The following is a 72,089-nucleotide window of genomic DNA, read 5'->3' as shown; positions in this document are numbered from 1 at the left end:
TTATATGCAACTAACGAATCATTGAACTTTACATCAAAAACCAGGGATGTACTGTATGCTGACTAACATAATATAATAAAAAAACATTAAAAAAAAAAGAATAGCAGAATTTAGCTCCATCATACATGCAGTCTGGTCTGCAGGCTGCTGCTCATTCACTGTGGGTTTTGTTTTGTTTTGTTTTGTTTTGATTATATTTTATTTTATTTTATTTGTAACCACTCCTCACAAAGGTGGGGCTCAGTGGTAAAAGACACTGTTATTACATTGCTCAATCTGGTCTTCATTTTCAAATTATGACATAATATTTATACAAATTAACACATACCAAGTTTTTAATGGTCACAGACAAACCTCAAAGGCACCAAGACTTGGATAGGCTTTCAGAAGTCCAGCTCCTTGGTGAATGAATCATAATCCCTTTGATCTAACATCTGGATGGCATCTTCTTGAAGGATCTAATTCCCTACACATTCACTTATCTTCCTCATATCACAAGATCCAGCCTTAGGCATGCAGGCTAAAAGCAGGGAAATGTTTCAGAGTCTAAGCTAAAACAACAATTTGTATTTCTTCCAGCATCATGGTTCAGTCTTTTTTTTTTTTTTTACTTAAAAAAATTTTAAACAAATTAGGTATCTTTTATCCTTGTGGTCTCAATATATCGCCCAGTGCTTAGCACAGTGTTGACAACAAATAGCTAAGGAATAAGAATAAAAAGGAGGAGGTGTTTATTTGAGAGAACTGGGACATAATTATCCAGTTATATCTTCAGTTTCCAGATTTCCTGTAGCATGAGTCAACTACTGGACCAGCTAACACTAGGCAACTTCACAGTATTTAAAGAAAGGAGGTGGGCCAGCACTATTTCTATGGCCAGCAAAACCCAGGGATGGCAAAAGCAGAGAAAGGAATAAAAGTTCCAAGGCTAAGAGTAACCAGTGAAATAAGCTAGAACCCCTAGCTTCAGGGTTGGGAAAGTAGCTCCACAAAGTTTGGCACCAGGTCTGAAATTCCACAGTGCATGGATCTACAGAGGGAGAAATTTTACATTGAAAGGACATTTTATACATATTTTCCTAGGGTACACGTATGACCCTAACCAAAGCAATCTGAACATAAAAATATAACTTGAACAGTTGTATGCCCATATTGCTGGGTCTCCATCCCTGCATTCTTGTTGGAATTCTGGCCACCCTAGGACTCTTCATGAAGAGTCACTGATTAATTCAACAAATATCTATTGAGACTCAAATATGTACCAGTCATGATATGAAGATACAACTGCAAGCAGGATAATCCTGAACCTCACCCTAAGCAGCTGATGACCTTGTGAAAGGTTCTGGGGTCTCCTAGGATGTGTCTAACTTGTTTTCTGAGTGTCAGTTATGTTGAATCCCACAACGCCCACTGTCCTCCTTTCCCCATCTCATTTGCCTTGGAGATGACTGCTACCACTAGCAGGCTGCCATGGGCTGAAGAGGCTGAAGCCACTGGTGCCATTTCCCACCATGTTAGAAATTGCTTGCATCCATGTTTCTGACATCATAAATCCATCAGGTGATGGTGACCATTGCAAAAAGGAAAAACAAAGTAAGGTAACCAAACAGAGAAATGATAGGGATATCCTTTTATATAGCGTGATCAGCAAGAGCCAGTCTGACAAGGTGAGCTTTGAGCTGAGACAGAATAGGTTGAAGGAGGTAATCACATGGATATCTGGAGAAAGAATATCACAGGCAGAGGGACCAGAAAGTACAAAGGCCCTGAGGAAATATTGCACCTGGTATTTTCAAGCAACCCCAAGGAAGAGTATGTGGTTGGAGCAGAGTGAATAAGGAGAAAGTGAGGTCAGGGAGTAGAGGAGTCAGATCACATAGAGTCTTGTAGGCCTTGGGAAGGACTTTGGATTTTCTTCTGAGGTACACAAGGAGCCATTGTGAGGAGTTGCCAAGACAAGTGGCATGATGTGACTTGGGTTTGAGAATCATCACACTCTGTCTGGGGTGTGGCAAATAGACCGAAAGGAGCCAAAAGGGGAAGGAGGGAGATCATTTGAGGGCTTTGAAATAATACAAGTGAAAGGTGATGGTAACTTGGATAGGGGTTGGAGAACATGGTTGGACTCTATGGATGTGAGGTGGGAGGGAAAGAGGATTAGGATGACTCCAGGTTTCTTAGCCTCAGGAACTTGAGGAACGATGTTAGTTGATTGGGATGGGAAGTCTAAGGGAGAAGCAGGCTGGTGGGGTAAGGTTCAAACATTAGTTATGGATATGTTGATTTCAAGATGCCTGTTAAATATCCAGGGGAGATTTTGATTAGGCAGCTGAATATACAAGATTAGAATACAGGAAGAGATCTGAATTTGTGATTTAAAATTGGGTGTCTTCATCATATAAATCAGTGGAACTAAGTGAGATCAAATACATACTAAGCATTAATAGATGAGAGATAAGGTCTAAGGACGTCTTCTGAAGGATTCTGGAGATCTGCAACATCCAGAAGTAAAGAAACAACAAGCAGACAGCAAAAACACTGGAGCAAGAGCTGCCGGTGGAGAGTGGTGCCCCAAAGACTCAGTCAACAAAGCCTATCGGGGGGTGATCAGTATCAAATGTTGTTAACACAAGGAGCAAAATGAGTCTAAGGACTGACGGAAAAGATTAAGGTGTCAGTATAGAGGTCATTTTTAGGGTGAATGAACATTTATATCCCAAACTGAGACACGTTTGAAAATGAAAAATGATGTGTATTACTAATCTACTACTGTATAACAAATTATCTCCAAAACTTAATGACTTCACAGCAAACATTTATTATCTTATACAGTTTATGTGGGTCTAGAATTTGAGAGTAGCTTTGCTGTACAGTTCTATCTCAGAACCTCTCAAGAGATGGCACTCACATATTGGCCAGATCTACAGTCATCTGAAGGCTTGAGTGGGGCTGTAAGATCTGCTTCCAAAATGGCTCACTCACATGGCAAGTTAGTGCTGGTTGTTGCCAGAAGCCCCAGTGTCCTAACAACATGGAATCTGATTTCCTTCAGAGCAAGTGATCTAAGAAAGCAAGGCTGGAATGATTACACAGGTCAGCCCTACTCAGTCTGGGAGGGGACCACAAAACAGTGTGAATACTTGGAGGCTAGGAAAATTGGGGGTCATCTTAGAGGATGGCTACAACAGGGTGTTACTAATATTTATGCCCAGATGGGTGCCTGGGTGGCTCAAGCAGTTAGGCATCTGAGTCTTGGTTTTCAGCTCTGGTCATGATTTCAGGGTCATAAGATCGAGCCCTTCATTGGGCTTCACACTCAGCAGGGAGTCTGCTTGAGACTCTCTCACTCTCCCTCTGCCCCTCCCCTCACTTGCATACATGCATGCTCTCTCTCGCTCTCTCTCTCTCTCAGATAAATATATAAATCTTTAAAATATATGTATTTTTTGAGTTGCCCAGACAACAGATGTGAGTAGGGACCATCTCAGGCAAACTGAGATGTGTGGTCTCCCTAGTCTGGTGACTTTGAGTAGAATGATTCCGGGAGTGGAGTGATAGAGGTGAGAACCACACCAATGAAATTCAGTCTCAAAACTTCTGCTCTATTACTGGATGAAAAATGAGTTCTTTTTCCATCTTTTTCCACTAGGCTTGAACTAGAGTTGTAAATATGACTGATAGCCAATTTGCCATTAACTTGGTGTCAAAGAATAAAGCCAACAGAAAACCTTCTGTCAAGAGATGGAAATTCTCTGGGCCTCTGGGTGGCTTAGTCAGTCAATCATCTGCCTTCAGCTCAGGTCACGATCCCAGAGTCTTGGGATTGAGCCCCAAATAGGGCTCCCTGCTCAGCGGGGAGCCTGTTTCTCCCTCTCACTCTGCTGCTTCCCTGCTTGTGCTCGCTCTCTCTCTCTCTGTCAAATAAATAAATAAATAAATAAATAAATAAATAAATAAAATCTTTAAAAAAAGAGAGATGGAAATTCTCAGCAACACTGTCTGAGGACCTGGATCAAGTCAAGCCTAAAGCCACAGCAGGAGGAACAGTCATCACACTTTCCCCCATCCACTTTAAAAAAACAGATTTCTCAAATTTATAACCAAACGAATCCAAATGAATGCCTCTCTTATTTAAGCAAATTCTTGTAGACCACAATCTACAAGTGTCCCAAACACATCCAGGCATGTCTGAGTGCAGGGTAAACATAGCTTAAACTCAGTCTGGTTTCCCTGCCACTCCAAGAAGGTTGTTGAGATCATCTCCTTTAAGGACTTTTACTCATATCAGCATCTTAATTGGTGGCTGGGATTGTATAATGGATTTTATATGTAGGAGTATACATTGACATTGATTTCATATTGGTACTTGAACAACCCATAAAAGTCCATCCTCAAAGACAGGCAATGCCACAAGTCCTTCTTTAGAAACAATGTTACTCTACGAAACACTGAGGACTCTTCCTTAAATCTATCCAATAACAAAAGTCTTGCCTAGGAAAATGCTTCCAGCAGAATGGCTGGACCGTCCATCCAAAACCAAACTGAAGTCCATCTCTATATAGGAAAAGAAAATATCTGGGTTTAGACTATACACTAGTTACTTTCTCTTCTCTTTCTTTCTAACTAACCTCCCTTCAAGGTCTTGATTCTTTCAGTCATCCAGCAACAACAAAATTGGATTTTTATATAGCCTATCAGAAATTATTTTGAATTTGAAAAAACAAAACAAACAAAAAACCTCTATAGGTAGGACATAGAAGGGAGGTTAGAGGTGAACAGAAAAAGATGGCAGTGGCTGAAATCAGCCTGCAGGCTCTCCCTTGCAGAAGGGCTATCCTGGAGCTGTGGAGTAAGGACTTGCAGCCACCTGGAGGTTTCCCTAGACCACTGCCTCTTTGGAATGCACTTTGAGAGACAAGAACAGAACAGAGCCGTGCATGCAGAAAATTGAATGTGTCCATTGATCCAGCAAGTCTGAACAAATCCTCATTCTTGTTAGCACAGCAATTAGTCCTCATGGTCACTAGAGCATTGAAACACGGCAGTTTGGGTGCCACTCGTCTCACTCCCTTGTTTTACCCAAACATGGAACACATTCAGATTGAGACAGAACAATCCTCCTTAACTTTCAATCACCATCTGCTTCAATTTAGGCCGTGGTTTGAGGAGAGGGAGTGGTATGGAGGTGACATTTAATTTCAAGATCTCCCCATTGCTGCCACTCAGCATTGACTTGCTCCTTTCAGAGCACAAACATATCCTGGACTTTACGTGAGATACTTCCTCAGACACTGTCTCGTTTAGTCTCACAAGTAGGATTTATAGCAGCCTCTCTCGGGAGGCACAGCCTACATGGAACACTGCGTGTGGTAGAAACACTGGTAATGAACAATATGTGCTAATGGGTTGAACCTGGAACCAAGAACCCACAGAGCCAATTCATGATCCCAGATCCACTATTGCCCTTGAGATATGACCTCAACGATACTATCTGTACCTCAGTTTCCCTTAAAATGTGATATACAACAGAGGAGTGTTATTGCCATATTGAATGTAGCACCTGAACTTCTTTAAAAGTGTTTCAAAATGCACGGCATGATAACTCTTGGGTAAATAGGCATTTCGCACTTAGACTTACCCAGTGGGGGTGTGGAGGATGATGTGAATTGATCCCACTGCTTTCTCCATGTAGTTCAATGTTTCCAGATGGTGCATTCAATTAGAGTTTATTTCAGCATCTTAAATGAAGTCTATTGAGAAATGATAATTCACTTTAGAAGTGTACACTGTACCAGGGGGGCAAAGTATATCAACACACTATCCCTAACGCTATGTTACTCCTCCACAGCTCATGGCATGGAACCTGCTGTAACTTTCCCCAGCCAGACTTAATAGAGAAAAAGCCAATGCTGTTTCCTTTGTTGAGTATCAGATTTTTCCTCTTGAACAAGGTTTCACAACTTTGGTACTATGGACATTTGAAGTTGGATAATTCCTTTTTTTTTTTTTTTTTTTTTTGAAGTAGGCTCCATGCCCAGCATGGAGCCCAATGCAGGGCTTGAATTCACATTCCTGAGATCAAGATCTGAGCTGAGATCAAGAGTTGGACACTCATCTGACTGAGCCACCTGGGTGCCCCTGGAGTTGGATATTTCTTTATTATGGGACTGCCCTGTGCACTGAACGCTGTTTGTTAGCATGCCTGGCCTCCACCCATAGATTCCCATAGCAACCCTCCCCACATTGTAACAACCATTTCCAGACATTGCCAGCTGTCTCCTGGGGGGTAAAATCACCCTTGTTTGAGAACCAGGTCTTCTGATTACTTCCTAGCCACCATATCTAGTCCTTGGGAATAGCAAAGGAGTTATGTTCTTATTTACCTGATCATAGTAAGAAAGAGAAAATGAATTTCCTCTGAATGAAGTCCATTAAATCTACTAGAGCGATTCTTTCCAGAACTACAGTTATACCTAAATTATTACGGGGCTAATCCAATTTCCTCTGAGGCCTACTGATTTAGGCAAAACAGCCCTTCATCGATTTCTCTCCCACACTCTCTCTTCTGTTCTCTCCTGTGCCTGGAGAGTTTGCACTATTCCCAGAACATACAGCCATAGAGTATCTTGCAAGGTTGGATACCTTTGGATCTTCTAACACACACACACACACACACACACACACACACACACACACACACACAACCCTAGACAACACAACACATGGCTATATGGTAATGAATAAAGTCAGTTTCCACCACCATGGTTTCCTTACTCAGCTCACCTGACTTTCCTTTCTCTGGCGGCAGAATGTCCCATCCCCTTCCACTCACCAAGCTCTTACCCACCTTTAGCCAAATCCCCCTAAAGTAATCTTCCTGTCGGGAGATCCATGCCCTCTAAGATTCAAAAATTACAACAACAACCCCCCCCCCACACACACACATTACACATGTACATACAACATATGTAATATGTTATAAACATATGTATGTAATGTGTACACATGTAATGTTTTACATATATGTACAATATATGTATATATTGACCATCTGAAATCTATGCAGTATTACAATAATTGTATAATTTATTGCAGTTACTTATGTAATTATTGTAATACTTATGTATTATATATCTATAATGATTATAATACTGCATAGATGTACTGCATAGATGTCAAATGGTCAGTTCTCTAAATAAAAAGAAAATGTTCTTTCCCTTCTGACTTAGCTAAATCTATGGCTGGTATCTATGTTGATGACTTCCCAGACACTATCTAGCAATGCTCACCACAGCTGGCATTGCATGCAGGTGCTCACACACAATAAAAAAAAATAGATACGCAGATTTCCCCTGCCTCCTTCCATGTCCACCCTGCTCAGGACAGAGTTCCCTGTGCCTCCCCACTGTACACCACGGCTTTCTCTACACCATGCTCTCACACTTCGACGCTGAGAGGGCTGAGCAGCTGCTGCAGGAGGGCTGAACTCTGGGGAAACTCTCAAAGAGCGTAAGGGGAGCAAGGACCAAAGGCAGGTAAGCAAGAAATAATATAGGGCAATGTGGGCAGAACTTACAGGGCAGGCTGGCAATTCCATCTTGGGGACTGGGCTCCAAGAAACCTTCCTAAACAAAATGGCATCTAATTTAATTTTGTTCATTGAAACATATATTTTTATTTGTAACAAACAATTATTAAGCTATCAAGTATTTTTGTACAAATTTAATACTTTCTTAGCATGGTATTTATCATCTATGAATTGTTTGGGGGAATTCAGAATTGTTGCAAATATTTGTATGGAAAAAACAACCTGTAACAAATAAACAGTGATTTTAAAAAGCCAAAAAATTATGACATACAGTTTTTTTGGTGCTTTGAATGTATTTCAGCGTTCTAGACTGATCCTTATACAGTGCTTATAGTTACAGAATTTTCTAAAGGGTAAAGGTTTTACTGTAAACTTGAAAAACAGCATGGAAGAATGGGAAGAACTTGGGTTTTAAAATCAGATCTGGGTCTGAATTTCAGCTCTGGCACTCACTGATAGTATAAAATTTAGTTACTGTGACTCAGTTTCCCTACTGATACTGAAAGTCTTCTCTACACTCCAGGACTGTTGTAAGGACAAAATCCTCCAGACTAATCAGACATTTATTTTAGGTGACAAAGATTTTTTTTAATTTTTTTTAAAGATTTTATTTATTTATGTGACAGAGACAGCCAGCAAGAGAGGGAACACAGCAGGGGGAGTGGGAGAGGAAGAAGCAGGCTCCCAGCCGAGGAGCCCGATGTGGGACTCTAGCCCAGAACACTGGGATCATGCCCTGAGCCAAAGGCAGATGCTTAACGACTGTGCTACACAGGCACCCTTTAGGTGACAAAGATTTTAAGTCAAGGACCACGACATCTGCCCTCAGAGAACATGGCATATTTCACTGAGTGATGCAGGCCAAGAAAGGCTTGGGAGAGTGTTCTGTGTACCAGTCTAAGTAATGAAAGATGTCAAGAAAACTCAGAGAGGGCAACTAGTCCCCCTCTGACTCAACACTTTCTATATATCAACAACAGGTTAAAATGGGTTTGCCCTTAGATCAACCTTCAGGACAACATGATTTCAGGGTGAAGAGAAAGTCCCCTGAACTCCCAAAATATCTCCCTATCTGTTGAGTAGTGCCTGAAATTAACTGGAAGGACTATTGTTTCATTCTATAATTAGAAATGAAATGCCCTAGAAGAGGCAACTTCCTAATGTTTATAAACTTTTGGCCAAAGAATACAAATAATGGTGTTAGACCTTTTACAGGCAAGGCTCTAAGGGCAATGGTTCTTACACATTAAAGGGAGTTAAGAATTACCTGGGCTGTCCATTTAAAAAGCAGGTTCGGGGGTGCACGAGTGACAAAACTGGTTGAGTGTTTGATTCTCGATTTCATCTCAGGTTGTGATCTCGGAGTCATGGGATGGAGCCCCATTTCAGATTACACGCCCAGCATGGAGTCTGCTTGAGACTGACTCTCCCTCTATCCCTCCACACCTCTGCTCTCTCGCTCTCTCTCTGTCTGAAATAAATTTTTAAAAAGAATAAATAAATAAAAAGCACGTTCAGGGATTTGTGTGCTCATTTACATGGCAGCATTCATCACCACGGCCAGAATGTAGAAACAGCCCGAGTGTCCGTTCACAGACAAACGGACGGACCAAAGGGGGCAAACACGTACACTTGAGCACTATGTGGTCTCAGAAAGGAACTTCTGACATATTCCTCAACATGAGTGAACCCTGAGGACCTGATGGTAAATACTGTACGATTCCACTTCTATGAGGTATCCAAAGTAGTCAAATTCACAGAGACAGAAAGTAGAAGGGTAGTTGCCAGGCGCTGAGGGTGGGAGAGTGGGAAGTTAGGGTGTAATGGGTGTAGGGTTTCCATCCGGGAAGATGAAAAGCTCTAGAGGTGGATGGTGGTGATGGTACAATAATGTGAATGTACTTAGGGGCTCCCGGGTGGCTCAGTCGTTAAGCGTCTGCCTTCGGCTCAGGGCGTGATCCTGGCGTTCTGGGATCGAGCCCCACATCGGGCTCTTCCTCTGGGAGCCTGCTTCTTCCTCTCCCACTCCCCCTGCTTGTGTTCCCTCTCTCGCTGGCTGTCTCTCTCTGTCAAATAAATAAATAAAATCTTTAAAAAAAAAAGAAAAAAAGAATTAAAAAAAAATAATGTGAATGTACTTAATGCCACGGACCTGTACCCTTAACAATAGTTACAGTGGTAAATGTCATGTTTTGTATATTTTATCACAATCTAAAATAATAATAACAATACAAAGGGGAAAAAAGCAGGTTCCTGGGTCCTGCTGTAAGTCTAATTCAGTAGGCATACTTGTTAGGGTCTCATCCGTAGACAAAATTCATCCCAGATGTCTCAGTTGAGGGGACTAAGATGAGGATGTGAACAGGATCAAGAAGGCCACAGGAATGTTTAGGCACCCAGAGACCAGTGACAGCAGAATGGCGTCGCTGCTCCTGGGACTGAATAAGCAATGGTGGAGAGGACAGAGATGACGTTACCCAAGCCCAGTGAGAGCTGGAGCCATGGCGTGGCCTGGCCAGGATGAGGGGCTGTCCAGCAGGAGCAACCGTGAGGAGGCGTGTGCTACAGAGATGTAAAGACGAAGTAGGACAGGGCCTGGAAGAAGTACGCTGACCCCTGCCCCTCCTCTTTTCTCATCTCCAGCTGGGGCCGTCCATTCACCAAACCCAATTCAAAGCCAGACAGCAGACTAGGAGCCAGGAACCCAGTTAGCAAGGCACAGCTCGGCAGGGTGCAGAGCAAGCAGAGAAATGTGGAGAATAAGTCTGGAGGAGGCAAACAGAATAAGCCACGTAATAGGTCTGAGTGGTGCTCTGGATTCTGTTCTTATTATTTTTTTTTAATTTAACTTCATTTTAGTTAACATATAGTGTATTATTAGCTTCAGGGGTAGAATTTAGTGATTCATCAGTTGCTTATAACACCCAGGGCTCATTTCATTAAGTGCTGTCCCTAATGCCCACCACCCAGGTACCCCTTCCTCCCACCCACCTCTCCTCCAGCAATCCTCAGTTTGTTTCCTAGAGTTCAGCATCTCTTACGGTTTGCCTCCCTCTCTGTTTTCATATGATTTTATTTTTCCTTCCTTTCCGCTATGTGGATTCTGGGTTTTTAAAAAACACCTTAGGAAATCCTTTTGTAGGGGCTCTCAACACATCCTTAGGAGAAAGGACTGGAGGGAAACAAAGCACTGAGTGGCCAAAGTGTTGATGAAGGTAGACATTGGGTAGACCAAGTCGATAGAAGGGGCGCAAGACACAATGCCATGACCGTGACCCACAGACCAGTACTATTGTTCCCCTTCAGTTCCCAAACTGGATCTGCATTGGAGGACACCATCCTTACTATGCCACCTCAGCAGGCTCTGTACCATAACGAACATAGCTATGGTTTCTGTGGACAAGCAGGCACCTGACATGGACTTGCCTGTCTGAGAGAGTGGACAAGTTCTCGGCGGACTCAAATGTGATATAGAGCCTTCTAAAACCACAAGCATCACTATTGTAAAGACGGCATCTCCTTTCAAGTAAACTTTCAGATTAAGTAATAAGTCTGCGTAGTTCTAAGAAAGTCGGATGCAGCCCAAAGAACTTTGCAACATGTGTTAATACAAATAGGTTGCTAACTATGGGCAAAGAAACAGTGGCTATTTCAAGAGATAGTAAGTTATATAAAAGTCAAGTGTAACACTTCTAATATACAACAAGCATCAGTTATACAATTGCAGGATTCATTCTTATTTTTTGAACTTTCACTGAACCCCTGGGGTGCAGGCATGAATCTGAATGCGTGGAACACAACAGATGAGACCTGGTTTCTTGAGCAACTGAAGCAGCTCCAGATGTGGCAACGACTTCTACCACGCCACAGATGGTCGGAGGTTAGCAAGCCTGGATTACTCCTCACAGGACTTCAGTGACTGGGCTGATGTTTTCCTAAGAGCAGGTGGTAGAGTAAAATTCTAGGCTGTGTCCTATACATTCTGTCCACCAAACTTGGTACTACAGTTTATTCATTCTCTCTCTCTCCCTCTCTCTTCCTTTCTCCCTTCCCTCCTTCCTTCCCTCCTCCCCTCTCTCCCTCCCCCCTCCTCCTCCCTCCCTCCCATCCTCCCTCCCTCCCTTCCTTCCTTCCTTCCTTCCTTCCTTCCTTCCTTCCATTTTCCCCAATCATACCTAAACTGTTATACTAGTTATGCTTTAAAAATTATTACTCCAATATTCAGTCCCAGCCAAATAGTTCTGGAACACAACCTTAACCTTCTTCACCACCAAATTCAAGGGGCTTTTAAACGGAAGTCAGAGAACACCCAAAATCGTTCAGTAAATATCCTATTTTGTGTTCCTACAAGCGAAACCAGAGAAAATACTCCTCCTAAGGAACTATCGCATCGCTACTCAGTTGTATTTTATCGATCGCTGATGCCCAGCTCTAGCCAGGGTGACCAACTCATTCCAATTGCAGCGATAGAGGCTCTTTGTCCCAGGAATCTGCTCAGTCCCGGGGAAGCTGAAATAGTTGGTCATCCTTCCTCGAACACAGCAATGCCTAACAGATTCTCAATACACATCTTCTGTAGGAATGAATGAAGAAGCAACCTCATTAAAAAATATGCAAAACCCACTCTCACACTCCACCAACTCAGTTCTAAGACATTTTTATGTAAAACCAGAAAAACGTGACTTTCATACAAAAGGCTATTTCCACTTATAATCCTTAAAAATCGGATGTTTTAGGTTTGAACCTTAAAATATTAAAATCCACATATAAACTCTGTCAGTATATTTATTTTAGGATTCTAGGAGAAAAATGTCATGGTGCTTATTCTAGTTATACACTCTAACTTTCATTCATTCAGATATAAGTGGGGCAAGCAAATGCATTTAGGAAAATAGATTTTGAAACTCTGATCTTTAAAAAGCAACCTGATGGCTTTGGGGCAGTCATAAACCTGAGATTATGGCTTACTTCAAGGCAGAAGCAATGAGGCATGCAGAAATGTGGTTCTCACCTCTCCTTCCCCTAAATGGCCAAAAAGAGCCACGTTACGTATGTAACATCAGCTTCGGAGGAGCTGAAGAACTCAAACAAGCTGCATTTGTGTTTCATCATTGAAGGCAACCCCTGTCTCCTAACCTCACGCTTCACGAGCCGTCATCCATACGGTGACATTTCATTGTGCACAGACACTTCCCAGGCCGGCTCATCAGGAGAGGGCTTGCTGCGGGCTCAGTCTCTCCCACTGCAAAGCTTTATTAGCCATTATCCTTTGTGACTTCAAGGTGAGATCTCAGCGTGCAGTAAGAACTGCTCATTTTCCACTGTTTCTCCCATAACAGGCAAATTTGTTTCCCTTATAAAACAGAAATCGCAGGTGTAAATGCCACCTACATAGCTATTTCACTGCAGGGGTCACCCCCCAAAAAAAGAGTATCTTATCCACGGGATGTGCTTTTCTGTAGTTTAAACCAAGTTAAATAAGAAAAAGCCACAAATTTATTTGACCCTTTCTTTATTCTTTCTTCCCTCATTTCTTTTTTTCTTTCTTCCTTTCTTTCTTTCCTTCCCTCCCTCCTTCTTCCTTCCTTTCTTCCTTTCTCCCTTCCCTTCTTTTCCTTCTTTCCTTCTTCCTTTCTTCCTTTCTTACCTTCTTTCCTTTCCTCCCTCCCTCCCACTTCCTTCCTTCCTCCATCTCTTTTTTTCTTTCTTTCTTTCTTTCTTTCTTTCTTTCTTTCTTTCTTTCTTCCCTTTCTTTCCTTCATTTTCATTTGTTGAATGGTTTTTATATTTAAGTTGTCTGTTATGGAGCACAATTTTTTTATTGAGTTATAATCAACAAATAAAATTGTAACATATTTCAAGTGTTTAATGTGATGACTTGATATATGTGTATGCAGACATTGTGCCAGGGTTCACAGCATTGAGTTGTGATTAACACATCCATCACCTCACATATTTACCTTTTTTTAGAGAACACTTATGTTTTACTATCTCAGCAAATTTCAGTTGTATCATACAGTGTTATCAACTACAGCCACCATGTTAAACACTAGATCTCCAGACCTTATTCATCTTATAACTGAAAATCTGTACCCTTTGACCAACGTCTCCCTATTTATCTCCCTCTCCCTAGTCCTTATCAACCACCATCTATTCTACTCTCTGGTTCTATGTATTTGACTTTTCTTTTTTTAGATTCTATACATAAGTGATACTATATGTACTGGTCTTTCTTTCTCTGGCTTATTTCACTTAGCATAACGCCTGTCAGGTGCATCCATGTTCCCACAAATAACAGGATTTCCTTTTTTAAAAGGCCAATATTCCATTGTATGTATATAGACCACATTTCCTTTATCCATTCACCTGTTGTCAGACTCTTAGATTGGTTCCATACCTTGGCTGCTGTGAATAATGCTGCAATGAACATGGGGGTATGAATATCTCCTGAAATAGTGATTTAATTTCCTCTGCTTATGTACCGAGAAGTGGACCTGCTGGATCATATGGTGGTTCTATTTTTAATTTCTTGAGGAAACTCCATACTCTTTGATTTTTTTTTTAAAGATTTTCTTTATTTATTTGACAGAGATAGAGACAGCCAGCGAGAGAAGGAACACAAACGGGGAGTGGGAGAGGAAGAAGCAGGCTCATAGCGGAGGAGCCTGCTGTGGGGCTCGATCCCATAACGCCGCGATCACGCCCTGAGCCGAAGGCAGACGCTTAACCGCTGTGTCACCCAGGCGCCCCGGAAACTCCATACTCTTTTTCATAGCGGCTGCACCAGTTTACAGGGATTCCCTTTTCTCCGTATCTTGACCAACACTTGTTCTCTCTTTTTGATAATAACATCCTGGCAAATGTGAAGTGGTATCTCATCGTGGTTTCAATTTGCATTTCTCTGATGACTGGTGGTGTTGAGTATCTTTTCATGTGCTCCTTGGTCATTTGTATGTCTTCTTTGGAAAAATGTTTATTCAAGTTCTTAGCCTATTTTTATTTTTTTTATTGAATTGTATGAATTATATGAATTCCTTGTGTACTTTGGATATAACCCTCATAGCGAATATGTGGTTTGCAAATATTTTCTTCCATTCCACAGGTTGCCTTTTCGTTTTGCTGATGATTTCCTTTGTTGTGAAGAAGTTTTTAGTTTGGTGTAGTCCCACCCATTTATTTTTCTTTTGTTGCCTTTGCTTTTAGTGTCAAATTCAAAACATTATTGGTAAGACCAGTGTCAAGGAGCCCATCCCTTACGTTTTCTTCTAGGAATTTTACAGTGTCAAGTCTTATGTTCAAGTACTTAATCCACTTTGAGTTACCTTTCATGTATGGTATAAGATAGGGGTCTAGTTTCATTCTTTTGCATGTTGGTATCCAATTCTCCCAACACTATTTATTAAAGAGACTGCCTTTTCCCTATTGTATATTCTTGGCTCCTTTGTTGAAAGTTAATTGACCATATATGCATGGGTTTAATTTTGGGCTCTATATTCTATTTTGATCTATCTATCTGTTTTTATGCCATCTTTCCTTCTTCTTTCCTTTCTTTTTCTTCCTTTCTTCCTTTTTTCTTCTCTATTTCTCTCTCCTCTCCCTGCAATTTCCTAAATTCATTTGACTGTTGAAACTTTATATCATAAAAAGGCAATCAATAGTGTGCAAGACTAAATGTGTTTAGGAAACACTATCTCAAACTCTGAGTGGACATTGATAATCTCCTGTGTCCTCATTTCCATGGACTATCCCAGACCTATCTTATGAACGAAAATGTTCTCACTTTTACATCTGGAGTAGAATGTTGTATGGTGGAAATGCACTGGTCCCAGGCCCAGCTTGGGCCCTAAATCGTGTCTGCAATGGGAGTTTGGAATGAGGTATTTTTTAATATCCCTTCAGTTTTAATCATTGTCCATATTAATTGGTACACACACATACACACAAAGTACCCCTCATTATGAAGGCTGTTAAGGGCTGAATTGTGTGACCCCCAAAAGTCAGTACCTCAGAAGCCCTAACCCTTAGTACCCCATAATGTAACCATATTTGGAGATAAAATCTTTAAAGTGGTGATTAAGTTCAAATGAGGCTGTTTGGTTGGGACCTGATCCAATACGTTTGGTGTCCTTATAAGAAGGGGAAGAGACATCAGCAAAGCATGTGCATAGAGACAGGACCAGGTGAGGACGCAGTGAGTCAAGGAGAGAGGCTTATCCAGGAGAAAGCAACTGTGCTGACATCTTGCCTCACATCCAGCCTCCAGAGTGGTGTGTTTCCTTTGTTTTGTGCTGGCTGCCCATTTTAGTGGTTTTCTCCTTGGATCCCACCTAACAACCTCCGCTAATACCTCAGTGGCCAGAAATGTACTATACAAGCCCCTGTTGAAAAAGAAGGTAAGAAATGATTTTTTTTTTTAAACCAGGGCACCTCTCCAACAAGCTTGAGAAGGAGAAAAGAAGGGGAGCATGGATTTGGGGTAGGCAGTACAAGTGTAAGGCAAAGAGAAATGCTTTCATCTAGAATGTTCTACTAAATTTTTTAGGGGATATGGGATGTGGGCTAGATCCAGAGGCAAACATGGGGGAAAGGGGAGTCTATGCAGAGGCATCATCACAGCAACGAAAAAGGGTCAGAGACCATAAATCAGGTAAGAGCTAGTGAAGCTAGGGCTTAGGGCAAATAAGCCGGTGAGGAAAGGTACTAGAAGATTAGTCAGAGCATGCAGGTCAGAGGCTAGCTGGGGAGTACATTGGTTTTCTAGGGCTGTCATAGCACATACCGAGTGGCTTAAACAACAGCAATATATTTCCTCACATTTCTGGATGTTGGAATTTGATGATCAAGGTGTCGGCAGGGTTGGTTTCTCCTTGGCCTCTCTCCTTGCCTGTAGATGGCTATTTTCTCCCTGTATCTTCACATGGTCTTGTCTCTGTGTGTGTCTGCATCTTAGTCTCACGTTTTTATAAGGACACCAATCCTGCTGGATTAGGCCCACCCCTAACGACCCCACCCTAATCACCTCTTTAAAGGTTCTCTCTAAAGACAGTCACAGGCTGAGGTAAGGGGGGTTAGGTCTTCAACATACAAACTTGGTGTGGGGGGGGCACAATTCAGCTCATAACCAAGAAGATCTTAAAATCTTAATTTAAGAGTTTACATTTTCTTCTGTCTGTAATAGGGAGACAGGAGAGGTTTTTTAGCAGGGAAAAATGTTATCCAACTTGTTGTTGTTCAACAAGCTAGCCTTCTTCTGGTATCGTGTAGGATGTATTGGCAGGAGGGAAACTAGAGGGTGACTATTGTTTCATTGTAGGCAAGAGGTAGTAATGATCTGATTTAAGACAATAGAAATAGAAATGCAAATAGGAGGAAATGGGGCAAGGGGTAAATTCAAGAGAATAACCAGGATCTGGTGATGAACTTAATGCAGGGGTGAGGATAAGGGAGAGGTCAAAGGCCATCTCGAGGTTTCTGAGGCCGGATGATGGAGTGGGTGGGGGCTGCGCTCACTGAGATGGGAATAGAAAAGGAGAAGTAGATGGGGCAATGAGAGGAGGGCAAGTGCAGTTTTGGGGCCTGATGGTGATTTCGAGATGCATATATGAGACCACAGTAGAGCTGTTGCAAAAGCAGCTGATGTATCAGTCCAGACCATGGGCCTCACCAAGAGTCATATTTTCAACAGCAGGCTGGCCTGAGGCAAACTTTTGAGTAGGAAAATATGTCACTGAGGTCTTTCCGCCTCCCGTCCTATCATCTCCCCTAATCCCTGGGTCCCAGGCCCACATGCTCCCAAATTGCCTTTCTTCCTCCCAAATGCAGATGCCCCTACACTCAGATTCTGTGGATTCTGAGTCATATAGAAAGAGGACAGAATCATGATGCCCCAAAGGAGCGCTCATTGGTCTTAAGAGACCCACAGCTGGTGGCATTTCAGGCAGTGTCAAGGAAAGGAGGGGGATTTTAGCCCATGCCTGGGAAGTACATTGACTAAAGACACCTTCCCAGTGCTCCTGGAAACACAGTGTTCCCTCGGCCTTCTCAAAGGACTCTGAATCTAGAAATCATACTTTGAATACCTACTGGTGGCCTCCTCTGACAAAGCACCTTCAGCTTTAAAATTTGTATTTGAAAATCAAGAGTCACACGCATGGATTTGCATGTACAATGGGTTTGTGTCATACTTGCAAACTTGATTCCTGAAGTAATAGACAGACAGATGGGCCCCTCGTTCTGGGAAAGGGTCATCGATTCCACCATTCCACTAGATTCATTTAACGGATAAATTATCTTTCTGTTTGCTGCTGAAGAGTTCTCCAGAATGCTCTTCTTAGGATTAGCTGTGGGCCCATGTCTGTCCAATTTTAGGTTCACGACACCACCCCGAGGAAATGGTTACCTGTCTATTTCAAGCTTGCCAAGCCCTGTACTTTGGTGAAGAAATGCATGCATTTTACCCAAAGATGAATTCTTTCTTTTCTCTGGGCCTCTATTCTTTTGGGTAGTGTCACGTGGATCAGCCCCTGGGCTGCCCACTCCACTCTTGGATCTGTCATTGCTGCAGTAATGCCATGCTGTCAACTAACTGAAGGTCTCTCACTGCAGCACCTTGCCCGGTGACTATGCTTGCTGACACACGGGGGACATAGTCATCTCTACTCTCCTCCGGGTACCCCCTGGGAGATGAGCTTGCTTGAGATCAGTCATCTCTGTCCAGCACATAGCTTGGATTTGGGCCAGAAACATTTTTATTGCTTCAATGGAGAAGGAAGGGAGTGAAGAAAGCAGGGAACAGAGCTAGAACCAGAGGAGCGGGTGCACGGGGCAACCCAGGTACAACAGGGAAGGGCTAGGACGCTTAGCAGGAGGAAGACCCCCTCTTTCTCTCTAGGGCCTCTTTCTTCTTCTCTCACAAACTGCATTTCTGACATTCTTCATTCACCTCAAACCCGTTGGAGAGACCACTCCTTTTATCGTTCTAAAGTCTGACCTGCTGTCTAAGATCTGAATCTTATAAGTTCATATCTTTTCAATAATGGATCATCTGCAGTGAAATGATGCCAACTGCCCAGTGATTTCCAGCTGGCGATCACTGACTGGGCCCCAGGACTCACACCCTGGCAAGCAGGTCAATGTCTTAATTCCCTTTTTCTTGTTTCAGATAACATTTGAGTAACCTGGAACTATTATTTTCCCCCTTTTCATTCAGAATTGGGCATTTTAGTGTAGACAGCTCTACTCCTTTTAGCCAGAATGAGAAAAATCCTATGGCTCTGAAGCTCAGATTTGGTGCTAAATTAATATGCCGAGGTTTTTTGTTTTGTTTTGTTTATAATGGACAACATGATTCTGGGAAAAGATCATGGTATTCTCAGTCTCTGCTCTGTCCAGTACAGTAGCAGTTAGCCTCCTGTTTAAATTTAAATTAATTAAAATTAAAAAAATTAAAATCCGTTTCCTCAGTCACTCTAGCCACATATCAAGTACTCAGTGGCCACATGTGGCTAGCAGCTACCTTGTTGAACAAGCAACATAGAGTATATCCAACTTTTCAGAAAGTTCTACTGGATTGGTTCTAAATAACCACTGTTTCAATTATTCCCTTGCTGACCTTTGGTTGTGAAATGTAACTGTTTCTTTGCCCTATGGCCCTTGCCACACACTTGGATTTGGTCTAAGAAGATCAGTGGTTATAGGATATGTTTCATTTGTATTACTGTCTTAATTGCTATTATTAGGTTGATTCACAGTAATATACCTACCAGTTTTGTGACTGATACACTTATTATTTCACAGATACAATTTGCTTGTTTGATTAATGGAATTTATTTCTAACCTGTATTCTGCTTCATCGTTCTTGATATTCATTAATTTATTCTTCATTCATTCACTGGATACTTGCAGAGGGTGTGTTCTCCGTGCTTAAAGAGTGTGGTTTATCAAGTACAGAAAATATAACATTACAATTAAGATCTGGGGCTCTGGTGTCCATCCACTGTCTAATGCCATCCCTCACTTTCCCATAAAGATAATAAACATGTGGACCTTACGGAGTTAAGAAAATGAAATAGTCAAAAACATGTACTGTTATTAACACAGAGTCTATCATATCGTAAATGGTCAAAAATGTTATTTTAATAATCGACCTATTTACTTTTTTTATGGTTATTTTCTTTTTCTTTGTCATTTCTTTTTTTTTTAATTTTTGTTATGTTATGTTATTTACTTTATTGTTATTAAGAGGTGGTGTTTAAGGTTCAAAAATATGAAAGAATCCCAGTCTGACCTTATTCTCAGTGTTGTCTTGTCTTTTCTGGACAATCATTCTGCAAAGGAAATGAAGAGGCAGGACTGGGATTGTGGTTAGTGTGAGTGTGTAGTTTCTTGCTAAAACAACCATTTTGACAGTTGCTGCAGTATGGTGAAATTTCCTGTTCTTTGTTCCACGGCTTTTCCTCCATAAATAAAATCTATGAATAAGCTGAATAGTAGCAAGCAAATAAGAAATTAGATTCTGAAAATGCTTGCTCTTCCTTTATAAAAGAAGGGAGCCCATTCTAGAACAACATCCCAAGATGAAGATAATGGAGTGTGCCTTGCTCTGTCAGTCTCATTCCTTACTTTTTAAAAAAAGAATTTATTTATTTACTTATTGAGAGAGAGAGAGAGCATGAGAGCAGAGAGAGGGGCAGAGGGAGAGGGAGAGAAAGAATCTCAAGCCGACTCCATGCTGAGCACAGAGCCCTATGTGGGTCTCGATCCCAGGACCCTGAGATCATGATCTGAGGTGAAATCAAGCACTGGAAACTTAGCTGAATGAGCCACTCAGACTCCCCTCATTCCCTACTTTTTAAAGTGATTTCATTGTAACAAGAATAAAATTTATGATGAAAAATAATACCACCTTTATTAATTGGGAGTACTTGAATTTAGTAGAAATTCTTTCAAAGAATTCAAAGCACTTAGAGAACTAGCTTCTGTCTGAAGCCTATAGATATATGTGGCAGGAAGTCAGTTAATAGGGTGGGTTCACATTTAAGGAACTCTTTGGTGCACCAAGATTACCTTCACTTCATCTCTACCTGTTCTTGCCTTTACCCCCTGCAGTGTGAGCCATCTGAGCCACCCATATTCATGCAATTACTCTTTGGACCTTCCCACACACCTCACAGGTTAACCTTCCTGCTTCCTTTGGCACTTATAACCACCTCACTCCTTAAAATGTATCCCCAGTATTCACAGCTTTGTTTCTGAGCCTGGCCCTCAGAACTCTCTAAATTGGAGTATATAGGGATGTAGTCTTTTTAAATTTAATAGTATTTCTGACAAGGACCTTGCTAATATGCTGTTCACACTTTTTGGATGTTGCGAAGTTGAGAAAGTTAGCTAAAGTGATGGATTACACAATGAGGACAACAAGAAATAAACAGATTGGAACAATGAACCAATTGCAAAATCTTCATCTTTGGTGCCTCCAAAGAAAAGTCCAGATTGAGGATGGAGAAAAAAAGAAGTGGGTTAAGAGCAATGTAAGATGGTTGTAAGTTTATTAAGGAAAATTACGTTAAGTGAAGTTGGGCACATATTAAGAGAAGTTTGAGATATCGATGGAACAAGGGAATCTAACTCTTTTCATTGATGATTGAAAAAATGATTAAATTAACAGTCATGAACCATCTAGGGGAGTGTGTGTCTGGCACACACTATGTGCTCAATGTCAGACAATTTTCTTCTTTTCCTTCTTGGTTAGACTAGAGCTAGAGCTTTGTGGACTCTTCTGGGGTGTATGTGTACTTTACAACGGGCATTGACATGAAGAGCTCTCAGAGGGAGGAGGGTGGAGTTAGAAATCCATATGATGTGATGTGTGGAGGCACCATGTCTGTCCTCAAATGCGTGAGAACTGTCAAAGGACCATCTGATTTAGTGCCTTCTCAGAATGGGAAGGACTGCTGTTCATCTTGGAAGGGTCAGCTTACAGCTGTGCTACCACTGAGCTGTAATATTAGGGTTAAAATGAGTGGCCTTGGGGCTGTCTTCCACCTCTGGCATGTCCTGATCTTTTCAGTAAGTGTAGACCTCAATTTCCATTAGAAGTGAGGTTATAACTTTCTTTTGCACCCCAAATCCCACATTTAACACAGCATTTGGCACATAGTTAACACTCAAAGAGTGGCATGTTGAGATGAAGACTATTTCTCTCCAGAAATGTGTGTGTTCCCTATGGTTAAGCCCTGGCCCGTCTCTCACTGCTCTTTCCCTCTGATATTTCTTTTTTTTCTTTTCTTTTCTTTTCTTTTCTTTTCTTTTCTTTTCTTTCTTTTCTTTTTTTTAAGGTGTATTTATTTATTTGAGAGGGAGATCTTAGAGGGAGAGAAAGCACACATGTGGGTGAGCAAGGGGAGGGGCAAAGGGAGAGGGAGAGAAAGTCTCAAGGAGACTCCCCACTGAGTACAGAGCCCAATGTGGAGCTCAGTCCCAGGACCCTGAGATCATGACCTGAGCTAAACTTAAGAGTCAGACACTTAAGCCACCCAGGTGCCCCTCCCTCTGATATTTAATTCATTCATGGTCTCAACCTTCACTTCTCTATGGGGAAAGTGCCTAAAGGTCTGATACTCCTTGCCAGACCCATAGTTGTAATTCCCTGCTGGATATTTCCAATTGGAAATCTCATTGTGTCTTCAATCACTAAATTACTGAGTTCAAGCTCCTCATCTTACCCTCCAGGCAAGCCTTCCCTCTGATTTCCCTGTTTCAGTGCTGATTCAACCATTTATTCAATCACCCAGCTTCTCGATAATGATGCATAAGCACTTGGGATTGTAAATGAGAGATATATAGTGTAGCTTGTTATCAGCCGAAATGCGGCCAGTCAAAGCTAGTCAGTGAGACTTGTGTAGACCCAAGGCATAGGCCTAGTGTATGAGCCAACTGTTGGGACAGTTGACATGACCTGACCTGACATGATATAACATGACATGACATGGAGATGACATGACATGGAGAAGACATGACCACCAGTTGACCTGTGAGTTGGATGCCAGCAATTAAGCCTCCTCACCCTCTCTCCTGTCCTTGAAATGTGCATTTTGCTTGCCTTTTCCATTCCCAGAAACTACCCCAAGGACAAAACCTTGAGATAGTGACGTAGTGTTGAGACCATCTAGATGCTATATATACATGACTGAACCCAGTTAAGGCCTCTATGCAAACTTTTCACATTTGGCGGGCTGGTGCAGAGATCTACTCATCTTGCAGCCACCCAAGACAAGCCTCATACATAAGTTCCCTTGCTTATTAAGCCTTCCATCTACCAACCTAGAATGGCCAGCCTCTTTCTTTGGTCTCCCCCCGTCCTCCCCACACTGAACATTTATTCAGATTTCACCTAGGAAGTGCCTACGGAGGTTGTGAACTAACAGCATCACAGGCAAAGGAGAAGCTAATTTTGGTCAAATATGAATTTTCTATGTCAACTTAATGAATAAATTCATGATTTTCACCTTCTCCTCATTAATAATAAAGAAATAAGATAAAGAAATATAAGCTAGTTCCATCAGTGAACTGGAGACTAAGAGAGCTAATGGTCAGCTACAGTCCGAATCCAAATGGCTGAGGACCAGGAAAGCCGATGGCGGATGTTCCAATCCTCAGGCAGAAGACAGATGTTGCAGCTTAAAGGCAGTCAGGCAGGAGGAATTCCCTCCTACTCAGGGGAGACCAGTCCTTTTGTTCTATCCAGGCCTTCAACAAGTTGGACAACGCTCACTTACACTGCAGAGGGCAATCTGTTTTACTTAGTCTCCAAATTCAAATGTTAATCTCATCCAGAAACACCCTCACTGGCATACCCAAAATAATGCTTGACCAAATACCTGGGCAACCTGTGACCCAGTCAAGCGGACACATAAAAGTAACCATCACACCTTCTCTGAGTGACATTTAACCACTGTTCATATTTCAGCAATGAAGAAGCATTCTTTGTTCCATGGGGAACCCATTCCATTGTAGGGTAGCAACCTATTTAAAAGGATATTTAGCTTTTCTATCATATCTATCCTAGGGAAATGACCTCACCTCCGTAGCTTCATTGGTCCAATGAGGCAATTGGATGATACTGAAGCTCTGTCTTTGCCTATCCAACCAGGAATCCTCTCTTTCTGCCCTGCTCCCCCTTCCACATGGCAACCCTCCAAATCCCTGCAGGCAGCACTCAGATCTCCCCTTAGTTCCTTTACCAGCTTTTCTACAGCTCCTTGGTATCTCTGAGAGTTTTGTAAAGCATTCCCCTCACAGCACCATCATAAAATATCTAGCCGGGGCTGACTCGAGGGGGAGGCAGCTCACTAGGCTCCAGGGGAGGGCAGAGGCTGCACCCTGCCTTTGGATGTCTTTGTACCACCTCTTGCCTCCCGGGAGGCAGGGCAAGGGAGTCCCCAGCAGGGCTGCTCCCACTTCACTGCAGAGAGAATCCACAGCCAGTCAAAGAAAAAAAGACGTACTGGTGGCTTCAAAGAGGAGAAAATAAGTATCTTGTTACAAAACAGAGAACCAGGTCTGGGATGTATTGCTGAGCCCAGAAGAAAGAAGCCAGAGAAGCACCAATATTTTCCTTGGAGAGGACTCTCTGTCAGCCTTACCACCCTCTCCCTATAGAGTGAGGTCCCATTAAAGCCTTCCTCTTGACTGCTTATACTCTTCTGCCTGAGTTTTCCAAATAAGGATGTGAAATAACTCTCCATCCTAGAACCATGATCTCTGAAGACTCCAGTAAGAGATTGGCTTTAATTTTGGTCATCACGAACCTCTGATTAGTAAACTGTTAGCTAGACAGCCCCTTTGGCAGAATGACTTAGAGGATATTTGACTTAGAGGACTATAGAGGATATTTCCCATCTAAAATTCTCAAATATACAGCCTATAATTACATTTCATTGTTTGGTTCTTAAAGATTTTTTTTTTCAGTTTTCTAAGGGATCTTTTGAAAGATATCCCTTAAAGGGATCAGACTGTAAGCCATTGTCAGTGAACTCCTTAATTATCAGTGTGTGTCTTTCCTAGGGGTTAGCTGGTACTCAGCTTGGTGGTATTACATTTGTGTTGGGCTGCACATACAGAAGACAATTACCTACTCTTGGTGTGTGTTGTTTCCCTGAAAGACAGCATTTCCTGATTTTCCAATCACTTAAGGACAATTGGAACTCCCAAAGGTCAGTTGTTTGCAAACCTGTTCAATTGGTATAGACAGGACCCATATGGAAGCTCTGTAGAAGTTAGGGACCATACGTCTACTCTCCTGAGTCTTCAACCCCAAGAATTTGTTGGTAAACATTTATTAAATTAAGCAGAATCAGTATATGAACCTGGATTTCTCTGTTCTTATCTTAGCCAGGGGTATGATTCAGCATGACCTATGTTCCTTTCAGTAGCTCATTTAGTATTTACTTGCCTGCAACATGCAGGTACTGGACTTGGAGAATTTAAGGAGTCAAAACAAGTAAGAGGTAATCATGACACTGAGTGAGAAGAGCTGTGTTAGGGGAGGTGTGGGCAAGGCTGACTCCTAGCACCTTGTCAAGATCAAAGCCAGTATGGTTGTTTACAGGTAAGGTTTATTCTGATTGGTCAACAGAGGAGAATGCAAACTGGCTAGTGGGGAGGGGCAGCTGATAAGATCTGGAGGAGCCATTAGCACCTGTGGGCCAAGAGGAGTAATGAACCCAAACTTTTAGCATTTGATTTAAAGCTATGCAACCCTGCCACTAACACCTTTTGGCTGACTCTCTGACATCTTACACACTGGGCCCATCCCCGCCTTCTTGTTCCTGCCACTGCTGGCCTCCTCTCCAGGGTCTCCAAGCTTGTCCTCCCCACCCCCGATCTGTCCCAGCTCTTCCTGCCCAGCAGCCATCCATAACCACTCATATCTGGTATAGCATCCTTTGTCCTCAGAGCAAATTTCAGAAGCCTGCAGCTTCTTGGCAAACTTACACTCCAGTTGGAGGGAGGTACAGAGAAAGGTCCCTGGAGTGGTGTGGGGGAGTGGGGGGGGGAGATTTTGAATTGTAACCCCATCTGTCAGAACTGTGCAAACTTGGGGAAATCATACAACATCTTTGTCTGTAAAACGAGGATAATAATGTCTGTCTTGAAAAGGGTTGAATGAGATGATGGTGTAAGTTTGCAAGTAATAAAAATCTTACTGAAATGTAAGGGTCTCACCTCAGCCCTTAGGAGGACTGTGTGGTCTGAAGCTCCATCCCTGTGCACTGGTCCTATTTCAGTTCTGTTCATCATCAAATGACTAAAAGGTTTTGAAATGGCCAAACTCTGCCTATTGGCTGTTTCCCCAGGGATGATCCCCAGCTACCCTTTGAATCATCCTGGCTTACTCCTACTTATTGCCCAAGACTTAACAGGAGCACTAACTTCTCTTGCAAGCACTTCCTGGTATTTCCCTCTCCCTTTGCCTAATTCAAGACTGAACCCCATGCTCCTCCTGGCATACTGATGGCACCCAGAGCATGCATCTATTAAAGCACATGTGTAGCACTGATTTTCTGAGCTGTTCCCCTCTATGAATCTTGTGATGGTGGAGGCCACATCTTTCACTTCTAGATCTTCAGTACACAGTAGGTCTTCAATAAATATTTCTGGAGCAAATAAATGAATGGAATTCCGGTTCATCTCTAATGTGTGCATTTCCTGCTTTCTTTGAAGAGACTGTCAACATAAAATGATCACAGGAATTCCATTCCCCAAGGTAGAACTACATGTCTTTATGGCAGATGCTGGCCTGGTGATGGCTCCTGTACAGTAAGATGCAGGGAAGGAAGCCCAGGCATGGGTGGTTTCCCTTACATACTCCTTTATTACAATATTGCTCTATTGAATGCTTGGGTTCTGTGGCAATGCAGACAAATGTTACAACCAAAACTCATAAAAAATTGGTGCTATGTTACTTTAAAGGATTCACTTTGGAATCATTGGACAGTAGAGATCTCACAGGATGTGTATATGACATAATATTTGAATGCCTTGTATTTGGAGTCCAACAGACATGAACTCAAACCTTAGCTGTTTCTCATCAACTACATGATCTTAGGCAACTTTCTTAAACTTGTTGGGCCTCATTTTCTTCATCTTTATAGGCTCTGTATGCCTCACACATTTGTGCTAAGGGTTAAAAGAGATAATGCACATCAGCAATTAGCACAGTCTCTGGCACCTAGGAAGTGCCCAGTATCTGCCACTTCTTGCTTTGGTGTCATTATTTTCAACATCAGGAAGTCACCCCTTTCATCCTTTTGTCAGCTGTCCCTGAACATCTCTCCAGTTCTATGAATGTCAAGGGCAGCATATTCCATAAGACTTTTAGTGTCTCTGATAGCGTTTGTAGATTTGTGTTTGTCCGTGGATAGAGTTATTTTAAAAAAAAAAAATTGAAATTCTTTGCCCCTCATCAAACCAACAATGTTTCTACAAGTATTCAATCACATCTCAGTGTCTCATGAACAAAACAATTTCAAACATTTATTCTTTTCCTCTCTTCAGGGTCCAGCCACCTGACTGATGCCTCTTTCCCTCCATAGCAACATGTTCTTTGCAGGAGAACCATGCTCTACCACCTAGGTAGTTGCTATGCATATCTCTTGCCTTTCTGATCAGGTCTGTTTCCATGGAAACAGAAAAATTTACTCCCTTTTCCTGATTTCCTACTATTGCAGGACATTTGGGTCAGGGGAAGGAATTCCTATTTCATTTTTTCTTGATGTGATTAGATAGCCGGGCTATGGTGCATTACCAAAGTTAAGTGGCTCTCCTGTATCTATCTCCAAAACAAACCTGTTCACAGATGTGGACCTCATCTTGCTCTCTCAACATCAGCCATAAAACCAACTATATACTCTACAGGTGCTCAGAAATGTACAGGTGAGTTAATGAATGAGTGGATGAATATACGATTAAGAAAGCCAGTTACATGAGTTGTACTAACCATGAATTGCAGTAGTGCTGGACATCAGGTGAAAACCCTTAAGCTTCTCTGGAAAAAACTCTTTTTCATTCTATGTCATACCATGGAGAAGAAGAGAAAGAGAAAGAAGGACTTAGATAATTAAACAGTTTATATAATTCCTTTTAGATGTGTGTTTTGCTTTACAGTTTTTGAGGTATCTTTACGTTCATTTAACACTCTATATTTTTATTAAACAACTACATAGAGTTTGTAGCAGTGTGGCTACAAACTGGATAGGACACAGTTCCCACCCTAGTTCACAGTAATCCTGAAAGATATAAAGGGCCTATATCCAAATATAGGATTATGCTCTGAGTAATGATGAGCAGACTGAAACCTGCTCAAAATGGAAGACTACTTGTCCAAGAGCACAGAGCTGGTCAGTATGGGGACTGGAACTGGAATCCAAGCTTGCATTCCCTACCTATACCAAGCTATCTCCTTTATGCCTCAGTTAGATCAGGCAATGTTCAAGCTACTTGTGAACTGTAATAAATGTCACAAAATATGTATATGGGGCATGAAGACTTTATGTATATTCAGTAACTCAAATACTGTGAACTTTGTTTTTCTAATATGGTTTACTGCCCAGACTCTAGAAAGGGAGCATTAGATGACATTTATAATCCATATCTACACAATCAAGAATGAACAGCATTCCTCCCAGGATGCAAATAAACATTACACCAAGCTTCTTGTACATGGTTACTAACTATTTGGCTATCACATAATTATGCAAACCAATTTCAATACTAATATTTAGACTTGAACTATGAACCCTACTCAAATTAAAAAGCAACACTTTGCTGCATCCTGAACCGATAGCAAATACTGATTACTACACCAGAATCAGAAGTTAAATTCCACCGAACCACCAGTGAGTCATTTTAAACAGGAGTTAAATTGGAAAATACTGGACTTGAAAATCAAAATAGTGTTCAGAACTAAATATCAATCAATCCAACATTATACTCAGGTACTGACCCTCTAACTGATGAAGCAGTCAACAGAAGGAGGACGGGCGCCTGCTCACGTGCCAGTAAGTTCTGGTCAACCCTGCAGCCAAGTTCACCAAAGCCAACAAACTTGATATTGTTATTTGGAAACTAATATGGGTTGAAAAATTTTTAAATAAAAAGCAAGACACTTGTTATTCAATGGGAGCCATTTTGTAAAGAACAGCTGCAAAAGCAAATTTCACGTCTCCCTCTGTTGCAATCCCAAGTAACTGAGAGTACTGCTCTGCCACTTCTATTTTTGTAATGTCACACGCCCACAGAGAGTTCACAGGCACGCTAGCTGCAGGAAAGATTGGTTCTCCCTTTTGTACCACTACCCTTGAGAGGCAGGCAGGGAATTGCTGCTAAGGAAAGCTAATAAACGTACTAACCAGAAAAAAGAACCAGAGGCAATCAATAGATCAATCAGTCAGGTTACTGAATTCATTTCACTTGTGTCAGAACTTGAACTGTTTGTTGAGGACATAGTGGGGAGAGTTAGGAATTGGAACAGGACACAAGTGGAATTTGAGATGGAGGTAGGACTGAGTGGCATTAAGGGAGTGACCTGCTGTATTAGTTGGCAAAATCCTTCTGGTTGTTTCCTTTCTTTCACTTCCAACAGGCTTGCTACCAATCCAGTGAAACTGCTTTTTCCAGGATCCCAACTTGAAAAGTGAAATTTCCCAATTAGAAGTGGTTGAGCCTACAGTGTGTGTATATATTTGATTCTTCACTCAGGCATCCAGTGTGGCCCCTCTATACTTGTGCCCAGACTAGTTCTAAGCAGTGGGAAAATGACTCAGCATGTAAATAAGATAGACACAACCCCTCCTCTTGTAGGCCTTATACCACAGAAATCCGATAGAAGCTAAAGCTTGTAACAACCATTTAGGTCTAAGCTCAGAACTGGAACGCTTCTGATGCATTCCACAGGGTAAAACGACTCACAAGATAGGCCCAGATTCAAAGAGTAGGAAAATAGTGTTTCTGTCTTGATGAGAGAAGCTGCAAAGTCATGTTGCAAAGGAGATACGGTGAAGAAAAAATTGCAGCCATTTTTGCCATGAATCTACCAGAGTCAGACCCCGCCCCCAAACAGAAGCAGATTTTGAGATAAGGAATTGACTGCAAGCAGTTGATTCAAGAGGTGATTCTAAGGAGCACCAGGAAAGGAGTAGAGAAGTAAGACAGAGTAGGGAGGAGAGTCTATGAAGGGTTTGTTCATAAGAAGTTTCTCACTGCAGAAAACTGAGCTCAAACTCACTGGAAGCCTGGGAACCCGTACAGAACCTGTGTCAGAGTCACTTCATCAGAGGGGAGGGACGATAGGGCATGTATGCACCAGCTTTCACATCATTGGCCTGAGGGCTGTTCCTGGAGATATTGACACCTTGGAACTTCTAGTCTTCCTCTAGCTAGCCAAGCTTGATTCTTTGAGAGAGAATCCTGGGTGGTTACAGTAAAGGACCTCTGTGTACAAGTGAATGGTGAGTACCAGGGGACAAAAGCCAAGCACCAATGGGGAAGTGTGAATGGAGAAATGACCACAGGATTTGGCCATCTGATGGTTGGTGGGATCTGGACAAGAGCAGTTTCATTGGAGTGGTGGAAAGAGATGCTTGTTTGAATTGGGATCAAGAGAGAAGAGGGGTAGAAAGAAAGGGTGAGAATCTATTTAGCAGACTTTCACTGACAGATAGGACAATGAATGGGGTACAAACTGCAGGGGGCAGTAAGACCAAGGGAGGGTTTATTTTTTTATTGAGGGATTTATTGTAGGCCAATTGTATGCATATGGAATGATTCAGTAGAGAAAAATAATGAGATAATACTTGACAGAGAATGGTTATCTGTGAGATTCTGCTTGCTTTCTTGGGATCCCACCTCTGCTAATGTTAAAAAGCCCAGACTAGCCTGGGAGTACATAAGGAGAAGATCAGACCAGGGCATTGATGGAAAGGAGGTCTCCTTGACGAAAGACCCTGCAACATGACAGTAAGAATCAGTGGCTGTTATTTTAATCCTTCCCTAAAGGACTGATGCTGTTTAGCAGAATAAATATAAAATGGGGAAAGGCGAAAGCCCAGATCTTCTGACAACTTCAGATTAAGATCTGAGCTGACATGGGTGCCATGAAACCACAAACACCACTCTGATACCCTGCTATAGTTGAGATTCATGGATGCCAGGAGATTAACAGAGTCCTGGTTAAAGTCCATCTCACAGTGAGTTCAGTGGGTCTATGGGCCCACCTGTGGTCATTTCTTTGGTTCCTAATTGCCTAATAGGGATGGGTATACATAGCATCTGGCAGAACCCTCATATTGGTTTCCTGACCTGTAGAGTAAGAGTCATAATAATAGCCAAGGCCAAACAGAAGACCCTTAAACTGCTTCCTCTTCCTCTACCAAGATAATAAGTCAGAAGTGATACTGCATCCCAAAGACAATGTCTGATATCAGTGCCACTCTCAAAGATTTAAAAGGATGCAGAAGTGATGGTTCTCATAATATCCCCATTTAATTCAACCATACGGCCCCTGCAAACACCAGATGGATCATGGAGCTGATGGGGTGATATCACAAACTTAACCAAGTGATAGCCCCAATTACAATTGTTCTGGATGTGATATTTCTACTAGATTTAGAACTAGATCAGCATAGCCTATTGTACTTTGTATGTGGATACTAACTTGACAAATTCATTCTTTTCTATGTCTATCAACAAAATGGATCAAAGGCCGTTCCCGATAACCCTTGTAACAGATAATTTCATGCATTTACCATCTTTATTTCTTCTGAGCTGTGTACAATATAGTCCAACTAATTTTTGATCTGGACATTTCACAGAAAATTATGTTGGTCCACTATATTGTTAGCTTCATGTTAGTCAGACCTGGGTAGCAGGAAATGGCAAGTGTTCCCTATGCTCTTGTAAGATGTGTGCACTACGGGAAGATGGGGGAAATCCCACAAAGATTTAGTAAAGTTTGTAGGAGTTTTAAGGTCTGGAGATGCCAGGACATTCCTTTAAGGTAAAGGACAAGCTATTGCACTTTGCATTTCTTACCACTAAGAAAAAGGAACAGTGTTTGGTAAGCATCTTTGAAATTTGGAGATATCATATCATATGCTTAGAAATCCTGCTCTATCTTATTTATTGGGTGACTCAGACAGCTGCAAGTTTTGGGTGGATCCAGAGCAAGAAAGAGCTCTGCAGCAGGTTTAGGCTGCAGTATGAGCATCCCTGGTACTTGGTTCATATGATCCATGGGCCTAATGGAGACAGAAATACCTATAGTAGAAGAGGACAGTGTGTGGAATCTCATGCAAACCTCAGTGGTAGAGACACAGTGCAGAACCCAAGGGTTCTAGAGCAAGGTAATGCCATCTGTATTGAAGAACAATTCTCCATCCAAAAAGCAGATCTTGGCCTACTGGTGACTCCAGATAGAGTTTGAATGCCTGACTATGGAGCAGAAAGAGATTATCACATGACTGGAGCGACCCATCATGAATAGGGATTTACCAGAGCCAAGGAATTATAGGATTGGTGAGGCTCTGCAGTAATCTATCATTCAATGAAAATTGTACATTTGGGATTGAGCCTAAACAGGTCTGAAAAGCACAGGCAAGTTACACGAACACATTTAGACACTATTGCTACATATCTCCATTGCACAAATGTCTTTCCCTCACTTCACAACTATGTGAGCTAAAACATAGATTACTTACAGACTATAGTTCTACTGAGGAGCTGCTTTGGTGTACAGTGGAGAAGAGAAATACTTTCAGTGGACAGAGCACCATAAACACACTTGGACATCACATTTGTGTAGAAAGCAGAGTAGGACTAGGTAAGGCTCCACATAGCTCCTTGGACATTGATTAATGGCCTGGCAGGGGCAGAGGTCAAGACGTACAAGTTTGAAAGGTCAGAGGCAAGGAGTTGTGGAAAAGAACATATTAGAAGGACCTATGGGAATGAACACAATGAGTCTTGGGGTCAATATCAGCAGCTCAGCCACTCCGTCACCCCCAGGTACCAAAGTAAGCATGAAAATGGACACGTGAATGTAGGATATATCATTCCTACACTATGTCACATCACCTAGAAACTGCCAGGCATGAGCCTGGCACAGCTGAGACACTTCATAGGATTGGAATGGAGCATGGTCATTTGGGATACAATATATGCTTTGAACCATTTTATGGCCATTGTAGGATACATTATCCATGATAGCTAGACTACATGAGCCTAGGAGCCAACAGTAGGAAAGAATGAGTTCTCATATAATCACTCCTGGTAGCACACTTGGGGAAATGTGTGCTTCCTAACCCTTATACTTTCAGACTCATTTTGATTAGAGGTTCTGGTTTCCATGGAAGGGAACCCAGAGTTTACAGCAAGACTTCCATTAAGCCCTTTAAATACAAAGCTATCATTTTGGGCTCCTAATGCCCATGTAAAAGCAGGAAAAGAAAGGAATTATATTGGTGGATTAACCAACATTGATTGTCATCAAGACTTCTGGTTGCTTCTAGATAAAGAGGGTGGAGAGGGGTATATCAAAAATTCAAGGATGACTTTTTTGTGCTTCTGTGCCTAGTGATAACCATAAATGGGCAGTTGTAGCAACCATGGCATGACTAAGGCACAATAATCAGTGGTTCAAACCTCTCAAGGGTAAATGTCTGGATTACCCATTGCATAAGCAAACTAAGCTAGCGGAAGTGTTGAATGAGGGTGAAGGAAATCTAAAGTGTATAGTAGAAGAGGGAAATGAATATCTATTATGTCCCTTAGGACAAGCTATAGCAGCAGAGACTTTGGCTTGTTCTACTAATCCTCCTGCTGAAATTTGTTTTGCTGTATTTTAAAGGAAATACACCTTGAAGTATTAGTTCTACCTTGAAGATTTAGTTACCAGAATAAACTTAAATGGGCCAGAAGCTGATCACAGCAGTGCAAGGGTTGATGCTTCATCCAAGTACTGCTATTGACATTCACTGTTCCCTTACACACTGGAGACTTTGTGCTGAAGCACCTGCAACCCTCTTCCTGAGCCCTCATTCTCTAGTCACAGAAGTTTGCCTGGTCTATGTTCAGGACCAGCCTGAAGTGCTAAAAAGTTAGTTTCCTTAAAAGGAGACCTCAGCTAATGTCAGTTGTGTGTTGGTTAAATAAATAACCAATTTAGCCCACCCTCAGATGGGACAAACTGAAGCAGATTATATACAATCTTCTGGAGGCCTTCACTGGAGGCAAGTCCAAGGTGCTCACAAGCAAGCCTGCTCATTAATGTCACCCATATAGGCTTTCTTCCCTTCCTCAGTCCCAGTGTTTCCTTCTATTGTTACAGAAGTCCAAACATCTAAAGAGTTGGGCGTCTTGAGCAGACTGGGACAAAGCTTGTTTCCTTGACAATGAAAAAAAAAAGCATTATTATAAATTTTAAAATATTATTCCCCCAAACAGGCTTTTAAGTAAGAAAATGATGACATGAAGGTTTATGTTTTTAAAGTAAAATAATGACTTCCCCATGGAAAATAATCAAAGGAGGATCAATTGTAAACTACTGTCGTAGCCCAGGATGGTAACCTGGTCCAGGGTTTTAACAGTAGGGATACATTTGCTTATCAGTTTCAGAAATGGGTCTGGGCTCTATTTGTCCTCTTGTAAACAGAAGCCTGAAATTTTATTCTGATAAGATTGTCTCAGTGCTACAAGCTTGTGCTAAGGGAATTGGTTAAAATCAATTTGCCCAACCAGGGATGGATTTTAGAACACTGACCTCTTTACAGCTACCTTCCAACTAGTTGGATTGACATTTTCTAGTACAGTAATAAGTAATACAAATATGAGGTTATGTAAAGCCCGTGTTATCCAAACTGTTTCTTAAGTCTTTGAAATGCCATTGCCATCATTGCTATGATGGCGAGAGTAGAACATAATGGTTCAGGGAGGTAGAGACCTCTGCAGGATCCTGAGGGCCCTGTTTCTGCACACCTCACCTGGTTCTGCCCACCTGGGCCACAGCCCCCACCCACCTGGAGTAACATGCTCTGGGGTAGCAGTTCTCAACCCTGGCTGTCCACTGAAAATCAGCCAGGGAGCTTTTACAATTATTGAGTGCCCTGAAGAGTTTTAGGTTATGTGAAATTTATCTGTCAACATATACCATACTAGAAGTTGAAACAGAGAAATGTATTAGTATGTATTTTAATTCATTTAAAAATAATAAATGCATTATGTGTTACAATAAAAAAAATGTCAAGAAAGTGGAGCCTGGCTACATGGATTCAAGTCTACAGTGCATCCGTTAAACAGACAACTTAAACCTCTGTGCCTGGATACCTGGGTGGCTCAGTCGGTTATGCATCTGTCTTTGGCTCAGGTCATGATCCCAGGGTCCTGGGATTGATTCCCACATCAGACTCCTTGCTCCACAGGGAGTCTGCTTCTCCCTCTACCTGCCACTCCCCCTGCTTGTGCATGCTCTCTCTCTCTGTCATATGAATAAATAAAATCTTCTAAAAAATAAAATAAAAAATAAACTCTGTATGCCTGAGTTCTCTCATTTATAGAGTGGAGATAATAAGATCTACCTCATGGGTTTATTGAGAAGATTGAGATTATCAATATCAACAATGAACAAATCAATATCATAAGATATCCAACAGATATTTAACAAAGGAGAATATTACCATCTTCAAGTCGATGTATTTAAAAATTTAGATGACAGGGCGCCTGGGTGGCTCAGTCCTCAAGCGTCTGCCTTCTTCTCAGGGCAGGCTCCCAGGGTCCTGGGTTCAAGCCCCACATCGGGCTTCCTGCTCCACTGGGAGCCTGCTCCTTCCTCTCCCACTTCTCCTGCTTGTGTTCCCTCTTTTGCTGGCTGTTTCTCTCTCTGTCAAATAAATAAATAAAATCTTTTAAAAAAGTAAATAAATACATAAATAATAAAAATCAAAATTTAGATGAAATAGGGAAAGTCCTCAAAAAATATCTCTCATCAAAATTGATTCAAGAAGATATAAAAGGAATAAATAGTACTATAAGCAGTAATAATCTTGAGTAAACCGAACTCTTCCCAGAAAGATAATTCAAGGCCACTTAGTTTCACCAGATGGTTCTACAAAACATTCAGGATAAAGAATTTACAATTTTCCCTACTCTCTAGATAAGAGAAAGAGCATATTCCCCAATTCATTTTATGATTTGAGCAAAACTTTGAAACCAAAACTCAATAAAGATAGTGAAATAAGAGAAAAAAAATCACACGTTGATCTATAAACTTAATGCAAAAAGTGTAAACAAAACATTAGCAAATGTAATCTAGCAATTTTTTAAAAAAGAAGGATAAATCATGGCCAAATGGGATTTACCCCAGGGATTCAAGATTGTTTCAACATAAGAAAATCTATTGTGATTAACCATATTCACAGATTAAAGGAAAATTCCATATAAATAATGTCAATAGATGCAGAAAAGTGTTTGGTTAATTTTAATATTCATTAAATATTATATTTATATAAATAAATATTATATTATAAATAAAATACTACAAATACAATAGAATTCCCTTTACTTGCTATGGGGATCTACAAAAAACCTACAACAAATATATTTTTTTTTAACTTTGTTTGGGTTTATTTTGGCATTCTTTTTCTCAATTCCTAGATTGATGCTTAAATTATTGCTTTTGTGCCTTTCTTTTTTCTTACATATTCATCTTGAGTATATAAGTTTTCCTCTAATCAAGTCTTTAACTGCATCCCATGAATGTAAGCAGTGTTTTCATTATTATTCAGTTTAAAATATTTTCAAGCCTCCATTATGATTTCTTCTTTGACTTATTAGTTATAAGGAAATATATGTCTTTACTTCAAAATATATAGAGATTTTCTAGTCTTCCTTTCTTTAAAGTTGCTTTCTACATGATTGCTACAGTATACTCCCTATGCTTGTACAGTATGTTGATATCTTGCTTTATGGCAAATACACATGAACAAATTCTGTAACTGTTCTATGTGTGCTCCAAAAAAATGTGTATTCTATTTTTTTATATTAGCTACACTACTTTTAAAATTTTCATCTGAATACTTATATATTTTAAGTTCCTCTTTTTGCTTTTTCAAACTTATTAAGCATCGTTGTTTTATGATCTGTGTCTGATAATTGTAATATCTGAAATCATTGTGGACTCTTCCTCCTTTCTGTTGTTTGTCAACAGTTGATCATGGTGTCTTATCTCCTTGTGTACCTGCCTCTCTTTGAACACAGTATTTAAAAAAAAGAAAAAGAAAAAGAAATTTGTACGTATAATTTGAGGCCTGGGTTTGTTGTGCCTTCCTTCGGACTGAAGGTTTATTCTTCTCTACAGCTGTGTGTGGGGCCCCCAGTGTTAGACCACCTGAATACAAGTTTAAGTCTTGAGGTTCCCCAGACCAGCCAGAGGAAGAGAACATGGGCTGTGAGCCAATGTGAATGCTGGCTTGTTTCTGGTCTGCTTTGACCCTACGGCTGAAGATCTCTGGTATTCTAGCTTTAAATATCAAACTTCTCTCCTTGGGTAGGCTCCAGACTTTGACTTTTGTTCCCCTTGCCCTGGAATTCTGATTTTCAGTTGTTCTCTCTGGATCAACAAATGCCCTCCCAGCAAAAGTTTTAAAGATTTTTTTTTTTTTCCTATTTGATCTGGCTTTTTCGCTTGTTCTCAGTGGGAAGGTTTGTTCAGATTGTCTTACTATTACTGGAAACAGAAGATATCAATTGGAAAAAATATTTTATGTTCCAAATTTCAGTACTTATCACATCAGTAAAAAGGCAATAATAATGATAACAACAATAATAATAATAATATGAACCCACTCTTTTCTTATAAATATTAAGCAAGATGAAGATTGTAAAAAAATATTATTGTCATTTTTTTCACTCTACTAGCATTTAAGGTCTTTCTCAGAAACAGACTCTAAATTGAAATCACTATAAATTCTCTAACAAAAACCACACATAATACGCTTAAGCTCTCCTTTTCTGTTTACTTTAAGGATTTGCTCTGTTTCAGACTTCTTGAATAGTGAGAAATGTTTTCTTAACAAAAGAACTCAATTTTACTGCCATAAATAAATGAACAGAGTAGAAAGGATTTCCAAGTGATAACTGAAATATACACTTCCCACATGAAGGGAGTAATTCTTCATTCTGTTTATGAGAGTGGCTCAAGCTACATGATTTAATTTTACCTTTCTTAAAAATAAAAACAAGCCCAGTGGAATCCCAAAGTAGCAGAAATATCCTAAGTTAAAAATTCTTAAATTACTCCAAAGCTAGTGGGTCCATGAAAATAAGCTGAACTCAAAAAACTCTGAAAATGGTTCAGTTTATTCCCAAAACCTGCCTGGGAAAGAAGTGAGAACTGGATCTGTTTAATTTCAAGTCTAAAAACATACCCCCATTTTATTGAGTTTATTATACCATTAGGTTGCAGATTAGGGAGGCAAAATAACAAAATTACAAATCATGTTCTGCACCTAAACCAAAGCAGATGAAATTTCTCCAAATTTATTAGGTATTCCATAAGGGATGTTAATCTGAGACCCACCAAGACTTTCTCCATACCAAAATATTACGGTGATTTTGTTTAGACACAAAATCACAAAACTGTGATTTCCAAGAAATAGATAACATGGTCCCAAGCCTGACAACTTTCAACTTTATCAAAGCTCTTATTTTTATATGCCTTGAATGCATTTAGGTTGCTGGCTTTGGATTCATTCTGATTGCTCATGACACTGTTTTTAGTTTTTTTGCTAAAATGTTGTGTCATCATTTCTTGTGAACAGTCAGAGACCAAGAGACATTAGGCAAAACTTTCTTTCCAAACCTAGATCGACTGCTAAGAGATCTTAATTCACCTACAATGTCAAAAACAGAACAACAAAACCAAAGTTCTCTATCACTTTAAAGTGAAGAATTATGTTAAAGAAAACTTTATTGATGGGATAAAATGTTTCATGCATATTCCCAACACTCTTTACCATCTTCCAGACCTGTATTTTCCACCTATCTCCTGCAGCAAATCCCAAACTTTTGGCAGCACTAAAGGAATGATTGTGTCTGGCAAACTTGCATTGCAATGGGAAGGTTTCACATGTAAACTGCATGTGAATATATGTGCAATAAATAACAGTTGACACTCAAGCAGGCTTGCCTAATAATACTAATCTTTTTATAATACTTTTTCTTTTGAAGAGTAAGATAAACACTCATTATGTATAGGATATAGAAAGGGAGAGGAACACAAAATCAATCAGATATACCCCCCCATGTGATCTTTGGTGGTCATTTGGCCAGTCTAGAAAATCTATAAAGCAGGAGTAGTTTTGGTCATCTTCTGATTTTCCCTTGGGAGTCTTCCCATAGTCAGTGCTGCCCCCACTTCCTACTTTCCCTAACCAGGCATCTGGTATCATTTCCAATGTTGCATTTCACTTCACAGAAAGCACTTTCTGCTTTTTCATAACTTAAAGACTCTTTCTGATTCATAATGTCAATACAAGGAGTTCTCACTTTGCACAGTTCTAATACATATGAATTTCAGTTCCTGCTGTGTTAAACGTGACTAATTGCCTCAAGTTCAGACTTTGCTATTTGCTCTTCAGTCCAAAGATCACCACATAAGCAATGTGCGTCATGATCAGTGACCAACCGTGTCACTCCCTCCAGAGGCTGCCAGTGACTGGTCACTGCATCTGTTATCAGGTCATGCACAGACAGCAAAGTGTGTGGTTGTGTGGCCTCCTTGTCTCTCTGGGATAAACCCACATGACATTTTACAGAAATGAAGAATCAAAAGAGAGAATAAGCCAACAAAGATGAAAGTATAGCTAATAATAATAAAAAAGTGGAAACGCTGGAAGTGAAATTCAAATTGTAAGTGGAGTAATAGAAGAAATAGCTGACTGTGGGAAATGTGGATGCTGCCCCTACTGGAGAGACTCTAGACATGCAGCCAGATAAGCTTCAGGAAAGTGAGACTACACACAAAAATTAGGAAAGTGGCTATGATGGAAAGGATAAAGATGTTCCAAGGAAGTGACACCACCACCACCGACAACGGAAATTTGTGTTAAAGGAACTCTCAGAGATTTTTCATGGCATTGAATGTTCAAAGGATAGACTGTTGGACGCTGATCCAAACTTAGGAAGGAATATGTCAATCAGCCAAGGCACAGCAAAGATGCTGGCTGCATGGAGCAAGCTCAATGGCCAAGGACAGACGCTGTTCAGATCCCTCATAATCAGTTTTTTATAAAAAATCAAATTCTTTAATTTCAATGTTTCTAATATTTATTTATTTATTTATTTATTTATTTATTTTATTACGTTCAGTTAGCCAACATATCATTATTAAATCATTAGTTTTTGATGTAGTGTTTAACGATTCATTTGTTGCATTGTCTATGGCCATACCACCCTGAACATGCCCTATTTTGTCTAATGTTTTGAATTACAGTGTACTAAATCGATACTAGTTTTGCTATTTTTTGTCATTTTCCTGTATATTTATAACCAATTGTAAGAGAGTTCTTAATATTTGGATAAGTTAGCATATTATCCCTTCTATGACGGAATAGTCAGTTGCATGTTAAAAGTCCATAGTTAGGCAATGCCTGAGTGGCTCAGTCACTTAAGCATCTGACTCTTGATTTCAGTTCAGGTCATGATCTCACAGTCATGGGATCGAGCCCTGAGTCAGGCTCTGTGCTCAGCAGGGAGTCTGTTTGAGGATTCTCTTGCTCCCCCCTCTCTGTCCCTCCCCCAACTCACAAACTCTCTCTCTCTCAAATAAATCAATAAAATTTTTTTTAAAAAAGGGCCATGGTTAGTACCATTACATGAGTAATAGTTTAGGTCGCCCCAAAGCAAAGACAACACAAATTACAGCTTCAGGATTGTGCAACCTGAACTAGACCACAAAAACAACCATCAAACTGTTTTAATTCAGTTAAGCTGAATGATCTCCACTCTTACTGATATCTTTTCTAACCCTCCAGCTTCATCTCTCTGCCATTATCTTTTGTTCTCTCTTTCTACTCAGGTTCACTGGTCTTTCTTTAAAGGAATTAATAGTTGGGGCACCTGGGTGGCTGTCGGTTGAGTGTCTGACAGGTGACTTTGGCTCAGGTTATGATCTCAGGGTTGTGGGATCGGGACCCACATGGGCCTCTGCATTCAGCAAGAAGTCTGCTTGAGATTCTCTTTCCCTCTCTTTCTGTCCTCTCCCCACCCATGCTCTCTCTCTTTCTCAAATAAATAAATAAATCTTTTAAAAAAAAAACTAATAGTAGATGTATAAAAGTGTAAGGAGTGTTATAATGAACTCCATGTACTCTGCCCAACTTGAAATAAAAAGCAAAATTATAACACAGCTGAAGCCCTTAGAGTTCTGCTCCTAGACTGTATCTCTCTCTATCCTTCCTGGCACACCAACCACAACCATGATCACATATTCTATGTTCATTGTTTCTATTAATTTTATTATTCTCATTCTTTAGCAGCTAGTCTTTTCTTTGATTCTTGAACATGTTCTGCTCCCTACCACTTTAACACAAATTTCTTTAACACAAATTCTCTTCTCTGCTTAGGTGCTCCCTACCCCAGTTACCATCTGCATTTTATTTAGGTTTCAACTATATCATCAATTTCTCTGGGAAGCATCCTTTGTCCTCTCACTAGGTCAGGTCTTGCATTACAAGTTCTCAGGGCACCTCACATCTCCCCTCTATGCCAGGTAACTCAAGTGTGATTTCACTTTTATTTGTGTGGTTTTCTATTAATAGATGTCTCCACCATGATCCTGATGGCAAGACTCATGCCTGTTTTCAGGCAGCACTCTCTCCCTGGCACCAAGTTCAGTGGCCAGCACGTAAAAGACACTCAGTCCTGATTGAATAAACGTGGGCAAGACTTTCCTTAATGGTAGGTACTTTAGGAATCTCTCATAAGTATTTGGAAGATCAAAACCCTCTGGTCACAAATTGCAGACCCCCTCCCCCAGCAAAAAAAGCTTTGTAAAACCACGTACCAGTAATGACCAACAAAAACCCTGCATACAGATCCCAGAGGTAATGGAATTTGTCCCACAGCACTGAAGAAAACTGGCAAAATTCAAGCAGCTTCTAAAGCTAATTTTCTTTCTTCTGAAGCCCAATTTATAGATTAGGAAGTTTGTTTCTATAAAAAGATGGCACAGGCACCCCCGCATGACCCAGGGGTGATGATGATTTCAGCAGAACTTAAAAGAAACGGAAAGGGTGCCTGGTAAAGAAAAGGAAAGTGACCTAATATACTCATCAGAGGCCTGCTGGATTAGGAAATCTTTTAGGAGATAGCAAAAATGAGGCCATGTAAAGGTTTCTTGCTCAACAGCATGCATTTTTAATGAGACTGCTTTGTACTTTCTAACCCTTCTCACCCAAGGACCTCAACTCCAGACATCTCACAACTTTCTCTCCCTGCCCCTGTCACATCTACATATGTTTGCTCATTAATCAGCACTAACCCTTGTGAAAAAAGTGGCTCCAAAATATTGTTACTCTGGTTCATGTTAATTACTGGGATAGTCCCACAGAATCCTGAGGGAAGTCAGAGTCCTCTGTGCATGAAAGTGCCTCTACAGAGACTAATATTAGGATTTTAAAATACCACTTTTTGAGATCTAACATGCTTGGTCTGAACAAATCCTATAAAAAATGTTTCCACATAGAGGGCAATGCATTTCTTATACAAAATTCTTTTGGGTTCCATTGGCTTAGATTTAGGGCCTTTTAGGTAGAGAGAAAATTTTCCATAGGGTTAAAGTAGGTGTTGTAAATTTCGGGTTTATGAATGAACTAGGATGGGGGAGTGAGGGAGGCAGACCTCCATGAAACTGTAGGTGTATTTTTAAGTATGCTGGTAGCGTGGTAGCTAGTGCCTTTTTTCTGTAGCAAGAATGACAACATTTATTAGACCCTTAAAGAAGTTCATAGCGTCAAAAAGAACCTTATTATTGGGCTGATGACTTAACTGCTAAGCTAATCCCTAAACTTGATTGGCCAAATCGCCTTAGATATCGCCACATGCTGACAGTAAAACAGCTGTCTCATGACAGAGGAGCAAGATTGGAATTTTGAGGGAGACAAGTCACATCTCTGCCTTTATATTCCTCATCATTCCTGTAACAGGTTTCCCGAGATGGCCATAGGTGTTTTACAGTAGGAAATAGAGCGTAATCTTTACAGAAATGCCAAAGAAACCTGAACCTTAGAATCAACACAGACAGTGATATTAATGGGACAAGAAGCCTCTGAGATAAATTTTGCCAAGTGGTCCCCTATCCAGGATGCCCTCTCCGTTAGAAGGCAAGGAAAACAGGGCAAATTGGAACTAGCGGGGTGTTGGACTCTGCTCCCACAAGCTCAAGGGGATCAGCCGCACACCTCTTCTCAGCAATGTGTTCCTGATGTCACCTTGGCAACCTGACACTGCCCATGGTGGGAGTATGCACACCGTGGAAAATAGCAAACACTACAAATCAGGGCCTTTGTTCTCAGAGATCTAGTCATTAAACATTTACCAACGCACCACTGATTGCACCCATTCGTGAGGGTGGACAGAGACTGTCTTGCGTACCTGTGCACTCGATGGAGGCCTTGAGAGATCCTGAGTATAGAAAAACATAAGGTTCCTTTCCATAAATAATTACAAAATAAAAGCCATACCAAATGATAAAACAAAAAAATGCACATAAACCAAATTTAGAGGCTTTTTAATTATTTTGAATGCAAAATTGTGAATATGTTTATGAAAATGGAAGTCTGCACCATTATCTGGTATCCCCATGTTGATGGTTCTCTAAGCTCATGCTTCATCTGTGTTAAGTATCCAGCACAGCTGTGAACGCTGTGGAATTTTATTTTGCTTTCTCAAACAAGAAGCATATTCTTTACTGTGCCAATGACCACAGGCCTACATTTTTCAAGGTTTCCCAAACAAGGTAGTGTTTTTTTTGTTTGTTTTTGTTTTTGGTTTGGTTTTTTGCTACTGTCAGAAGCTCCTGACTGGTTAGATTGCCAAACAGTAACAAAATGGCTTGGCTAATATAACCTGGATGGGCCTAAATGAGACACCTTGGCCGAATTCCTAGAGTCGGGCTCCCAAGTCTAGAGGCAGCTATGTGCTAATGTCTCCTCCTGTGATTACAACTGCCCTAGAAAATACAGGGAAAAACTGAGGGGGAATAAACCAGATTTCACTTTGCCCTGACTTCACCAGCTCACTCAGTGCTCTGAGCCACGAGGGCAGCCCAGAGGCTAGAAGATGTCTGGAGGACTGAAATACATGGATCTCCAAATTCACTTGGGTTACACTGGCAAACACATCTCAGATTTGTAACCAAACATCTCCTTAGTTATTTGTTATGTTAGTTTGTGTTTGCTAAGAAGCAAATGCCAGGATAGGATTAGAAGTCTAAGAGATTTATTGGGGGAGGCATCCAGGGAAGTTAGGAACCATCTTCAGCCCCCACTGCAGGTCTGGCAAATGGGGGAGAAGAGAGGAAGGGAGGAGACTTGGGCAAGGGGAGGTTTGAACTACAACACAATCCCGTGTCAGGTTCAGCCCAGTGATGGTGAGGCCTCCATCCATAGGAATCATCCACAGGAGTCCTGTGTGTCTCACCAGAATGGACCTGTCTTAGGGCCATTGTTCTGCTCAGTCCAGCTGAGAGCAGCCCACAGCGGGCATGGCCTCAAATGAGCATGACCTCAAGTGAGCATGATGGTGGACTTGGAAGTCAGTGGCTGTGCTGTTGGCCACTTACATTCCTGCAGCAGTTCTCAGTGGTGCGTTGTTATGGCCACCACTCTCGTCATTGCCATCCTTGCATGGATGGCTTGTCAATGAATCAGTTTATTTTTTTAGTAGAGGGAACTGTGATAGAGACGAGGCTCCTGTCTACAGAAGTATGAGAAGTATGAGGTCATTCATTCATCATGAATATCACCCTAGACCTGCCAATCAGCCAAGAAAAGGTCTGCACCTAAGACTAGAAATAAGAACTGGCTAGAAGTTCTTCTAAGGCTATCTCTTTGTCGATTTTGGCTTGGGTTCATAATGTACAAAGTACCTAAGATACAATCTACAGGGACAGGAAACTGAGGACATGTGAGGAGTTGGGAAGCCCAGAGCTTGGACAAAATGTGGATCCATCCTTGGGATTAAGAATGTATAACTCTCCGCTCACATTGGAGGAGAATGGGTAGGAATGATTATGGCTTTGCTCATTAGAAACCAGTGCTCTGTATTTTACATTTCCCTTATCTAACTCCCTCTTGACCCTCTATAACATTAAGAAAGTCTTCTAGAAAATTCTAGTTCTTAAAATTCAAGAATTCAGAAAAGTGATCTTCATTTACTCCTGGGACAGAGTTTTAGAAAGAGAGCCAATGGAATGGTGGCCACAGTAATTAAAGAAAGAAAGCCCATGGGATAGATGAAATTTAAGAATAGACGTAGAGGCACTTGGCCCAAACACCTTGTCTCACTTTGGCAGTCTCCTACAAAGACTAACACTTTGGAGAGTCTGCATTTTGTTTTAATAAGGGAGTTCAATTCCCTTAGACAGATTATAAAAACATACGCATATTAGTGAACCAAAGGCTCATTACACACCACTTTCTACACAGTGTTCCATAGCCACCATCATAGATTTAGGAACTTAACCAACCATTAACTCTTCCAAGCAACCTTGTGGAGGCTTTCTCTGACATTTCCAGCAGCCCAGCCCCATTGTCCCTCAAAGGCAGCAACTACAGTTTGAGATTAGAGGTCTGAGGCACTTCAGAAACTGACTGTGACCTAGTCATTTCTTAGGCACATGTGTCATCCTACCTTGCTCTGCAATAGGAATTGAAAAGGAGATTCTCTCAGTTCAATTCACAGAAGAATCAGAAGGTCAGAAAAAGCTGACTCTCTCTCTCCTCTCTCTATCTCTCATGAGTCCACTAGAAAATAAAGGTTGAATGAATGAACAAATGGATGATGCAATCAGGAGGTGAGAATTTAGACCAATTTCAATTTACCTTCTAATATCCTATATACCCAACTGAACAAAGAACGGGATTTATACCTGGGCAATGGACAGTACAGCAGAGATCTCCCCAGATCTCTTCCCAAGCCTGTTCCTGGTAGTAGGAGACATAAGGAGAGCACTTGATTTCCTCCATGCATTTGGGACTCTGATCCTTCTAATAGATGAAAGATAATTCCTTACGTTTGCTTAGTGTTTCATAGTTTTGAAAGTAACTTTATGTGTTATCTTATCTAAGATTTACAACAGACATACTTGTAAAATCGGAACTACTCAAATTTCCATTATATCCAAAGAGGAAATTGAGGCTCAGAGAAGTGAATTAACTTGTTAAGTCAAGCAGGCAGAGAGCATTTTAGCTGCAATAATGGTAAAGCAACAACAACAGCAACTACCTATTGAGTGCTTATTTTGTACTAAATCCTAAGTACTATACATAAATTACCTCTAATTATCAAAAGAATCCTGTAAGGCAGGTATTCATGTGTTCATTTTACATCCTTCAGAGGAAACAGCAAAGTGCTTTTCACATCTAGATCCTCAAGGACCATTAGCTGATTGACTTACTGAAGAGAGGTAATACATAATATGTTGGCTGAGTCCAAATCCGTTAAACTTTTAGGAAGTGATTCAGAATTTTACAGAACTGTAGTTGAGCAGCAAACAGAAAAGGGAGGGAATATTAACCTAATTCAGGAACATTAGTTTTCTAGCTGTTGGAGCTGTTGTACTCAAGTATAAATTTTTGGCCTTTATTTTTACTTTTGATTAAATCCCTCTCTGTCAAAGTTGGACTAATCTTTAGGTGGAGTCATATATGCCACAGTTTTCTGCAGGATCCCCAAAGCCTTAAAATCCTTCCCAACCGATCATCTTTAATTGATATTCCACAACTTTGCCTAGCCACCATGTTTATAGTCTGAGTGCATTCTAATTAAACTAGAAGAGAATTTACAAGTGGTTCTCTTTTGACCTGCCATGTATCATTTACATCTTAGTGTGAATAAATATTTTGAGCACAGGTTTTGATTAGAGAGGCAGGCAGGAAAATAAAGTAATATGAGACGGAATGGAAGAAAGAAGGACGTAGATGGCAAAAGAAGGTGGGGCTCATAGAAAATGTAATGCACACTTTTGACAGAGCCTGTTGTATTTACTAGGTGTAAATCAGTGCACAGTTACACACAATCATTTCACTCATTATTCCACATCTGCTTCACCGATTTCTCATTCCTCTTCCACCAACATTCCCTCACTTTGCACACTCACACTCACACAGATAAAAGAAAAGGCGTTCTCCCAACTGACCCCCAGGATGTGATTCAGACACTAGGAAGTCTGTCCCCAGCATGGGTCCTTCTACAGTTTAATAAAAGAAAAATAGCAAGCATGATAATAGCAATAAAGCAAAACCACTATCACAGGAAAAAAAATAAGAGAAAAACATACTGACTGCAAAAATGTTTTATTGCTAATATGGTTTACTAAAGTCCCTACTGTTGTTCCTTTCCTTGGAAGGCTTAATAGTGCTGTCAACTAAACATGGGAGGTCTAAAGGCAGATATAATTATTGGGAGAAGGGTCAGGGTCATAGATCACTGGAGGTGCTCTTATGTCTCCAAAACCAGAATGATTGTAAGTTGTAGAGAAAGTAAGCCAGGCATGTGAGTATATTTGTATTCATGGATTGATGGTGTGGCTCTGTGCTTTAGAACATGACCCCCAGGAGTCCTTTTCCATTCTTCCTCAAATTTCATTCTTCAAAACATAGCTCACTTTCATGCTTTCCAGATGCATTCCTGGGTCTCTGAAACCTGATATCCTTCCTTCTCAGAAATCTTAGGGCCCATTTGACTCATAGACTGTAATAGAGCAGTGGCAGTAAGACCTAGCTACAATTCAGTGAGCACTTGGTGATATGGTTTTGTTTTCCAGAGCCCAGTAAACAAGACTGGATAGGCTTAGCTACATTTTGGCAATCCCTTGGTCCTATCAGCACAGGATCTGAGCCAGGTGTTTGGAGTAGCCTCCTCTGAAGCCTTACATCTGGCAGAACTGAGTGTGACCCACTGGTTCAACACACAAAGAGACATTCAGGAAGGGCATCTAGGTGGCTCAGTTGTTTAAGTGTCTGCCTTTGACTCAGGTCATGATCCCAGGGTCCTGGGATACAGACCCATGTCTGGCTCCTGGCTCAGCAGGGAGTCTGCTTCTCCCTCTCCCTCTACCCCTCCCCCTGTTCATGCATTCCCTCTCTCTCTCAAATAAACAAACTAATTAATTAATTAATTAAATATTTAAAAAAAAAAGAAGCATTCAGGAAATGTAGCTTCATCGATAAAGAGGCAGGAGACCTGGGAGCTCTTTTAATATGATTTGGGTCCCAGTTCATTTGTCTGTCTCTTCCCCCAACCAAAAAGGATTCAGTCATCCTGAATCCTTCAAAGGATTCAGCTACCAAGGCTGGGGTGCAGATATGGGGCCCCCACATAAGTTCAGGTTCATAAGCCACAGATGAAGTGACCAGTCATCTCAGTTTGCCTAAGACCGAAGTAGTTCCTGGGATATAGGGCTTTCAGTTTGAGACAGTCTTGGTCCAACAAGGTAAGTCAGTCGCCCTAGCCATGGAAGACCAGGGCGGAGTAGGGCCCCATAGGATTTAAGACTGATTCTTGGTCAGAAGGCACACAAAAGCCCATCAACACAGTGTCAGGGTTGGGGTGAAAGGGAGGAGAGACACTTGGGTTGTAAAAGTGTCCTCCAAAAGAATGAGGTTCCTGAACAAGATATTTCCACCAGCTGGTTCAGAATGATTCTGTAGCATCAGTTCATGGAAGCATCAGTTCATCAGACCATGGAAGACTTTTGGCATACAATTCCAAAAAAGGAAAGGGATGAGAATCTAATAAGAAGAGGCTTTCAGTCCCTGAGTAAGAGAGATCTAGAAACAAGCCTTGGTGACTCAGCAAAGACCCATGCAATCCATACCCCTGGGGGCTCCCAACCAGGTAATAGTGCCTCTGCTCGAGCCCGAGAATGCCTCCAATGCAGGGCTGAAGAGTGTAAGGAAGGCCTCTGCCGTAGACTGAATGTCCATGTCTCCCACCACCAACAATTCATATACTGAAATCCTAACTCCCAGTGTAATCGTATCTGGAGGTGGAGCTTTTGGGGTGTCCTTAGTCATTAGAGTGAAGCCCAGATAATTAGGCCCCAGGGAGCTCCCTGGCCCCTTTCTTTATGTGAGGACAGAGCAAGAAGACCACATCTGTGAACCAAGAAATGGACTCCCACCAGAACCTGACCATACTGGTGCCTGATCTTGGACTTCCCAGCCTCCAGAACTGAAATAATTCTGGCATTTGTAAGCCAACCAGTCTAAAGTATTTTTGTTATAGCAGCCCAAGCTGACTAAGACAGTCCCTAAAGAGCATCCCCTATCCTGGGAAACAGGGACCTTAATGAACACACACTGGGAAACCTAATGATCACATCTGTGGCTGGGTTTTCTTCTTCTTCTCCTCCTCCTCCTTCTTAAAGATTATTTATTTATTTATTTGAGAGAGGGAGAGAGAGATTATGAGCAGGGGAGGGGATTAGAGGGAGACGAAGAAGCAGACATTCCACTGAGAGAGGATCCCCATGTGGGGGGCTCTATCCCAGGACCCTGGGATCATGACCTGAGCTGAAGGCAGACACTTAACCAACTGAGCCAGCCAGGCACCCCATGGATTTTCTTCTTAATAAGACTTCATTTTAGCATGTAGGATCATCATTTCTGTCAGTAGGGAAGTGGGATATCCTAAGAGAAGATATTCTGGGACTTTATCCCATCCAAAGTGAGACAGCTGTAAGAGGCAGCAAAAGCCCCTTGTGGCTATGAACAGCTACAACACAGGCTTTCCACTCCAAATTTGGAATTGCCAAAGCCCAACGTAACGAAGCCTCCTAGGCCTAATATTTAGCAGTTTTGTCACCTTGCTTTTCACGAAAAGAGGAAAAAAACCTGGTCACAGAATAATCATACCTGTAGATTTCCAACGTTTAGGAGACTCTCCGGGGGTGAGAGGCACAACTCTGACCCCCGCTGGCAGTACTCGCTCACCTCTGGCTCTTGCGGGCCCCAAACTGAATGTGAGTGCCACAGCTTTCAAATGTTCTTTTCCAATTTGTTCTAAATCTTCCACATGCTGGGAAATCTGACCACTTGCCAGAGACAGGGCCCGGCCACCTCTATCTTCAGTAGCCAACAGGACAAGACCAATTGCCAGAATCTCCACATTCTGGCATCCAGCTGATGCTATCCTGCAAGCAGCCTGCTTTTTAAAGATTCTGGACTTTCACGCACGCACACACACACACACACACACACACACACACACACATGCTCTGAAGAAAAGAATCCTTTTGGATTTTTGCTCCAAGCCGGTGACATCTTTGATGGTGCTGGGTAATTGGAAAAGGGATTTAAATAGGTCTGGAGGCTTTCCAGCACTGTAGAATTTGCAAACACTGTACGGAATCCATAAGCAAACAGAACTTACAAAGAAACTCTCCCCTCTGGAGTTATTCAAGGATCCAATTTGAAGAGATTTTAGTTTATTCTGAGGTAATGCCAGGAGGCCATGAAAATAAGAACAAAGCAGAACAGGGTGGGGGTGGAGAGAAAGTCACTTTCTGGTAGAGAAAAAAACAAAAAAAGACTAGTGCAGTAGCCCATGTGTGATGGTGAGCGTGCACAGGGTGAGAAAGCCCTCTGGCGAAGCAGTTTGAAGAAGAGCTCTAGGGACTCAGGGGTGTGTCTTGGCCCTTCTGGGCACCTCTTTCCAGGACTTCTGGACTCATCTGTAAAAAACTGCCTCCAGGAGAGCAGGAAGTCTCAGTGGCAGGGTTTCCCCTAAGTCATTTCTAATAGAGAGAGAGTGTGTGTGTGTGTACACACGCGTGCACACATATACATTACACAGATTCTCATTTACTTTCTTAGGCAAGGCAAATATTCTGGCTTGAATGTGACTGCTCATTTTCCTGCATTGCAGCTATCACTGGCTACACAGAGTCCAGCACACCTGAGTACACACACGTGTAGAGGCCCTTGCCTCCCACTGCAGGTGCACATTCTTAAACCCTTTCATTCACAGCCACTTAAAGTGCTTAAAAATGCCTAGAGGAGCTCCTCCCCACCACCTCTACCGGCCACAGGACACTGCAATTTACTTGGAACTTTTTTACGAAGACTCAGGGGTATTTTTTTAATAAAGTATTTTTTTTAGGATAGTGTTAGATTAACAAAACATTTGCGAAGATAGTACAAAGAGTTCCCATATCTCCTCCCACAGTTTTCCCCTATTATTAATATCTTACATTATTATGATATATTTGTCACAATTACCGAACCAATACTGACAGATGATTATTAACTAATATCCATACTAGATTCATATTTGCTCAGTTTTTACCCATTTTTTTTTTCTTTTCCCGGGGCCCATCTAGGATATCACATGACCTTCAGTCTCTTTTGACTTCTCTTGGTTGTGGCTGTTTCTCGGATTGTCCTTGCTTTTAATGACGTTGACAGTTTTGAGGAGTACTGCCCAGTTTGTTTGTTTTTATATAATGTCCCTCAACTGAGGTTCATCGGATATTTATCTCACAGTTAGACAACAGTTACAGGTTTGGGGAGGAAGATCACAGAGGCTGTTGCCTTTGTAAACACATCTTATCAAGGGCTTACTGGTGTTGATGTTGACCTTGATAACCAGGCTGAAGCAGTGTCTGTCAGGTTTCTCCTCCATAAAGCGACTCTTTCTCCTACCCATACTGGTCTCTTTGGAAGGAAGTTGCTATGCGCAGCCCACACTTAGAGAGTGGGGAGTTCTGCTCCACCTCCTTGAGACCAGAAAATCTGCTTCAGTTACCTGGAATTATTCTGCATGGGAGATATATCTATTCTCCTCCATTCATTTAGTTATTCAATCATTTATTTATACCAGTATGGACTTATGGATTTTTTTTTATACTTTTGGTTTTAATCCAATATTACTTCATTTAATTGTTCAAATGGATCGAGCTTTGGCCATTGGGAGTGCATTCGATTGGTTCTTCTGTCCCTTTGACATGCTCCCCCACCCCAATATTATGGCTTAACAAAACAAAACTTCCTTACATTATGAAATATCAAATGCCTTAAATCCATCTTCGTATTTCCTGCCCCAATCTTAGAATCAACTATTTCTCTCAGAAGCCCTCATTTCTTTTATTGGAGACTGGTGTTAGAAATCAAGATCTGGGGAGCGCCTGGTTGGCGCTAAGTGGCCAACTCTTGATTTCGGTTCAGGTCATGATAATCGGGTGTCTGTGTGAGATTCTCATCTTCCTCTGCACCTCTCCCAACTGTGCTCTCTCTCTCTCTCTCTCTGTGTGTGTCTAAAATAAATAAATAAATCTTAAAAAGGAAAAAAAAAAGAAATCAAGATCAGGGCACTGGTGTAGGCTCATTGCTGCCTGGATGTCATTGGCTCAAGTTCTCTCAGCTGATAAAGCAATAGAATATATGTGTGCATACTAATCCTTATATATACATATAGCTGTAAATATTTCTTGATGTTACAATGTGTACTATATTAAGCTCAATAGAAATGACTGATGTCCCCTCTGTAGGATTTTGAAGTATGGAACTTCATTGTTTCACCAATTTTATTTCTTAAAAACAGCATTCCAGCAGCCTATTGGATGAAGGAAGATGGATCACAGGCTTCTGCATAAAGAGGTCAAGACCTGATTAAGGTAGTGGCAGAGAGCTTCCTGAGGCCTGGAATACCCAACAAACACAGTATGAAGTGATTCAAAAACAAAAGGAGGCTCATTGTTAAGAATTTACTTCCACTAAATTTTTCCACCACTTTGGAAATTTTCTTCAAAGATTTTATTTAGCTTTTTAAAAAAAAGATAATTTTTAAAACAATTTTAGATTCATATAAAAATTGAAGAGAAAGGGATACGTGGGTGCCACAGGCAGTTAAGTGTCCAACTCTTGGTTTCGGCTCTGGTCACGATCTCATGGATTGTGATATTGAGCTGTGCATCAAGGCTCCACACTCAGGATGAAATCTGCTTGAGATTCTCTCTCTCTCCCTCTGTGCCTCCTGCTCATGCTGTCTCTCTCTCTTGCTAAAATAAATAAATCCTTCAAAAAAATTGAACAGAAAGTACAGAGATTTCCCATATGCCTCTTCTCCACCTCCAACCTGCACATACACAACCTCCCCACGGTGACCCACGGTGGTTCATTTGTTACACTGGACGAAGGTCTACGGAGATACCATTATCACCCAAAATTCATAGTTTACCTTAGGATTCACTCTTGATGTTGTATATTCTATGAGTTTCAACAAATGTATAATGTCATGTATCCACCATTGTGGTATCATATAAAATAGTTTCATTATCCCAAAAATCCTCTATCTTTGCTTATTCATCCCTCCCTCCTCCCGATGCCTGGAAATCACTGGTCTTTTTTACTGTCTCCATAGTTATGTCTTTTCCAGAATATAGTTGGAATCATACAATCCCACAATATGTATGTAGCCTTTTCAGACTGGCTTCTTTCACTTAGTAATAGTCATTTAAGTTTCCTTCACATCTTTTCATGGCTTGATGGCTCATTTCTTTGTTGCTGAATAATATTCCTTTGTCTGCCTGTGCCACAGTTTATTTATCCGATCACCTACTGAAGGACATTTTGGTTACTTCCAAGTTTTGGCAGTAATAAACTAAACTGCCATACACATCTGTAGGTTTTTGTGCAGCATAAATTTTCAATTCCTTGGGATAAAAAACCACCAAGGAGTGTGATTGTAAATTGTATGGTAAGAGTACATTTAGTTTTGTAAGAAACTTCCAGTCTTCCAAAGTGGCTGTACCGTTTTGCCTTCCCATCAGCAATGGAAGGGTTTTTCTGTTTCTCCATACCCTTGCCGGGTTCTGGAATTTGGCTGTTCCAATAAGTTTGTAGTAGTATCCCTTTGTTGTTTTAGTTTGCAATTCCCTAATAATACGATGTTGAACATCCTTTCATATGATTATTTGCCACCTGTGTATCTCTTTTGGTGAGATGCCTATTCAAGTTTTTTTTTTACCCATTTTCTAGTCAGATCGTTACTTTCTTATTGTAGAGTTTTAAGTGTACTCTGTACATTCTGGTTAACAGCCCTTTATTAGATGTGTCTTTGCAAATATTTTCTCCCAATCAGTAGCTTGTTTTGTTCACTTGACATGATCTTTTTCAGAGCAGAAGTTTTTTTAATTTTAGTGAAATCCAGTTTTTTAATTATTTCTTCCAAGAATTATACCTAAAAAGTCATTGCCATACTCAAGGTCATGAAGATTTTCTCCCATGTTATCTCCTAAGAGTTTTATACTTTTGTGTTTTACATTTAGGCCAATGATCCATTTTTATGATATTTTTTTGTCAAGGGTATAAAGTCTGTGTCTAGATTTATTTTTTGTATGTGGATGTCCAATGTTCCATCACAATTTGTTGAAAGGACTTTCAATATTGACTGGGATATTCTGGGTCTTTTGCCTCTCTGTGTAAACTTGAGAGTAAGTTTTTCAATATCCACAAATTAGCTTGTGGGACTGCTGATTGGGTTTGCAGCAAATCTATGTATCACATTAGGAAAAACTGACATCTTAACTGTATTGAGTCTTCCTATTCACGAACATAGAATATCTTTTCAATTATTTAATTCTTCGGTTTCTTTCATCAGAGTTTTACAGTTTTTCTTGTATAAATCTTGTACATAGTTTGTTAGATTTATACCTAAGCATGTCACTTTTTTGAAGCTAATATAAATAGAATTTATTTTTTAATTTCAAATTCGACTTGTTCATTGTTAGTATATAGAAAAGCAACTAATTTTCATAAATTAACTTTATATCCTGCAACCTTGTCATGATCATTTGTCAGTTCCAGGTTTCTTGTTAATTATTTCAGATTTTTTACACAGACAATATTATCATCAGTGAGCAAAGCTTTGGGTCTTTCTTCCCAATCTTAACACTTTTCATTCTCTTTTCTTATCTAGTTACTTTAGTTAGGACTTCTAGAACTATGTTGAAAGGGAGTAGAGAGAAGGGATATCCTTACCTTTTACCTGATCCTAGTGGAAAAGTTGAGTTTCTCACAATTAAGTACGATGTTAGTGGTAGGTTTCTTATAGTCATTCTTTATTGAGTTGAGGAAGTTTCCCTCTAGTCCTAGTTTGTTGACAGTTTTTATCATAAATGGGTGTTGGATTTTGACAAATGTTTTTTCTGCATCTTTGGATATAATTATGTGACTTTTCTTCTTTAGTTTGTTGATGTAATGGGATTATATTAAATGACTTTCAAAGTTGAACTGTCTCGCATACCTAGGAAAAATCCCACTTGATTGTGGTATATAGTTCTTTTTTATATATTTTTAGATTCAATTTACTAATGTTTTATAACAGATTTTTGCATCCATATTCATAAAAGACATTGGTCTTTCATTTTCATGTCTTGTAATATCTTTGTCTGGTTTTGGTATTAGGACAATGCTGCCTTCATAGAATAAGTTAGGAAGTATTTCCTCTGCTACTATCTTCTGGAACAGATTGTAGACAATTAGTATAATTTCTTCCTAGATGTTTCGTAAAATTCACTAGTGAACCCATTTGGTCCTGGTGCTTTCTATTTTGGAAGATTATTAATTATTCATTCATTTTTAAAATTAGATATGTTCCTGTTCAGATCCACCACTTTTTAAGTTGCTTTTGATTCTCATTCTACCCAGTTTTTAAGACCTCTACCTTTGTTGCTCTTGTTGTTGCTTGTTTAAACTGCAGAGCTTCTCCATATTCCACACTGGGAGTCAGTAAGCCAGGTTTCTACTTCTAGGCCCAGCTTTTGCAATCTAGTAATTAAGCAGAAATTACCTATCTGAAAGAGAGATGCTCTGCTAATTTCAGCAAAGAAATAACTGTGGGTTCTGTGCTGAACTGAAAAAAAGTAAGGAATTTGGAGTCAAATTCATTTGGGTTTAAATCTGGCTCTCCCACACAAACCCCTTGTGACCTTACTTACCCTGTGATCTTAGTAATCTACATTTTCCTCCTCTAGAAAAGGACAAATGAGATTAATCTTGTAAGATTCTCTGAGTACTAAATGGGATAATAGCAACAGGCCCCTTTTCCCCTATACATGGCTATTTCCTACTGCCTTAAAAAAATTGGAAAAATGCTCAGGCTCCATTTCATCACAAACCAGTTATTAACTTGTCTATCATTTATTGATTTGTGTCATATAACTTCTCTATTAGGGCTTGCAGTTTTATAACAACAATTTACCTCAAAATATTAGGACAATGGGATGAGGTGAGAGGTCTAGGAACAAAGTCAAATCTTGAGACTTGACTTTTAAGGACAGTATTTTAGATTACAAATATTTTGTCTTCTCAAACAACAAGGGGGAAGATCTGTATAATTGTAATGATGACTGAGTGGCATAATACTAGAAGTCAGGTTTTATTTTGTCTTTTAGATAGTGAATAGAAAGATATTTCAAGTAAAACTGCTTTTCGAATTAGCCAAACCCTTTGTCTGATAAGCATTTAAAACACATTTGTAAACAGAAGAGTAAAGTTCAGTTTTAAAACATTAAATGGAATGCCATCATTGTCAGTAATAGAATGGTTTGTGTGAAAGGTAGGTATTGAGGTTGCAATGGGAAAGAGCCAAGAAGATTACTAATTATCTCACAAACATTGTGCATATTTTAGAGGCTGGTACTGGTGCAGAAATTTGAAATATGACTCAGAAAATTAAGATGCCTCCCTTGACAGGTTATTGAGAAAAAAGGAGTTACCTCTTTTAGGAAATGAAGAGACCCTTTCACTAAGCCACATTTTTCCTTTTAGTTTTCCATGAGGTGTCAAAATTTAGAGAAAGAAGGATTTTGGTTATTTTATATAGAAATACAAAAAAGGATGCACCTTTGACCAGCACAGGGACTAAGGAGATACATAACGTAAAAACAACCAGTTACACCACACCCTACCTCTGGTTGAATTAATAATGCTTGCGACTTTTAAGCCATGAAGACAGGGGATTTGGACCAGGCAGGTGGTTGAATGTTCTGAGGTCATTTTGAGGGGTAATATGTACATGGAGAATGCCAAATGTTAAAGGTTGCAAGCATGAAGGAACTAAATTTTCCTCTTAAGACTAAGAACAAATAAGGGTTCTTTATTACCAAGTATTTCAACATAGTGGTGGCTAATGTTACAGGGAAAGAAAAGGATACAGCTTTAAAGATTGGAAAGAAAGAGATAAAGCTATCATTACTTATAGATAATATTATCATCTATCTAGAAAAACAAATAAAATCAACAAACTTCTAATAGAAAAATAAGTAGAAGTAATAAGAGAGTTCAGTAGCATATCTCTATAGAAGCTCAATCTAGAAAACTCAATATTTCTCTATTCCAGTAGAGACTGATGCAAAATAAAATGTAAAATGATATTTTTCAAAATAACAAAAGTAAAGGATCTATGAATTAAATCAGAGTATATATATTTCTATGTAGAAGAATTTAAAGCTTTAATAAAGAACATTTAAAAATATTTGAATAAATGAAGACATTCCATGTTCTTAAATGATCTGTCTTGATAGTCTGAAAATATACTTCCTTGCATTGATCCAAAATTCAATGAAACTCAATTAAAATATTAGTTGGATTTTAAAAAGAAATTCATTAAACTTAATATGGAATTTATATAGCAAAATAAATGCACATAAACAGCTCTTCTTAAAAAGCAAAGAGAAGGGACTTTTGCTCCATCAGATTTAAGATACACTGTTGAGTGGAACCACATGGAATTACCATTTTCGTAGGTTAAAAATTATTGAATATTAGCAATTCCATATAATTTAAAGTATAAGTCATTATGATTTTTAAAAACCTGTGTCATTGGTGAAACAAACAAACAGATAAATAGGGCAATGAAATAGAGCAGAGTACACGAAGAGAATCATATGTATGTGGTAACAAAATATTTGGTGAAGACAACATTACAAATTAATGGAGAAAGCACAACTTAATTAGTAGATAATGAAGAGAAAATTAAGTGGAGAAAATATATGGAAAGAATATTTCTCCCATTATATGAAGAAAAATAAAACAAACCTCTTCCTAAAAATACTACATATAAAGGTGGTACAAGGTGGATTGAAAAACAGAAAAGGTAAAATTTTTGAGTTCAAAGAGTAAAATTTAGAAGAAACATTTTTGTGAACTATGGGCAGATAAAGGGTAATTAAAATAAAATAATGTAATGCATAGATTAAAAAATTGTTTAATTTGATTATATTGAAATTAAAAACTGTTTAATGAAAAACACTTTAGATAAACTTAAGAAACACATGACAGAGTACAAGAATATGTAATGTCTAAAAAAGTGATTAATATCCAAAACATCAGAGCTTATCCTGCCAGTGCCAAAGCAAAAGAAAACAAAACAAAACCTGCAGCAACTCAAAATTAAAATGAGCTAAAGATATTAACAAGGAATTTTCAACATAAAAAAAATTCACAAATCTAATAATCATAGGAAGAAATGCTCAGCATAATTAGATATCAGAACAAAGCACAAATTAAATTCTTAGATGTAAGACTGCTTAAGATAGAGAGCTGATAATGCTAAGCTTTGGTAAAACATTGTGGAGATGGAGAATCCTCATATGTTGTTGGCAGGAGTATAAACCAGTGTAACCATTCCAGAAAACAATCTCATTTTACTTTGATGACTTAGTCAAATTAAGAGTACATATATTCTAGTACACTGAGATCTAGCGATTCCATTCCTGGGCGTATATGCCAAGACAAGTTTCGCGCAGATTCAAAAGAGGACATGAGTGAAGATGTTACCACAGCATTATGTATGGCAGTGAGGAGGTGGATGTAATGTGGGTTTCCACCTTGGGAGAAAATATGGATAAAATGATGTGCAGTCACATTCCAGGAGTATAATGTGGCAGATGGAAGAAAAATGTCTGGCTTTGAAAAAAATGATGCCACACCTGTTAGGGTGGCTACTATTAAAAAAAAGAGCAAGTGTTGGTGAGGATGTAGAGAAACTGGAATCCTTCTGCACTGTTGGTGGGGATGTAAAATTATGCAGCTGCTGTGGAAAATCATATAGTAGCTCCTCAAAAAAATTAAACATGGAATTACCAGATGATCCAGCAACTTCACTTCCAGGTATATACCCAAAAGAACTGAAAACTGGGGCTCAGATGGATATTTGTGCACCTGTGTTCACAGCAGCATTATTCACAATAGCCAAAAGGTGGAAGCAACCCAAATGTCCATCAACTGATGCATGGATAAACAAAATGTGACATATTCATATAATGGAATATTAGTCTGCTTTACAAAAGGAAATTCTGACACATGAATGAATGGGAAGGAGGTTATACTAAATGAAATAGGCCACTCACAAAAGGACAAATACTGTTATGACTCTACTTAGCTGAGGTACCTATAATAGTCAAATTTACAGAGACAGAAAGTAGAATGGTGGCTGCCAGGGGCTGTGGGGGTGGGTGGCATGGGGAGGTGGAGGTAAATGGGTACAGAGCTCCAGTTTGGGAAGGTGAAAAGAGTTCTGTGAATGGATGGTGGTGATAGTACACATGCACAGCAATATGAATATACTTAATGCCATTGGGCTGTATACTTAAACGTCGTTAAGATGGTAAATTTTGTGTTATGTATATTTTGCCACAGTTTTTAAAAATGATAGTTGGTGAAAAAGTGAGAAACGAAATTTTAGATAGATAGACATACACCATTTACACTACATTCAAAATACACTCATACAATAACTTCATGCAAAATTCTTAGGTAGGAGAGTGGGCTGCATAAACTGGCCACCCTTCCCCATTCCTCAGCCCCACCATGGCTGTGGGGATGGCTGCTCGTGTTCCTGGGGGACTGTCCTGAGGGCTCTGGCAGAGATGCTTGCCTTGGTTTCAGCCCTCTCAACTGCAGTGGCAATGCTCAGTGACCTCTGTCAGAAGATTTGAAGATCCAGTGCCCTTTCATTTTCTTTTGTCTTTTGGGAACCAAATATTTAAAGAAATTTTCACTGGGTTACTAGATGACAGCAAATGTAACATAACAGAAATATCAGGGACCAACCCACAATAAAGAATATTGCAAAAGGTGGATTAGAAAAGTCACAAACAGACTAGTTTCTCCAGCTCTCAAAAGGCAGAAATCAATATGCCTTAAGATGTCAGAGAATCAAATTTCCAGTTACCATATTATAAAACTCAGAATGTCCAGTTCTCAACAACAACAAATATTACAAGTGATACAAAGAAAAGTAAAGCTCATTCACAGTAAAAAAATGACTAAAGTCATCACTGAGAAAGCCCGGTATTAAAACTACTAATCAAAGGTGATAAGTCGACTGTATAAAATATGCTCAGGACCAAGAACTACAGGAAATTTTAAAAATTATGTATGAACAAAATGAGAATATCAGTAAAGAGATTGAAATTATAAAAGGGAACCCAACACAAACTCTGGAGTTGAAAGTTATCTGAAATGAAAAATTCGCTGGAGGAGTTCAAGAGCAGATTTGAGCAGGTAGAAGAAAACCTCAGAAAACTTGAATATAGGCAATGAAATGATGGAGAATGAGGAGCAAAAAGAAAAAGAGGGAAAAATTAACAGAACCAGAGGGACCTGTTGGACACCATCAAGCATACCAACATCTGCATTGCAGGAATGCCAAGAGGAGAACAGAGAGACGGCAGAAAAACATTTGAAGAAATAATGGCCAAAAACTTCCTTTTTTTTTTTTTTAAAAAAAGATTTTATTTATTTATTTGACAGAGAGAGACAGCCAGAGAAAGGGAACACAAGCAAGGGGAGCAGGAGAGGAAGAAGCAGGCTCCCAGCGGAGGAGCCTGATGCGGGCCTTGAACCCATGACGCCAGGATCACGCCCTGAGCCAAAGACAGACGCTCAACGACTGAGCCACCCAGGCACCCCCCAAAACTTCCTAAATATGATGAAAGTCATGAAAACATATATCTAAGAAGCTCAATGAACTACAAATAGGAAACACAAAGATCTCCACACTGAGACACATAGTCACATTGTTGAAATATAAAGACAGAGAATTTTTTAAAGTAGCAATAAGGAAGCAATTTGTCTTATATCCTCAATAAGATTAACAACTGATTTCTCATTAGAAACCATAGAGGTCAGAGGCAGTAAGATGACTGACATAGTTAAAGTCAAAAGAAAAAAATCCACTGGCAAACAGGACTGCTTTATCTGACAAAACACTCCTTCAAGAATGAAAGAAAATCTCAGACATTTCCTGAAAAATAAAAGCTGAGATAGTATATTACCAGTAATCCTCCCTACAAGAAATGCTAAAGGAGTTCTTCAGGCTGATAGGAAAGGACACTGGACAATAACTCAAAGTTATCAGAAGAAATAAAGAACACTGGCAGAGGAAACTATGTAGGTAAATAGAAATTTAGTATTATGGTACTTTTGGTTTATAACTCTTCTTTTTTTTCCCCTATATGATTTAAAATTCAAATGCATAATACAGTCATTGTTTGGTTGGTTTTTTAAAGATTTTATTTATTTGACAGAGATAGAGACAACCAGCGAGAGAGGGAACGCAAGCAGGGGGAGTGGGAGAGGAAGAAGCAGGCTCATAGCGGAGGAGCCTGATGTGGGGCTCGATCGATCCCATAACGCCGGAATCACGCCCTGAGCCGCCGAAGGCAGACGCTTAAATGCTGTGCCACCCAGGTGCCCCTACAGTCATTGTTAATCTGTGTTAAAGGGCAGACAACGAGTAAAACTGTATCTGTAACAATAACAAAATAAATGGGGAAGTATGAAGTTATATTGGAATAGAGTGCTTCTATACTCCTAAAACTAAGTGGATGTTTTTCTGAATTGATATTATTATGTAATTGTTGAAGATATCAATTGTAATTTTTAAGGTTATCACTAGGAAAATAATTTTTAAAATATATAGGACAGCAAAGAAAAAGGGAATCAAAATGGCACATTACAAAAAAATCAACTAAATACAAAAGAAAAGAAAGAAAAAAAAGAAATACATAAGAAGGCAGTAATGAAAGAAAGGAATAAAAAATGTAGGATATACAGAACAAATAACTAAATGGCAAAAATAAATCCTTTCTTATCAGTAATTACTTTAAATGGAAATTCATTAAACCCTCTTATTAAAAACAAGAATGGCACAGGAATGCACTGGTTGTGATAAGCACTGGCTGTTGTATGGAGGTGTTGAATCACTTTATTGTACACCTAAAACTAACATTACACTGTATATTAACTAACTGAGATTTAAATTAAAAAAAAAAAAGAATGGGTTGATTGGAAAAAGAACATGATCCATCTATATCATGTCTATAAGAGACTCAGTTTAGATATAAAGACACAAAGATGTTGAAAGTAAAAGGTTGGAAAAAGGTATTCCATGCAAATAGCAACCAAAAGAGAGCTGGGATGGCTATCATGCTGTCAGACAAATTAGATTTTGGGTCAAAAAAGTTTACAAGAGACAAAGTAAGACATCGTATATTGACAAAAGATTCAAACCACCATGGAGATATAACATTTATAAAGACGTACGTTAACAACGAATCTTAAGCTATGAAGCAAAAATTGACAGAACTGAATGGAGAAATAAGTGGTACTACAATAATAATTGGAGACTTGAAGTTCCTTTTTTTTCTTTCTTTTTTTACTGAGACATAATTGACATATAACAGTAAGTTTAAGGTGGCCAACGTGACGATTTGATATGTGCAACGATAAACTTTGAAGAGTGGATTGAACAGACAGAAGATCAAAAGGAAATAGAGGACTGATCCAGAACACTCAACCCAACAACTTCGAAATACACCTTCTTCTCAAGGGTACGCGTGTGCATTCTCCACGGCAGCCCATATGTTAAACCACAAAATGAGTCTTAATGAGCTTAGAACATTGAAATTATACAAATGAACTTTGGTCATGTATTCAACATTTCTTACCATCTTTTCTATGCCAGATCTACACAAATACTATACAAATATAAATAGTGCGAAAAAAAAAAGTGGGGGTTTTTGGTTGTGTATGAAAAGTAAGCACTTTTCCCATCCTTGTCTCAATACTACTGTCCCCTTCCCTTTAGATAATTTCTGTTAGAGTTTCTTATTAATTCTCCCACACGTATTCTGAACATATGTTACATTTATATTTCCATTTACCCATTTTTATTTACACAGATATGCCCTTATGTTCCTCAATTAACGAATTCTTTTAAATAGATCCATTTCATCATGTAAAGTTTCCTTGTTCTTTTTCATGACTTTATGTAAACAATGTCTGAATGTAACCATAATTTATTAAACCAATTCCATATTGTTTCCAGTCATTTGTCATTACAAACAACACCACACTTTGTATATGTGTTCTAGAAGTCCAATTTCTGAGTTCAAGGATACGTACATTCAAAGCTATGCACTTGATACATGAGAACTGGCAAATCGCCTCTCAAAGTTTGCACTATTCGTACTTCACCAAAAATGTAGGAAAGCACTTGTATACCCAGTACTGTATATTATCAAATGCTATGTGTTCTACAAATCTGATTGTTTAAAAATTTGAATTATTCTCTAATTTGCATTTCTTTCATTATGGGTGGGGTACATCTTTTCATGTGTTATGTGATATGTATATTATATATATACTATATATACATTATATATACTATAGGTAATATAGTATATATATATTTGTTTCTTTGAACTCCTTGTTCATATTTTTTTTAAGATTTTTTATTTATTTATTTGACAGAGATAGAGACAGCCAGTGAGAGAGGGAACACAAGTAGGGGCAGTGGGAGAGGAAGAAGCAGGCTCATAGCAGAGGAGCCTGATGTGGGGCTCGATCCCATAATGCCGGGATCACGCCCTGAGCCGAAGGCAGATGCTTAACCACTGTGCCACCCAGGCGCCCCTCCTTGTTCATATCTTTTATTTTCCAGTGGATAATTGTTCATAATAATGATTTGTAAGAGCTCTTAAGATTTTAATTAGCCCTTTGCCCTATTAGATACATTTTTTCCCATTTGTTAATCCACATTTTAACATTACCCATGCTCTTTTTTTTGCCATACATAAATTACAATTTTTGTATACTGAAATTTGTGAACATCGATTTTTCTGTTCCAATTTCTGGGCTTTCCTACTCGATTTATTTTTAAATTCTGTTTCTTTCTAGTATTTTTACACATTAAAATATTGTATTTAAGTATATTTAAATAATATGTAACTTATGCACAGTGAAATGTAGAAATACTAAGTATTTCATCTAGTTTTAACAAATGCATGTACCTGTGTAACTCGCACCATTGTTAAGGCAGAAACTTTTCATTAACTCCAGAAAATTCTCCAGTGCCCTCCTAAAACAGCACCAAGCCCTGCATACCAAGCAATAATATCCTTTTCATATAAGCTTAGTTTTACCTGTACTAAATTTCTTATAAATGGAATTACATGAAAATACTTCATTTTTAGCTTTTTGGCTCAATGTTTTTGAAGTTCATGAATGTTGTGCATGAGTTAGTAATTCATTCTATGTGTGAGTGATACTCCATTGTTTAAATACACCAAAGTTCATCTGTTCTTTTATGGATACTTAGGTTTTTCCAGTTTCTGACTATTATATACAAAGTTGCATGAATGTTCTTGTACAAATCGTTTTGAGACACATCTACATTTGAGTAAATATCTAAAAGTGTAATATCTGGGTAATAAGGTACTTGTGTTTTGTTTTGTTTTTAACTTTACAAGAAACTTTTAAACTATTTTCCCAAGTGGTTATTTAAATTTACACTCCCTTTGTCATGTATGCTTATTCTAGTTGCTCCATATTGTCATGAATATTAAGTATGCTTAGTCTTTTTAATGTTAACCATTATATGCTTGTTTAGTACTATACATTGTAGCTTTAATTTTCAATTCAGATGACTAACAATGCAGAGCATTTAAAAATGTGCTTATTGCTTGTTGATGTATCTTTTTTCTTAAATGTCTCTTCAAGTCTTTACCCATTTTTATTGGTTTGCGTTCTTTTTATTGTGTTTTAAGAGTTTATGTATATGCATATATGTAATATATATGAATATATGTGCCTATGCTAGATATAAGTCCTTTGTCAGATATGTGTACTGAGAATTTTTTTTCCAGTCTGTGGATCTACTATGTGTGTGTGTGTGTGTGTGTGTGTGTGTGTGTATAGATATAGATATAAAGATACATTTTTTTTTTTACTGTGCCAAATGTTTTTTAAAGAGCAAAAGTTTTTTTAGTTCAATGAGTTCAATTTCAATAGCTTGTATTATGGATAGCTGTTCCTGGATCCTGTTCAGGAAATTTTTGAATACCCAAGGTCACAAAGACATTCTCTTAGGTTTTCTTCTATAAACTTTGAAAGCTTAGCTTTTACATTTAGATCTATGAAATACTTAGAATAAATTTTTGTGTGTAGTGTAGGGTGAAATTTCCACACTTTTTCTGTTGCTCTAGTACCATTTGTTGAAAAAAAATTTTTTTCCTCTTTGAATTGTTTGGGTGAATCTGTCAAAGATCAACTGACCACATACATGAGGGTTTATTTCTGGACTCTTTATTCTATCATATTGACTGATACTTTTTGCATTTTTTTGTATCATATATATAATAATGTCACAATTACTGTAAATATAGTGTAAGTAGTGAATTACACAGTAGAAGTCCTTCAGTTTTACTGTCTTTCAAGATTATTTTCACTACTCTAAATCTTGAATTTCTTTGTAAATTTTAGGATCAATTTTCTAATATCCACAAAAATTGATTAAAATTGCACTGAAATATTGCATCGTATTGAGAAAATTTGACTTCTTGATGATGTTTAAGTCTTCCACTCCATTTATTTAGGTTTTCTGTAATTTATCTCATCAGTGTCTTACATTTTCAGCATATAAGTCTTGCACATGTTTTTATTAAATTTACCTTTAATGATGTTCTGTTTTTTATACTATAGTAGATGCTATGTTCCAATTATTCATGGGTAGCATATGGAAACATTAAGTTTTATGTATTGATCTTGCATCCTGTAACTGTTGAATTGTTTATTTATTTTTTTTACTCGACATTTCCTTATACAGACTCTTTAGGACTTTTTACTTAGAGAATATTTATATGTCTATAAATAAAGACAGTTCACCTCCTCCTTTCCAATCTATGCCTTTTATAACTTTTTCTTGCCTTGTTACACTGGCTGAGAACCCCAGTACACCTTTGGATAGTGATGAGAATAGACATTCTTGCATTATTCTCATAAAAATACTAATCATAAGAAAACTAAAGTGTCAGCTGTTATAGCTGACAACTTGTCATTAACCAAAATATTAATATCAGCCACATTAAAAACACAAATACCTCAAATTTTACTTTTGTTGTAATGAAATGATGCATTTTAGAACTCATAGCCCTTCTCATTCTGAGCTCCACTAATCTATAGATGTTTCCAAATCATATATATATATATATATATATATATATATATATATATATATATGAAGAACTTAAGAAAAAGCTCTTTTTGGACTATCTACATAAATTTATATATAAGTTCTCCATTAAAAATTATTAACTCCTTGTCAAACAAGCTGAGGACAGAGACATTTGAAACTAATGTCAGTAATATTGTCAATTGAAGATTAATCAGGAAGGAGAAGAACAAATCTCAAACATGTGATGTCAGTGAAATTATATGTTTTAATTTACTAAATGTATATTCAGCTATCCAAGAATGTATTTTTGCAGAAAAGTTAAAGTTACACCATCCCTCACTACAATATCTCTCACATTCAGGAGCTGGAGAAAGGAGGTGTAAATGTAGCCAAATGGCTTACTCAAGTCACATAGTAGTGAAAGAAGGAAACAAGCCACAGAAGCCTGCCAATATTCACCAGTGAGCACCACACAGCCTGAAGTATGGCCATGTGCAGCCATCTATCTTTGCTGCCACTAGGTCTCTGGAGCTTCTGAATTTACTCCCACCCTCCCTTAGAGAACTCTACTGCCTGGCACATTCCTCAGGAATACAATCTCAGTTCTTCCCTCTGCCAAGATGACTTGGCCAATCCATGACATATTGATTGGAACTCAGTGGAAACTTTTGAGTCAATTTTTTTTTAAAAAAGAAAGAAAAACACCCAGACACAACTGAAAAAAAAAAAAAGGCCTTAAATTCTGTTCAGTTATCTGGGTTTGTGCCAGACTGGAGGGAACAACTTGCAAATTCTTCTTCAAAAGCTGTCAGAATATTTGTGTTAAGTTTGCTCTGACTCAGCTCTCTGCAAGAAAGACATATTGCTAATAGTTGATTCATCAATTAACTGCCCCTTGCCCAAAAATAGTCACAGAGTCACCTTTGATTCCACTTGATCCAACTCAAGAAGGGGGTGTTGTAGTCAAAATGGAACACCACACAGCTCCCACAGATACAGTATATCTTGAACTGCTCAGAGCATGGCAACTGGACTTGTCTTCTTCACTCACGTCTTCATACAATCTCAAAGGTTTTAGGGGGCAAAAGGCACAATATAGAAAATGTCAAATCACCAGGTACTTTTTCTGGATGAATCAACATAAGTTTTTTAAAAGATGGCTTCAGGGCCAATCAAAACTTATACTATAAGAAGTGAAAGCATAAAGGTAGCCTCAAAATTTTTAGAGTTTATAGTTTTTGGGTGCCTGGGTGACTCAGTTGGTTGGGTGTCTGCCTTTGGCTCAGGTCATTAACTCAGGGTCCTGGGATTGAGCCCCTCATTGGGCTCTCTGCTCAGTGAGGAAATGTGCTTCTCCCTCGCCCTCTCCCTCTGTGCTCTCGCTCTCTCTCAAATAAAATCTTTTAAAAAAGAGTTCATAGTTTCCTATAAATTGTTCTGTACCCAGTAACATTGTCTAAAACATTAACAGTCACCTTTTATTCCTATTGCTGGTAGTAACCTTATATGGATTTAAACATGTCTCTGTCAATACACTTAACTGTATTTATCACCTACACTCAACGTATATAATGTTCAATAGCAAGGTACTGTCAAAAAAATCCAGGATACTTCTTGCATTTGAATTTGAATCTATTTAGTTCACATTTGATTTTATGCATTATGGGAGGAGAAAATTTGCTCCCAGTCTCTGCAGTTTTCCTGATTACTAGAAGAGTTCATGTAAGTCCTATAATGATTAACGCAATACTCATAAATTCAATTACAAGATTCAATGAACAAATTCCAAATTTTATAACAAATATATTGACAAAATTAGCAATAGAATGTATTACCTGCTTCTCAGAAGTTATACATCAGAAAAATGAAATAAGAATTTTTTGCTTAGGGGCGCCTGGGTGGCACAGCGGTTAAGCGTCTGCCTTCGGCTCAGGGCGTGATCCCGGCGTTATGGGATCGAGCCCCATATCAGGCTCTTCTGCTATGAGCCTGCTTCTTCCTCTCCCACTCCCCCTGCTTGTGTTCCCTCTCTCGCTGGCTGTCTCTATCTCTGTCTAATAAATAAATAAAATCTTTTTTAAAAAAAAGAATTTTGTGCTTAATATTAAGCTAACAAATGGGAAGAATTTTTTAGTCCTATTGAAGAGCTTGGATAATGACCAGGACTGGTATAAATATAACTATGATTTTTTTTCACCTTTATCCATGTACTCTGTTCTCTGAGGTCCTATCTGAGCTCTGTGTTGTAAATATTCTTATTTTACAGGAAAAGTGCAGATTCATATTAAAAAATTAGTTATGGTCACCTGGGTAGCTCAGTCCTTTAAGCGTCTGCCTTCCGCTGAGGTCATGATCCCAGAGTACTGGGATAGAGCCCTATATTGAGCTCCCTGCTCAGCAGGGAGCCTACTTCTCCCTCTCCTTCTGCCTGCCACTCCCCCTGCTTGTGCTCTGTCCCTCTCTCTCCCACTCTGTCAAATAAATAAATAAAATATTTTTAAAAAAAATCAGTTGCATCTCTACACACTTACAAAGAACAATTCAAAAATAAAGTTAAAAAAACAATTTAATAACATCAAAAAAATAAGATACTTAGGACTAAATTTAACAAAAGAAACATGAGACTTGTACACTGAAAATTACAAAACATTGTTGAAAGAAATTAAAGAAGAGCTAAATGCATGGAAACACATCCTAGGTTCATGGATCTGAAGACCTAATACTATTAAAAATAGTAATATTCTATAAATCAATTTACAGATTCTAATGGTAATCAAAATCCCAGCTGGCTTTTGGGCAGAAATTGACAAGATGGTCATAAAATTTATAAAAGTACAAAGAACCTAGAATAGCCAAAACCAAAGAAAACCATAACTGGAGGAGTTACATCTCCCAATTTCAAAACTTACCACAAAGCCACAGTGATCAAGATAGTGTAGAGCTGACATAAGGATATACATATAAATGAACAGAATAGAATTAAAAGTAGAGAAGTAAATCCTTACTTTTAAGGTTAATGGATTTTTGACAAGAATGACAACACAATTTAATGGGGAAAAATAGTCTTTTAACAAATGATGCTGGGATGACTAGATAAGCATATGTCAAAGAATGAAGCATTCCTATATTACACCACACACACACACACCCTCAAAATGGATCATAGACATAATGTAAAAGTAAAACTATAAAACTCTTAGAAGAAAACATAGGAGGAAATCCTTATCACTTCAGGTTAAGCAATAGTTTCTGAGATATATAACATCAAAAAGCAAGATCAACAACAATAAAAATAGGTAAATTAGACCTCATCAAAATTTAAAACATTTTGCTGCAATAAAATGAAAAATGAAAAGACAACCCATGCAATGCGAGAAAATAATTGCAAATCATACATCTGATAAGGGACTTCATTCAAAATATGTAAAGAAGCCTTCCAACTCAATAATAAAAAGATGAATAATCTAATTAAAAATGGCTAAAAGGTTTGAATAGACATTTTTCTAAAAAAAAGACATAAGAATGGCTAATAAGCACATGAAATAATCCTCAATATCCTAAGTCATTGGGGAAATGCAAATTAAAACTAAAGAGGTACCATTTCACCCTCATGAGGATGACTACAATTAGAACAACAGACAGTGACAAGGATTAGTGAGGATGTGGAGAAATTGGAACCCTTGTACTTTGCTGGTGGGAACGTAAAATGGATCAGCCACTTTTAAAAAACAGTTTGACAGTTCTTCAAAATGTTAAACATAGAATTACCATGTGACCCAGTGATTCCGCCCCCAAGTATATGTCTAGGTGAATAGAATTTTGACCCCTCAAAGATGCCCACATCTTAATTTCCAACACCAAAGGAACTTTGTGCCTGTGATTAAGTCAAGTGTCTCAAGATTGGGAGATTTCCTGGACTATCTGTGAGTGCCCAATGTAATCATATGAGTCCTTAAAAGAGGGAGACAGGATGGTCAGAGTCAGAAAAGGTCATGTGATGATGGAAGCAGGGAGAGTTAAAGAAGTAACAACAAGAGAGAGAGAAGGAGACGAAATGCTGGAAACGGAAGTGGGAGTGATGCCATTGCTGGAAGGAGCCAGGGAATGTGGGTTGGAAGCTGGAGATGGCTCTCCTGGAGCCTCTAGCAGGATAACAATCCCGCCAACACCTGATTTTAGCTCAGTGAGACTGCTCTTGATCTTCAGACCTCCAAAACTAAAGATAATAAGCCACTGTGTAGTCAATGACAGGAAACTAATACAACACCCAAGAGAACTGAAAGCATATGTCCACACAAGAATTTGTATACAAATGTTCTTACAGCATTTTTCACAATTACCAAAAAGTGAAAGTAACCCAAATGTCCATCAGTTGATGAATGGGTAAGCAAAATGTGGTATTTCCTAACAATGGAATGGTATTTGCAATAAGAAAATAATGAAGTAGAGATGCATGCTACAGCATGAATAAACTTTGAAAATGTCATGCTAAGTGAAAGAAGTCCATTATTTATATGAAATGTACAGAATGGGCAAATCTACAGGAACAGTATAAATTAGCAGGGAATGGGGAGTGATTACTAACTAACATGTATGGGATTTCATTTGAGAATGATTAAATTGTTCCAAATTATATTGTGGTGAAAGTTGTGCAACTCTGTGAATATACTAAAATCCATTAAATTATATGTTTTTTAAATGGATGAATTTTATGTTATGTGAGTTATATAATAATAAAGTTATTAATAATCGATTACAAATACAAATGCTCACCTGATTTTACTTGACTGCAAAGTAACTCAAACATACAGCAAAAAATATTGACTTTTATCTCTCAACTGTGTTTTTGGTTTATTCTAAGCATTAGCTAACTCCACAGTGAATGCTAAGTTAATTTACCTATTTACTCACTCAAACAATGGATGCCTACTATGTGCCATACCCTAGCTGGACTCTGGACCATAAGTCCACTGGAATAGACTAATGGGATTACCTTTTTTAAAGTTCTTATTCTTACAAGGGCAGTGGGTCTGCTAACATCCCCCCAACCAATCATCTATCTCTTTTTTAAAGATTTATTTATTGTAGAGAGCGAGCATGTGGGGCAGGGCAGAGGAAGATGGAGAGAATCTCAGTCAGACTCCTTGCTGACTGCAGAGCCTGACCCAGGGTTTGATCCCACAACCCCGAGATCATGACCTGAGCCGAAATCAAGAGTCAGGCACCTAACTGACTGAGCTAGCCAGGCACCCCTCATATATCGTGATATGTCACCTTTGGGCTCTTCTACTATTCCTTATGTAATAAGGATACAGATTCATTGAAATTTGCTTGTTTGTAAGATTATTGGTCAGCTGTAAATTGTTGATACGGGTTAGGTTTAACCTGTTTATACACACGCACTTCACTACTCGTGCTGGAGTATTTCAAATACAGTATAATAATATTAATTAAATGCTTACATAAATAAACATGTAACTGAATTAATACTATGAAGAACATATGTAAGGAGTTAAGAGAGCAATTATTGCCTTGTCTTTTAGGTCAAAGAAGTTCAAGGAAACAGACAAAAAAGTATTTCAGGAGGGTAACAACATGTGCAAAGATCTAGAGATAGGAGAATGTTTGCTCACTGAAGAGAGATGCCCACGATGGCTGAAGTTTATGGCATGGCCAACTTTTAAGACCAGAGACTGACAGCGGCTCC

General features: G+C 39.4%; 1 long non-coding RNA gene across 1 annotated transcript; it reads left to right on the top strand.

The window, feature by feature from the left end:
• Positions 1–30,007: 30,007 nt before the first annotated feature.
• LOC117802239 lies at positions 30,008–52,579 on the top strand. The gene is made up of 3 exons (XR_004625308.1): positions 30,008–30,096; positions 41,458–41,596; positions 52,463–52,579. It is a non-coding gene; the product is annotated as an uncharacterized LOC117802239 (long non-coding RNA).
• Positions 52,580–72,089: the final 19,510 nt, after the last annotated feature.

This window comes from Ailuropoda melanoleuca, chromosome 5 (genome assembly GCF_002007445.2).
Source record: "Ailuropoda melanoleuca isolate Jingjing chromosome 5, ASM200744v2, whole genome shotgun sequence".
Classification (NCBI taxonomy): Eukaryota; Metazoa; Chordata; class Mammalia; order Carnivora; family Ursidae; genus Ailuropoda; species Ailuropoda melanoleuca.
This window is presented reverse-complemented; position numbering and strand designations above follow the sequence as displayed.